The following is a 60,257-nucleotide window of genomic DNA, read 5'->3' as shown; positions in this document are numbered from 1 at the left end:
CTTCATCCTGCTCTACCACAGGACTGATCTCCTTTGGAAATCCTGACTGGTGTTCCCTTGCCTGGTAGCCTGACTATGGTTAATGATGTTGTATGGAGTTTTTCAAAATTGTTAGAAGAAAAAAATATAAATATTTGGTGTGCCAATACTGTAACTTGAACTAAGGTCCTCCTCTGGAGCTATACCTCCATCTTCAGCTTCTTGCTGGCTAATTAGAAGATAATAATCTCATAGATTTATCTGCTGGGGCTGGATCTGAACCATGATCTTCAGATCTCAGCCTCCTGAGTAGCTAGGAGTGCAGAGATGAGCCACAGGCTCTTGGCAGAAAGAGAAGATTTTGTGTGTGCCCTCAGAGCCAAGAAATGAACAATATGTGATGGCAGTTGCTTTGACTGCACAGTATACACATGTATGGGGACATCACATTGTATCCTGTAAATATACATAATTAATTTTGCATTAATTAAAAATGAAAGAACAATATGCTGGCTCCATACTGATGTGTATCTTATTCAGAGTTAATATCACAAGGTTTAAAAGTAAAAGCTTACCAGATTTTCAAAAACATCTCACTGCTCTGGAAAGTAAGGAAGATATTGATCCCAGAGTAGAGATGGGAAAGGAGATTATGTCTTTCCTTCCCATCCTAAGGGACCATGGTGGGGACAAAAGCTATAACAAGACAAAAACAACTCATTTATCTGAGAATAGTCTCACTAACACAGGAGACTTCAGATGAAAGACCCAGAGTGAGCTGTGGATTTTGACGCTTAAGTTTTATGATGTAGAGACAACTGTCTAGAAATGGGCTGGATAAAGAGGGGCTAACTCATGGTCATAGACTGATTAGGGACCCAGGGAGGCCTATCTATGGAGGCTTTTCCTGAGCTCTCAGGTATAGCATTTCTTCCTTCCAGATGTGGGATCTGACGACTCTGGGGTTTGGAGCTTTATTTCCTTATAGTCAGAATGGTAGGAAAGGTTAGGATTATATGGTTAGGTGTTATGGCTGAGTTTTGGGAAAGAGGTTTCTGGTTTCTATCACCTAACTTGAGGAAGGAATCCAGTTTTTCTGGATTGTTTTTGAGCAAGAGGTAGGAGGGCAGGAGAAGGGCAGAGAAACTTTGCTTCTGAGGGCTTCGTTTTAGAGTAGAGGATTTTGAGTCCTCTATCAGCAGCAATTGTGTATCCTAAAATATGTACAAAATTATTAGTGAACCTCTAGTTATTGGTGCCTGGCTTAGTTTAGTTTTTTTCCCTTAGTTTAGTTTTTGAATGTACAAAACATCTTCAAGGTTTCAAAGTGAGTGCTTTTTTGTTTGTTTGTTTTAGTTTTAGTTCTGGGATTTTGAACTCAGGGTCTTAGCATTGTCTTTGAGCTTTTTTGCTCAAGGCTAACACTCTACCACTTGAGCCACAGTGCTGCTTTCGGCTTTTTTAGTGGTTATTTGAATCTCACAGACTTCCCTACCTGGACTGGTTTTGAACCACAATCTTCAGATCTTAGTCTCCTGAGTAGCTAGGACTACAGGCATGAGCTGCTGGTGCCTAGCAGAGTGTTTTGTGTAAAGTGAGTATCTTGAGAGCTCTATGAAATCTGGCTTCCTTCTCCCTTAAAGGATCATTTTAGTGCCCCCTATTGTTATCGTTTCATTTACTTCTAGTGTGTCTTTCTGGTGCTTATACAACAATAAGCCTCTCGTGTTCCAGATCTGTATCTCTCCTCTATTTATCTTATTACCTTTTATTTTTACATCATGGGAAACACATTGTACATTCTAATTACACTTCACATTTTCTCACTTGCTCTCCATAAGGTGTTCCATATCATCATATGTCATCTTTGTTCTCGTACAGCTGCGTAGATATACCAGAGATTATTCACCCAGCCCATCACAGACAGACATGTGAGTTGTTTCCTATCAGTTGCTCAGTTGCTATCACACGTAATTCTGCAATAAAATCCCTTGTTGCTTTGTGTTTGTGGAGGTGTAGCTCTAGGGTAGATTCTAAGAATTGGGCTTGCTAGTCACCAGGATAGGCAATCTTCTTTAAACCCCATTCGGATCCTGTGACAGTAACTTCTCATGGCCAGGATTATGACTTAAGCCTCTCCACTGGGCTGAACCTGACCTTGGCCCCAAGCAGTGTTCTTCCCTACACAGGCTGGCACAGTCAAGGCCACGTCCCCCCATGGGTATTTCTCTGAGCTGCTTTGCTATCTAGACCATCCTTTGATTTAGGGTCTGTTGCAAGCTGTACCTTCATGAAGCCTTCCTTGAAATCAATAATACCCTGTTTTGTTATTTAAGTCTTCATTCAGCATTTCCTGCTCTCTGGAAGCCCACTGTAGGTGGGTGCTTCAGGAGTCACTGGGATTTGGTGTTGGTTAAGATGGAGGTGGGGTCCTCTAAAAAGTGGAGGTGGTCAGATAAGGTATTTTAGAGAGGTAGGTGGAATCTGAGCTGAGATGGGCAAGATGAAAATAAGAGGTGCAGAGCCAGGGGTGATGAGGGTTGGTGGATGATGTCTCAGGATCTGATTCTCAGGGTAGAAAAGACTGGTGATACTTTTTTTTTTTTTTAATGAATAAAGTACTGAAGGGAGAACAGATTGCAGGACAGAAGTGGAGGCGCAGGGACTGTGTAGGATCGACCACAGGCACTCAGAAGCTAGTCTCAGGCCACACTTAAGTAGGAAGGTTGCTTTGGAGGAACTGGGTTTAGTTATGGATGGAGGAAGGAGCACCAGCAGGGGGTCAAGGCAACCTGTGAGGAAATGTCCAAGTTTCTGGCTTGAGCAAAATGCCTTGATATTTGTGTCTTTGCAGAGTCAGGTGATTTTAAAACAAGAAATTGGATTTTTATGGGCTGGTGGGGAAACTGGCTTCCTTTCATTCAAGAGGATTGAAGTATTTGAAGCTCATTCAAGGAGAGACATCTGGTGGGTGGGGTTTATATACAAGATCAGGGCACTCAGAGACAGAAGATGGTAGGTTTGCATCCTATTGCCTACAGAGGACAAATGCAAATGAAAGCACCTAAGGGAGTGGCAATGAGGCTCAAGGGGTACAGTGCTAGCCTTGAGCACAAAGAGGCTCAGGGGCAGGGCCTAGGCCCCGACCGAGTTCAAGCTCTACTTCTGATCAAAACACAGAACAAAATAAACAAACAAACAAATGAAAGCGCCCCTAGATAAGAGTATGGCTTGAGAGAGGTAGGCTGAGGCCCAAACTCTGAGGAGCTACCACATTTATGAGTGGTTGGGAAGAAAGAGATCAAGAAATATCCAGAGGTGAGAGGAAAGCCAGGAGTTGGTGCCAAAGAAATGAAGTACATTCTAAGGAAGGAGGAAATGGCTAGTGAGACAAATGATCCTCAGGAGGGTAAGTCAGAGGAAGATGTACAAAGGTCCACCGAGGACAAACAATGTTATTAAGAATAGTTTGTACTAGGCCCTGGTGTCACACACCTATAATCCTAGCTACTCAGAAGGCTTAGATCTGGGGATTGTGGTTCAAAGCCAGCCTGGGCGGGAAATTCTGTGAGGCTTTTTAATCTCCAATGAATCAGCAGAACACCAGAAGTGGAGCTGTGGCTCAAAGTGTTAGAGTGCTAGCCTTGAGCAAAAGAGCTCAGGGGCAGCACCCGGACCCCTAAGTTCAAACCCCATGATTGATTAAAAAAAACCAACCCAACAGTTAGAGTCAAATGAAGAGAGCCAAAGCAATGATGTGTGGTAAGCACAGCACAAAGCTGAGAGATACCACTCAGGGTCTGCTCCATAAGCAATAGGAAGGAGTTGACACTGAGGGCTGATGAATGGGTAGAGGAAGGGAGAGCCCTTTTACATGGAGGCTGCCATTTTCCATTGGCCTTTAGTATCCAGCTAGGGAAGAGGACAGCTGTGATGGGACATAGGGGTGGAGGAGGAATGCAGTTAACTGCCAAATAAACACCCCATCCAAGGAAACCAGCCAAGGCTAGGCTCAGAATATCTGGACAGGAACCCATTCTTCCTTCTGCAGCAGGAAGTGGAATTGGGAGTTGTGTTAATTGTGGAATTTCCGAGCTTGAAGGATGTTCGTGGTGATCGCTTTTTAAATTATTTATTTATTTATTCATTCATGAAAAGGAGTTGGAATTAAGTGGTCCCCTCCAAACATTCCCACCCACAGAGGAAATGCTTAATTTAGCTTTATATTCACAGTTGAAAAAAAAAAAAGATCCCTAAGGTTTGAAGGCTTCCGCTGGGTTGACACCCTCTATCACGACAGGACATTAAAATCAGAACTGTTTGTGTCTTGATTTCAGTGGAAGGCCCAAGAGAACAGGTGGTCCCATCCCAGCCTTAGTGCGAGTGCCAAGAGGAAGTGCTCTTAGGCCACAGGAGGTAGATGCTTTAGAACCTTTGATGGCCCCACACAGGGGACTGTGTGCAATCCTGGAGTGAAAACAAGGTTACAAGAACCAAGGAAGCCTACACAACAATCAGTGGTCCACAGCTATTTATCACAACCCACTGGGTGGGCAGGAACCATGAAACTTTCGGCTCAGGTGGTGGAGGGATTTCCATGACCCATTCATTTACTTGTTCTTGCTCATTTCTTCATTGACCTTCATTGATTGCTCATTGTCACTTGGAGATGAATTCTTTCCCATTTGAAGGGTGGAAGGTGTTGAAGTGTGAGCTTTCCCTGGAGGCTGGATAACGTCCACAGCTGGGACAATTCTGAGGGACTGGGTTGCAGATAAGAACTAAAGGGCTTCTCTCTTTCTTTCAAGTAATCCAGCCCTTTTAGATCTTTAGACCTTTATGCAGATGTATGTGCTCACAAGCAATTTGATGTTCAAGGAACCTCACCCCAAGATTATCTTCTTATTTTTCTAAAACTTTAAGCTTTTCTGAAACTTAAAAACTTTCAACTTTCATTCATTATCCTCTGTGGCAATGTGCCTCATTTGAATTAATTTTCTTGAGAAAATATGGAAACAATTGAATTGGCTGTGAAGGCGACAGTAGTGTTTTGGCTGTGGTTAGTGATCCGGTGTGCAGTTAAGATCCTTCTTGTAAGTCTTGAAAAAGTGTTTCTCATCTGACTCTAAGTCCTAGTCTTATCACTTGCTGGTGGTGTTTTTTCAAAGCCAATTTAAATAATAAGATACACAAGTACATTGAATAATGGCCAAAAGAGTGGACTGTTAGAAAGATTCCTAACGTCTACCCATCTTTGGGTGCATCATTTGATACAGAATGTAGAATTTTCTTTTGAATGTTTGTACCCATGTTTATAAGTGATATTGTTCCTTGACTTTTCCTTCTTACTATATTCTTGTTTGGTTTTGGTATCAAGATTTTTCTAGCCTTATAAAATGAATTAGGGAATGCTACCTCCTTATTTCTGGAACAATTTGTATAAGATTGGAATAAGCTGGCTCTTAAATGCTTTAAAGAAACTACCTATAAAACTACCAGACCCTATTTTTTTTAATTGGGTAGAATGTTAAACTCCTTGTTAAATTTCTCATGATTACAACATTATCTAGCTTTTCTATTCTGTCTTGAGTCATTTTTAGATAGATGTATTTTCCAGGAAATTAACTTTTTTTTTTGGCCAGTCCTGGGCCTTGGACTCAGGGCCTGAGCACTGTCCCTGGCTTCTTTTTGCTCAAGGCTAGCACTCTGCCACTTGAGCCACAGCGCCACTTCTGGCCGTTTTCTGTATATGTGGTGCTGGGGAATCAAACCCAGGGCCTCATGTATACGAGGCAAGCTCTCTTGCCACTAGGCCATATCCCCAGCCCCAGGAAATTAACTTTTTAAAAAAAGCTTAGTAGCAAAATGTTATTCACAGTTGTTTGCTCCTTACAGTTCATCTTTCTGAGCTTTCCAACCATTATGTATCGTTTTCATTTTTCATATTGTTAAGTTCTGCCTTCTTTCTTGTACATTTTCTATTCATTTGATTTTTCAAATGGCTCTGTCAACTGAGGTCAAAGCTCTGGGGTAGGGGCAGCTATGAGCTCCTAGCATTCAATTCTCCTGGTAGCTGGGGGATGAGTACTTCAAACCACCAGAGGGGACATAGTGGAGGCACCAGCAATGAAGATGCTACATCCAGTAAAACAGAATATTTTATAACTGTAATAATTTCATAATTGTAATAGTTTATGACTTTATGTAGTTTTATTCTCTTTATGTGTATTAGACTTAGAAATACATTTTCAAGTATTTTATACGTATGGAAATTTTTAGATACTTTTTGGTAGATTTATATCTACCAAAGTGTGTGTGTGTGTGTGTGTGTATGTGTGTGTGTTGGTACTGGGGCTTGAACTCAGGGCTTTGCACTCTTGGTAGACTTTTTTTAATACCAGTCCTAGGACTTGAACTCAGGGCCTGGGTGTTGTTTCTGAGCTTCTTTTGCTCAAGGATAGAGCTTTACCACTTGAGCCAGAGTGCTACTATTGGATTTTTTTTAGGGGGGGGTGGGCATTAGTTTAGTAGAGATAAGAGTTTCATAGACTTTCTTGCCCAGGTTGGCTTCAAACTTCAGTCCTCAGATCTCAGCCTCCTGTGTAGCTAAGATCACAGGACTAAGTCACCAGTGCTTGGTGATAGAATCATTTTATTGTTTTAAAACTCTGATATATAAAAGAGAATTCTCCACATTCAGTGATAAGAAGACAAACAACCCAATTAAAAAGAAGCAAAGGATTGAATAAACACTTTGTGAAAAATAGAAAAAAAGATATGCAGATGATGAGGTATAGGACAGTGTGGTAGGTATTCTTTGTCATTTCAGAATTCCAAAATAATAGCAAGAGTGGCACTGACATGCTACTGTGTCACAACTTTGTGACAGGACAATTCAAACTACTAGTATTTACCTAAGTGAAACAAAAACTTCCAGTCTACACATAGTCGATATGTAAGTTTCATAGCATTTTCATTCCTAATCTTCAGAAACAGGAAACTCCTAAACGTCCTTCAGCTGTGAATGAGTAAACTGTACTATTTGGAAATAGTGGTGTACCACTCTGGAGTTGAAAGTAAGACACTCATCAACAGGAATGAACCCCAAGTGCATGGTGCTAAGGGAAAGAGGCCAGACTCCAAAGGCTGCATGCTGTGTGGCCCCATTTTCTTCTGGGAGAGGCAAAGATACAAGGATGGGAAACAGACCTGTGGTTTCCAGAGGCCATGGGAGGAGGAGGGGTTGATTTCAAAAGGGGCAGGGGAGAATCTTTCAGGATGATGAAATTGTTTTGTATATTGACTGTGGTGGTAACAACGTAGTAAGATGTGTTGGGACTTGTAGAGCTGTACACCAAGAAGGGTGAGCATGACTGGATGCAAGTTATACCTTAAAGCAAAGAAGAGAAGTCTTCAGGGTCTTTTTTTTTTTTTTTTTGGCTCACTCCCTCTTTGTGGCATGGAAGTGAATGTTGCTTACCACCCTCTCCCACACCCCCACACTCACAACCACTCCCCTAGCCCATACCACATATACTCCTTGGTGGTTGTTGAGTCCAATTTCGAGCACCATTCCCTCTAGCCCTTTTCTTCCTCTTAGCTGATGAATTTTCCACTTGCTTTACTAAGAACTGGGTCAGATGAACCCCATGTGTCCCCTCTTCTCCATCTCACATGTCCTCTCAGATTCTTATGAGGGCACGAGGACCCATGAGCACTTCAGAAAGTTTACATTCTAATGGAAAATAATTTTAAAGATTATTAAAGCTGGGTGCTGGTGGCTTACCCTTGTAACCCTAGCTACTCAGGAGACTGAGATCTGAGGATTGAGGTTTGAAGCCAACCCCGGCAGAAAAGTCTGTGAGACTCTTATCTCTACTTAAACACCAAAAGGTACAAGTAGAGCTGTGGCTCAAGTGATAGAGCACTGGCCTTGAGTGACAAAGCTAAGGGACAGTACACAGGCCCTGAGTTCAAGCCCTGAGTTCAAGATACACACATAGATATACTCACAAGGATAAAACAAATGATGTAAAAGGTTAGCAATGATCCAACCTGAGAATTGGAGCATGGGGTTATGTCTTTTTTGATGACTTTATTTAAATTTTCTGTATCAGAAGACTTTAAAGAACAAAACACAAATGCCTCAAAAAAAAAGTTGAAGAACAGCAGCTCAGAAACTTTGGAGCTACCTGCCTATCCCAACTCTATTTGCTTAGGAGATAGTCTTAGACAATAGGGGGAAACTCCCTAGAAGGAAGTAAAAGTCAGGCTTACTTGGAAACACACACACACACAAAAATCACCACTTGATTCTATTTATAGGAGGTGCTCACCTAGTTAGGTTCATAGAGACAGAAATCAGGAACATGATTACCACGGGCTAGGGGTTTGGTGAGTGGGGCATTAGGGTTTAATGGGTATAGAGTTTTAGTCTGGGAGGATGAAAAGTTTTGAAAGTGCATTGCACAAATTGTGAATATAATTAAGGCCACTTAATTGTACACTTAAAATAGTTAAATGGTAATATGTATGTATGTATGTATGTATGTATGTATGTATGTATGTATATTAACCCCCTCCTCAATACACACATTAGGCTAGGAAATTAAGAGTTTGATCTTGGGCTTGCTAAGTGTGAGACACTCAGGAGACAACTGGATTAATCCAGGGCCCCAGGCTATGGATGTAGACTTAGCAGACGCTATATTGGCGTCACAAGAACAGCAGAGAGAGTGTTGGGAAGGGGAGGTGGCCAGTGTCCACTTAGGCCTTTTCCAGAGGAGGAGTGTCTAGGGAGGTAGGAGAGTGCAGGGTCACACACAGAGCGCAGGAAGCCTGCCCAGTGGAGGCAGTGGTCAGGGATCAGCATAGAGAACTCTTCTGAGGGACTGAGTGAGCTGAAGACCACTGGATCTGGCCATGAGAGAGTGGTTAGTTTCAGCAGAGGGCTTGCTGTAAAGGAAGCCAGACTGAAGTGAGTGAGAAAGGAGTTGGTGTCTGGAACTCCCCCCACCCTGACGATGTTCTGAAGTCAATATGAGCTGAGGTATAACATGGCAGCTGGAGGCAGATAAGGAGGTCAAGGGTGGGCTTGATTATTTTTATTTATTTACTTTTTGTAATGCTGGGGATGAAGGACTTTGTGCATGCTAGACAAGTGCTCTGCCACTGAACTATACCTCCAGTCTCCAGTGCCCCTGCCCCTCACCCTTTTTTCGTTTTTGTTTCAGTCCTGAGGCTTGAACCCAGGGCACAGGTACTGTCCCTGAGCTTTTTTGCTCAGGGCTAGAGTGATACCACTTGAGCCACAGCTCCACTTTTGATATTTTGGTGGCTACTTCAAGATAGGAGCCTCAAAGACTTTTCTTCGTAGGCTGGCTTCAAACAGTGATCCTCAGATCTCAGCCCCCTGAGTAGCTAGGATTACAGTTGTGAGCCACTGGTGGCTGGCCCTTGGTTATTTTCAGATGAGAGAGACTGGAAATATTTTTTGCTAGCTGAGCCTGGTGATATAGGCCTGTAATCTCAGCACTTGGGAAACTGAGGCAGGAGGATCATAAGTTTGAGGCTGCTGTCTCAAAACCATAAGATGATTTTGCTATGGGAATGGAGCAATAAGAAACAGGAGAGAAGAAGACATAAAGGAGGAGGACACGTGTGCTGTGGACAGAGGGCTAAAGATAGGTAAGGTTGAAGATCTGGTAGTGGGAAGATAACGGCTTTGATTTCCTCAATAAGGTCCGCAGCTGGGCTGGACCCATAAAGTAGGTATTCTGGGTTTAAAAACACTTGCAAGGACAAGTGAGTCCCAGGAAGAGGATAGACAACCCCTAGGGGAAGTCAGTAGGTAGGAAGTAAGTAGGAAGTTAGTAGGGGTAGCATCGCCACTCAAATATAAAGTAGTTTCCTCTATCAGTGCCCCCCTCCCTCTGTGAATCCTTTAGGACACACCCAGAGAGCACAGGTGTTGGGTCTACCTCTACCTGTGGGTCTCAGAGTGACCTTTGACATCCAGCAGCACCTAGGAACTCAGAAATACAAACTGCAGGGCCTCACCCTGACTCACAGAATCAGAAACTCTGGAGGTGAGGCCTGGTTATCAGAGTGTCTCACAAGTACTCCGGGGGTGATTCTGAAAGTGAGAGAGGCAGAGGGAAGGAGTCAAGGGCACGTGTATGGTCTCATGTACAAGTGTAGCTAATCATGGCTGCTGTTCTTCCAGAATGAACTTTCTAGTAGGCTATGTTTCTGAGATGTCTGCTCTCTTAACTAGATAGATACAAGCAAATCTTGGCAATTGCCAAGAATGGAGTGCCATGTAAAGGCTCTCTCTCTCTCTCTCTTTTTTTAGTACTTATTCTCTTTCTTTTTTTGATAGTATTAGGGTTTGAATTTAGTGCTAGCTAGTGTTTACCACTTGAGCTATGAGCTCTCTCTCTCTCTCTCTCTCTCTCTCTCTCTCTCTCTCTCTGTTTTTCAGATAGGATCTCTTGCTTTTCCCCTGGGCTGACCTCAGACATCAATTCTCCTATCTCCATTATTAAATAGCTAGGATTAGAGGCTTTAACCTCCCTGCCTGGTTTATTTTTTTTTTTTTTTTTTTTTTTTTTTTTGGCCAGTCCTGGGCCTTGGACTCAGGGCCTGAGCACTGTCCCTGGCTTCTTCCCGCTCAAGGCTAGCACTCTGCCACTTGAGCCACAGCGCCGCTTCTGGCCGTTTTCTGTATATGTGGTGCTGGGGAATCGAACCTAGGGCCTCGTGTATCCGAGGCAGGCACTCTTGCCACTAGGCTATATCCCCAGCCCTGGTTTATTTTTTTGACAGAAGGTCTTGTTAACTTTTTCCCCAGGCTACCTTCAAACTGTAACCCTCCTATGGCGACCTCCCAAGGAAACAGAGTCTTTCTAGTTGAAGAGTGTTTTTCAAGGCAAACATTTTTTTGAATGTATCTATATGTTGGGTTTTGTTTTTTGTTTTTTTTTAAGTCTGAATTGAATATTGAGTTTTGCTTGACTTGATCTTTGCTTTTACCCTCAGTACTTCCAAAGGTTCTTGGACTCTTTCTTTCCCAGGCTACTTCTTTGAAGATTGTCACAAGGACCTTCCTGAGGTTTGTTCCATCTTTCCACATGGTTCAATTCCAGCCTTCAGTTGGGTTAGGAAATCTTGATGATCTGGCTGGCCATTCTATGTGTGGGGCCTTTGCCTTCTCAGCTGAAATAAAGACAAGGATGAGTCAGCCTCTCCCAACCTCCAGAATCTCCCAGTGACTCAGTTGATGGTTTGTTCATGGCTAAGAGTTCCTCCCAGGATGTTGACAACCTCAGCCTCCTCCTACCTGAGTCACCAGCCTGGGGTGCTTCTATCAAGGCAAGCTGATCACCAAGACCATTGGAGGCAAATCAAGAAAGATCAGCCATATGTGGGCCAGGCAGGAGAGGGGATGGGAGTTGGCAAGCTAAGAGTCAGAAGACTGAATTTGTTCCTTATTTGCTGGAAGCTTTGGGTGAACCTACAGAGTGTTCAGTGTCTCCAATGAAAATGGGGAAATTGTAGAACCTGCCATGGTAGCAGATTCGGTAGCAACACAAAAGGGGCAAAGATGAACTCAGCTCTCTGGGGAAAAGCCTGGCTGGAGACAGACTTTGGAACTTTTTTTTTCCTTCTGTGCAACAGGAAGGGCATTCTGGGAGTGGTTTTATCTTGGAGATATTTAGGACAAGCTGTATCCTGAGTAGGGCTTGGTGGAGGGTGGCAGAAGATGGGGGGGGGCATCTCCATGAGTTAAGGGGAAGGGAGAATCTAGAGGGTTTGGGATAGAGGTCAAATGTAGGGAGGACAGAAACTTGGCAAGTAGGGGTAACTGGGGGCACCTTTGAAGAGCATTTAGAAATATAGCCTCCTAAGGCCATGACTACCCTCTCCTCATTGCTGTGTCTGGCTTTCTTCTCTCTGTCTTCTCCTTTGCTGCCTTTCTGTCCCATGGTCTTTGTTCTTTGTTTATTCTAGCCCCCTCACTTTTCTCTCCTGATCCCCTCTCTCTTACATCATAGGACACTGAAGGCAGCCCTTGTGTGGGCCGAGGGCTTCCTTTCCTGTTTAGATGGTGTTGTGGCATCTGCTTAGGGAGACAGGCATGAGTTCATCCTGTTTACTTGTCACTGGCACGGTAGGTTGTGATTAATATGTCTGCCATGGACCACCAGAGAGAGCTGGGGCCAGGATGCTGACACACAGGCACAGATATCTAACCACAGGGTCAGTCGGCTCCACCAGAGCTGTCTATGTGCTGGGACTGTCTGTAACAGTCTGCTGGGCCCAGGCTGCTTCCTGTGCTACTGTTGTTTGTCAATGGCCCAGCATGCCAGGAATAACCCAGGGTCCAGGGAAGACCTCCTGAGGGAAGGTGGTGTATAGAAGTGAGAGGGGCTGTGTGTGGGTAAGGTAATTTTAGAAGGCATCACTTTCCATGTTTCTATCTCCATGAAGGATTTGGGTCCAAACAAGGCAAGGGCCTTGCAGAATAAGTGCTTTTCCCACAATCCCTTTGGGCCCCATCTCTTCTGATTGAGTCTCTTCTTAATTCATGTGATCGAAGGTACCCTCCTTAGGTGGTTTCATGGTTTTCTCAAATCCTGTTCAGTGTCTACTATTCAAGTTGGGCTGGACGTGGATGAGGTCCGGGCTGGTGGTGGGAGTGGGGAAGTGAGCAGGCCTGTGGGAGGACAGATAAATGTGTTCCTGGGGATTTAAATGGAGGAACCTAAGGCAAAAATGTGCTCTATTTTCAAGATGCTTGTCTGTTACCTGTGGAAGAGTCCCCATCATCCCAAAGATGATCAAACAAAGAAAAACTAGTGAACAAAGAAAACTCATAAGCAGAAAGTCTGAGTGAAGAAGCATAGATGGCCTTAAGGAGTTCTTGGAATTCTTGGGGGCTACTTTGAGTCTTTAAGCATCTGGCCTTTAGGACTGATCCACACTGAGCATGAAGGTGGAACGCAAGATCATCTTGATCATCTTTTGGGAGGGAGAATCTATTCTATGGAGATAAAAACAAGGAGGGTTTAAAGTTCATTTTGAATCTGTTTTTCCTAGAAATCTGTTTTCAAAGATAAGGAAGACAAGATACAGTAAGGACACTTGCATACTGTGTCCTTTGCTACATTATTCACCACAGCCAAATTACAGAAAACGCCTGAATGTCCTACAACATATGAATGGATCAAGAAAATGTGATTATATATATATATGTTTATATGATATAATAGAATTAAAAATACTTGTGTATATACTATGTGTAATAGAATTATGTAAACTTGTATAATAATAGAACTTTATATATAATTTATAGTCAAATTTTATTCATCAATCAGGAAGAATAATATTATGTCATTTCCAGGGAAATGGGAGGACCTGGAAGAGATTATGTGAAGTGAAATAAGTCATCTCCAGAAAGACAAAGGATACGTTTTTCTCTCACATGTGGAAGTTAGGTTTAAATTATAAACATATGAAAACTTATACAGGGTCATATATACACAAACAAATGGACTAAAGTTTGATATATTCGAGGGAGTATTTCAATGGTACAATTTTCCTTTGAACACGTAACCTACAGTTTAACAAAATAAGTGCCAGGAAGCTGAAACATGTTTTGCTTGGGGTAGGGGATGTCAAAAGTGGGGTACAGACTAATAGTGAGAAAAATGGATGGGTGAATACAGTCATAATATTTAATTTAATTTGAGGGGCTTGGTGGGGTTGGGAGAGATGAGCAAGAACAATGGAAGGAGTGACATTGATCAAGATGCATTGTACTCATAAACCAACATGTTGAATTGAAACCCTTTTGAACAACTACTTTAAAAAATTTTTTTAAAACCCAAAGATTAGGGGGGCATGAGGGACAAGGCAACAAACAGTACAAGAAATGTATCCAACGCCCAACGTATGATACTGTAACCTCTCTGTACGTCAGTTTGAAAATAAAAATTTGAAAAAAAAAAAAAAAAAAAAAAAAAACCCAAAGATTAAATTTTTTTTAATTAAGAAAAAAAAAAGGAAAGAGGTTTTTCTAGGGGATTCTGCCTTATGGTAGGCTATCTGCAAAATGGCTGCCAAGGATTCCTTCCATTCCTGTGTGGGCGTTTGTTTTGGTTTGAATTATGTTTACCCCCCAAAAGATGTTAGAATCCTAATCCCCAGCATTTCTGGTCTGGTCTTATTTGGAGAGAGATTCTTTACAGAGGTAAAACTAGCATTATTTTATTTTAGCCATTACTCATGGCGGCTGTTTTCCTTATAAGAAGAGAATACTTGAGAGTTATAGACCCACACAGAATGAATGCAGGTGAAGATGACAACAGAGACCACAGTGGTGGTATCTGTAAGCCAAGGGTCAGAAGCCAAGAGAGAAGCACGGCACAAGTTCTCTCTCCTAGAAAGCACCAACATGGCTGACACCCTGACTTTGGACTTAGCCATGGAACCTGTGAGATAGTAAGTTAGTAAGTTAGTAAGTGAGATAGTAGGATAGTAAGTTGAAGTCATCGAATCTGTGGTTTCAGAAACAACAAAAATTTTGGAAACTATACAACTCCTCAGTCTCATATGTAACAGAAGAACGGTCCAGCCGAGTCCTGTCAACCCAAGGAGAAAGCAAAAGTCATTTAAGTCACCAAGTGTGGGGAGTGGTTTGTTATGTAGCAATGAACAATTGAAACATGCATTTTCATTTCATACTCCAACACAGAGTTGGAGTCTGAACTCCTAGGTGTTGGAGTACTTGCTAGGCACCCAGTACAAAGTTCCAGCATTGATATCTTCTTCCTGAATGGATTCTGGGTGAGAGCCTGGTTCCTCATATGATTCATTTACACATGCACGTTTTCAACAATGTAAATCACATTAATAAGGCTTGGATGGTGCAAGTACTTCTGCTTCAAAGGAGACTGGGAAAAGGAGTTCCTGCCTTTGGAATGGGGGTTGGGAGAAAGATTGATGACATTCAAACTTCCCCAAATAGCTGAGTATGGCTTCTCCTGCCTGTAATCTCAACCGTGTGAAGACTATATAGGTAGGAGACTCTCAATTTGATGCTGACTCTGGGCAAAAACAAGATATCCTACCTGTTAAAAAAGCATGAATAAGCAAATACATAAATATAAAAGAAAAACTAAAGTTTCCCAAACATAGAAATAGCCTTGGAACCTATTGAGGTTCTTTAACAATGGCCAGGATTTGAGGTGGGAGGGTTGAAGGGGGAACTTGCTTCATGTTTGGCAAACTGTTCTGGGTCCATTAACTTTCTAATGGTGAACACTGTTCTAAAATCTCCATCTGCGTAGTTTAGAAGGTATTGACTCCAGCAGTAGTTGGCTGGATTGGTATGGGATGGGCCAGGCTAGACTTCCTTATAGTACAGCAACTTCGTTTCCCAGAGGGTGGAAATTGCCAATTATCTGAAGACATAGATTCAGATTCAAACTTTGGGGATGAACCAAGGACAACTAGATGTAATCTTGGCCCCCCGGCACCCCCCCCCCCCGCAAAGAAATGAAGAGTTGGGCTGTGAGGAGAAAGCCTAGAGCAGGCAATTTGCATTGAGTTGAGAGATAGGAAGAAGGAAGACTTAGTCTTGATATTTCTTGTGTGTAAATTCCTCAATCAGTCACAACACTGGAATGTCTTGTTGTATGAGCCTATAAATTTCCTGTTTGCTTTCAAAGTCAATTTGAGTAGTTTCCTATCACTTGTAATCTAGTAAGTTCATGTTATTAGTATTTTTATTTAATGCGCCAGCTCTTTGGCACAGGTGCTATTTATTAAACCCATTTTACAGATGTACAAAATGAAGCAAAGAGAGAGAGAGAGAGAGAGAGAGAGAGAGAGAGAGAGAGAGAGAGAGAGAGAGAGAGAGAGAGAGAGAGAGAGAGATTAGGTAGCTTCCCTGAGGTTCTGTGGAGGGCCAAGTTCAACTACCAGATCCAGCCCTTAAAGCCATTCATCAATATTCTGTTCTCTTTGTGACAGGGAAACTATAACCCCAAGGGCTTTGGGGTGATGGGTGGGGAGAAGGGGCTCCCAGGTGGAGGGAACTGCTTGTCCTCCTGAGAAGAAACCTCATCTGAAATCACTTGTCTTGAGGGCAAAGTCAGTTCCTAAGCAATTCCTTCTTGCACAGAGCATCAAACCCCATTTCTGTAGGACCACCCTCTACCCTTGTGACTTTTTGCAATTTGTATTTATTTATTTTAGTGCTGGGAATTGGAGGAAAGCCTTGGAGAATGCTACAGAAGCATTCTACTAGTGAACTAGATTACTCCTTCTTGGGGTTTGAAATAGAGTTTTGCTAAATAGGCTGCTCTCCAAGTGCCAGTCCTCCTGCTTCACTCTTCTGAGTGCTGGGTCTATAGGAGTGCGTTACCACATCAGCCATGTTGACCTATGCCTCCAGTATGTTGAGAATACCTACAGAGACTTAGAGACAGTTTAGGGGAGGGGCTTTGTTCCCACCCAGGGTTAGTACCTCCTGATATTTCTGTATCAGCTGCAGGAGTACCCCAGGGTTCAAATAGGATTAAATCGAGTTAGTCAGAGATAACTGTATAAATCAGGATATGTGAAAAACAGACCACAAGCAGTGCTGTGGAATATCAAATAGAACAGGAATAAACAATATCTAAGTAATCGTGACTTTTCTTTTTTTTTTTTTTTTTTGCCAGTCATGCGGCTTGGACTCAGGGCCTGAGCTCTGTCCCTGAGCTTCTTTTTGCTCAAGGCTAGCACTCTACCACTTGAGCCACAGCGCCACTTCTGGCTCTTTCTGTGTATGTGGTGCTGAGGAATGGAACCCAGGGCTTTGTGCATGCTAGGCAAGCACTCTACCACTAAGCCACATTCCCACCCCTTACTCATGACTTTTTTTTTTTTTTTTTAGGGAAAAAAGGTGTGTCTTGCAACATTCACTTTAGCTTTGATTAAATCAGGGTTGTAGCATCAGGCACCTTCTTTAAAACACCTTCTTTAAAAAGTCACTTGTGTTCATACTGGCCTGTGCGGGGCAGGCGGAGACGGGAGTGCCACCTGCCCCGCTTCCTGATGGTCTGGATTTGTGATTGATGAGCTGAGGGATCCGAGACGGTGGGCGGGGGTGGAGTGGGGTGCGGCAGGGTGACTGGTTGAGATTGGAGATGGCCTAGCGACTGAGGCCCTTTGACTTTCCAATTGAGATCTGGCGGAGGGCAAAGGAGAGAAAGAGCGTTCTCAACTTTTTGGGTAAACTGAGGCCGGCCTTCAGGCTCTGCTGGTCGCCTTACAGCCCGCGATGTGCATTAACGCCCCGCATGGGAGCGGGCAGCGCTGGTCAGCTACTTTTGCTTTGGAGATGACTAAATCGGCGCCCGGCGGGAGGAAGGAGATGGGAGCCCCAGGGGGCGAGCGGGCGGCGGGCGGCGTGAGGCCGGCGGCGGGGTGGGTTCGGAGGCCGCGGGCTCGGCCGCGGTCCCGGTCTCCGGTGCTCAGTGGCCTCGGGCGTCCCCGCCTCTCGGGGGCGGGCCGGGGAGGAGCGCGGCGAGTCCCTGCTCGGAGGCGGAGTCGAGGGCCGGGCCGGAGCCGACCGGGCGGGGTGGGCCGGGGACGCGAGGCGGAGCGGGGGCCCCACACAGGCCGCGGCGGCTGGCTCGGGCCCCTACGGTCCCGGCGGCGGCTGGAGGAGGAAGCCAGGCGGCTGGCGGAGGAGGCCGAGGCCGCGAGCCCAAGATCACTTCCCCGGCTCAGCAGGGAAAGGTAGGGCGCGCGCGCCGGCTCCGCGCCCGGGGTCCCCAGCCTCGCCCGCGCTCAGGCAGGGGCTGCGGCCACCGCAGGAGGGCGAGGGGCCCCGCAGCGCGCCCCTTTCCCCCGGGGCTCTGTTGGCTTCGGTCTCCGGCTGCCAGCGGGGCGCTCAGGCGGGGAAGGTTGGGGGTGCGCTGCGTTCCGGGGGGCTGGCGGGGAGCGGCGGGCACCGCACCCCCTGGCTCGGATAGGAAGAAAGTGGAGGGGCGACTCTAGGGCTGGGGGCTACACGAGCTGGGGCCAGGCGTGGTGGGGGCGGGGGGAGTCAGGACCCCCGGGTGGCCGGGGAGGGAGCCCCTGGACCACTCCGCAGACGCGCTCCGAGGGCACAGACAAAGCCGGGCGCCGACGCCCGGCCACTGGGGCGGCCCAGAGGGTGGTCGCTGGCGAGGACAGAGAAGGATCCCAGGGCTTCCTGACAGCCAGGGCTGGAGGAGAGGCGGACGGTCGTCTCCTCAGACCCCAGGAGTCGGGTGCTTTAGGTGAGAATGGGAGCAGCATTCTTGGAAGGGCCAACCAGGGGCTCAAGGACCGGTCCCCCCTCACCTCTCTTGGCAGGAGCCTGGCTGGCAAGGTGTGTGTGTGTGTGTGTGTGTGGTGTGTTAGAGTGCTCACTCTAGAGAAGGAGGGGTCGAGGAAAGCCACTTTCTTTGTGGGGGTGGGGCTGCTGTAGAGTAGCTAAGGGACCCCTCGCCGCCCCCCTCCAGGGGAGCTGGCATCCGGAGGGGGAAAGGCAGAACAAGATGAACAAGTGAGATATACCCACAGGTTGTTGGAAGAACCTGCTGGTGGTGGCACAGCACTTGTGGTGAGGGCAACTTGGCTGTCGGTGGAGCAAGCAGCAGGTGCTGGGGGTCAGTGACACAAACGGAGGGATAGGAGGGCGTATATCTGAAAGTGGGTCTACATTTGCACTCCGCTGCTTCTACCCCTTCTCTCTTGTTGTGGGGCGGTGGGTGGGTGGGGGGCGGCTGGAGGAGGTGGGAAGTATCCCAGTTCCTGCCATCGCCTCTCCTTAGGCTCCAAGATCCTCCATCCTGTGGTTACCTTACATTCTGTCTCTGTCTCTCTGTCTCTCTCACTGTCATACTGTCTCTCTGTCTCTTTCTCTGTCTCTCTCTCTCTCATCTCTCTCCTCCCTCTTCTTCTTTTTCTTTGGATCATGCCCCACAGTATAAAAACAGGCTTTACTTCCCCCTCCCATTCCACTTTTGCCTTGATCACTGGGTTGTGGCAACTAGGGACCCACTTTTCACAGTGGATATTGGTGTGCTGTTTATACTCAACTTGTCTCTTTCTGCTTCTTTCAAGCTTGTGGTTTGAGCTACATCCCACTTGACCTAGCTTCTGCTCCACAGCTTCCCTGAAACACCCAGTTGGGATATCCAGTGGTCTGTACCCCAAGGTCTGCCTACCTTGATTTCTTTCAAAATTCGGTCTGCCCTAGGTGGGTACTGGTGGCTTATGCCTGTATTCCTAGCTATTCAGGAGGCTGAGAACTGAGGATTGTGATTCAGGCAAAGCCACCATGGGTAGGAAAGTCCATGAGGCTTATTTCTCTAGTTAACCACCAATAAGCTGTGGTTCTGGTGGCAGAGTGCTAGCCTTGAGGGAAAAAGCTAAGGGTCAGCACCCAGGCCCTGAGTTCAGGTCATAGCACTCATGCATGCACTAACCCCTCCCCTCCCAGCAATCAAAACTGCCTTTTTGTTGGGTGCTGATGATTCACACCTGTAACCCTAACTATTCAAGAGGCCAAGGTTTGAGGATTGAAGTTCAAAGCCAGCCTGGGTAGGAAGGCCTGTGAGATTCTTTTCTCTAATTAACCACAAAAAAGCTGGAGTGGAGCTGTGACTCAAGTGGTAGAGCACTGACCTTGAGAAAGAAAGCTCAGAAAATTGCCCAGACCCTGAGTTCTAGCTCCAGGACTGGTGTACACATATACTCTTCATACTCTCTCTCTCTCTCTCAAACAAAAAAAAAACCCCAATAAGCCAAAAAAAAAAAAAAAAAAAAAACCTCTTGTTTTTCTAGAACCTTCCTTGACTCCTGGTTTTCTTCTTCCTTTTCTGGCTGCTTTTTCTTCAGTCTTCTTTCTCCATGGACCCCAGGGCTCTGTCCTCAACCCCCTCCTCTCTCCTGCTTCCCTTTCTTCTATTATTTCCACATATGTCTGCCTCCCTCAGTCTTTATTCATCTTGATTTTTAAAAATCAAGTATGAACACACAAATCTTAATGTGTTTTCATTCTCATATTTTTAAGTAGCAGATTTTTATCTACAGCCTAGCTGTAGCTCCATCCAACTGCCCTTTTGATAATTTGTGTTCTGGATGATGAAAAGCAATGTGGATGGAGCTGAGCCTTGATGACACTGCCCAGACCGGATCCTCCCCAAGCCTTGCCATTTTAGTGTGGCTCATAACAATTTACCTTTTAAGACAGGCAGCTAGGTGGCCTCCCCTTCCTCCTGCTTCCTTCTCTAAGTCAGTCCAAGAACAAGGTCTTTTGGTTCTTTGCACACAATCGATTTCAAGTCTTTCCATGGTCTGATTGCATTGTTACTGCCCAAAGCTATTGCCCCAGGTATGACTGCCTGGTGCCAAGCCATTTGTGAAGTCTTGCCAGCCTTGCCAGAATGCTGAAGTAGCCCTTCCTATGCTTGTACTTGCCCTTCTCTGCTCGATTTTCACAGAGCTGCAAGAATATCTAGAACAGTTTGGTCAGATCATCTTCTCTGCTAAAACCCTTGATGTTTTCTTGAATGAAGACCATGAAGTTTCTGTGTGGCCTATCATATTCTTCACAATCTGGCCAATGCTGATCTTGTCAGCCTTATCTATGACCACTGACTTCTGTGTATTCTCCCTGACAAACACACATCCAAGTCACTTATGTCTCTTGAGCACCCTAAATTTATTTTCTGCCCCATTGGGTCTTTGTTGTGCTGTCTTCTCTGGCTGGAATTTTTTTCCATTGCTCTTTGCTGTGCTCCTTATTTTTGAGATCTCAACTTATTTATTTTTATTTTTATTTTTGCCAGTCCTGGGGCTTGAACTCAGGGACTGAGCACTGTCCCTGGCTTCTTTTTGCTCAAGGATAGCACTCTGCCACTAGAGCCACAGCTCCTCTTCTGGCCTTTTCTATATATGTGGTGCTGAGGAATCGAACCCAGACCTTCACGTATACGAGGTAAGCACTCTTGCCACTAGGCCATATTCTCAGCCCCTCAACTTATTTTATTTCTTTTATACCCTCCTTAGCCAGGTGCTGGTGGCTCATACCTGTAATCGTAGCTACTCAGGATGCTGAGATCTGAGGATGGTGGTTTGAAGCCAGCCTGGAAGGAAAGTCTGTTGTACTCAAGTGGTAGAGGTGTGGCTCAAATGGTAGAGCACCAGCCTTGAGTGAAAATACCAAGGGACAGCACCCACGCTTAAATGGTAGAGCACCAGCCTTGAGTGAAAAAAATAAACTAAGGGACAGCACCCAGGCCCTGAGTTGAAGCATCAATACCAGCACAAAACCTTCCTCAAATGCTTTCCTAGTATAGTTAAATGAGACCTTCTCTTCTGTAAGTCATCGTAGCATCTGGTTTGCTTGCTTGCTTGTTTTCTTTCTCTTTCTTTCCTTTTCCTTTCCTTCCCTTCCCTTCTCTTTCCTTCCCTCTCCCCTCTATCTCCTCCTTCCTTTCTGTTTTTCTTCTGGTCCTAGAGCTTGAACTTAGGACCTGGGCATTGTCCCTTAGCTTTTTATTGCTCAAGGCTAGCACTCTACCACTTGAGCCACGGCTCCACTTCTGGCTTTTTGGTGGTAAATTGAAGATAAGAGTCTCATGTACTTTTCCTGCCCAGGCTAGTTTCAAACCAAGATTCTTAGATCTCAGTTTCCTGGATAGTTAGGATTACTGGTGTGAGCCACTGGCATCTGGCTACTTTCTTTTTGGTTCTTTTTTTTTTTTTTAAGTGAGGGTCCAGGGACTCAGATGATGTGCTTATATATCCTGGTTGTTTCCTTTCCATTATCATTTTCATTGTGTTTATTTTTTATTTATTTCCTGTTCTGGGGTTTGAACTCAAGGCTTGGTGTTCTCTTGCTTGCCTGGCATTCAAACACTTGAGCCATGCCTGCCTCCTGCCTAGCTTTTTGCTGGTTATTTAAAATTTTATTATTATCATTAAGTAGTTGTACAAAGAGGTTATAATTCTGTAAATCAGGTTATGAGTACAATGATTCTTGGTTAGTGTTACCACTTCCATCCTCCTCTCCCACTCCCCCCCTCCTGTCCCTACCCTCAAGTTACGTAGTTCATTTTTTACATAGTATACATTGAATATAATGAATACACTTATTCTTCTTCCATTCCTCTGCCCCTCCTTTGCCCAACCCTCAAAATATGTTTCTACTTCCTGGTATTTATATATTAGTTGTTCACCTTTGGATTCCTCCCCTAAGTACACCATACTTGGGTCAGTTTGTTTGCATGTATATGCATAGAGCTCTGTATATGCAATCATGCATAGTTGTATTTTAGATCTAGCTTAAAAAATATTATTTTGAGCCAGGTGCTGGTGGCTCACATCTATAATCCTAGCTACTTAGGAGGCTGAGGTCTGAGGATTGTGGTTTCAAAGCCAGCAGGGCGGGAAAATCTGTGAGACTCTTATCTCCAATAACTACCTCCAAACTGGAAGTAGAACTGTGGCTCAAAGTGGCAGAGTGCTAGCCTTGAGTGAAAAAGCTGAGGGACTGCCAAGGTCCTGAGTTCAAGTCTCACAACTGACAAAAACAACAAAAAAACACTATTTTTTTTACATTAGTTATGTGGGGAGATTTCGTTGTTACCTTTCTTCATGTTTACATATATCTTCATTATAAGAGTCCATAACCATCTATCGTGTGTGTGTGTGTGTGTGTGTGTGTGTGTGTGTGTGTATGTGTGTGTGAGTATTGACTCAGAGTCTCACAGTTGCTAGGCAGGAGCTCTGACTGCTGAGCCATGCCTTCAGTCCTTGTCTTTTTCCTATTTATTTCAAGATAAAAGTCCCAGTTTCTGTCCCAGTATGTACTTAGACTTCCTGTCGTAGTCCTCTTGGTTGAGAAATTGTCCTGAGAACTTTTCTGCCCAGGCTGGACTCATGCCATGATCCTTCCAATCTCAGCCTCCCAAGTAGCTAGGATTATAGGCATGAGCCGCCAGCACTGGGGCTAGAACCATTCGTTACAGTTATTGTGACTTTAGCTTCTTAAGGGCTAGAACCTTGCCTGAATAATCCACCTCTCTCTCTGGGGCATCTAGACTAGTGCCTGGCTGGTAACTGGTGCTCAGGAAATCTTGAGCCAGGTGGGAAGGAGAGGACTGGATTGAACAGAAAGAGAGAGCTATTGTTAAGAGTATAAGATCCCTAGAACTGGCTGGGGTTATGGCCTAGTGGCAAGAGAGCTTGCCTTGTATACACGAAGCCCTGGGTTCGATTCCCCAGCACCACATATATAGAAAATGGCCAGAAGTGGTGCTGTGGCTCAAGTGGGAGAATGCTAGCCTTGAGCAAAAAGAAGCCAGGGACAGTGCTCAGGCCCTGAGTCCAAGGCCCAGGACTGGCCAAAAAAAAAAAAAAAAAAAAAAAAAGATCCCTAGAACTGCTTGATGACTGAGGATTTTTATTTCTGTTCTTTCCACAAAAGCAGTTGTGCAAATAGTTGCAAACATCGAAGAGATGAGTGGGATCTGAGAAAGGGAAGTGAAGATGGTAGGGGGTAGCTTGAGAGCCATCTGTCTGCCCAGTGTGGTGTGTATGTGTGTGTGTGTGTGTGTGTGTGTGTGTGTGTGTGCGCTAAGAGGGAACATCTCTAATTCAGGAGATAGAGACAAGGTAGGACGTACTTCAGCCTACTTCCTTGGGTGTCTGCTGAGCGTCTGGTCCTAGAGGCAGAGAGTTGGAGAGGAAGAAGCAAGTGAGGATGGGAGGATATCTATGGTCTATGGATCCAGGCTTTCTCCCCACAGCTTTCTTCTTTGCTCTCAGGAGCAGTTGAGAGCTGAATCATGGGGCAGTTTTTCTTGGAATGGAGGGCTGAGAGGGAGAGAAGCTTGGATTAAGGAGTAGGGGAACTAGGTTCTCACAGGGAACTAGGGAAGGCCTGAGGTCACACCATGAGTTAAATGCTGGCTTTAAGAGCTGCTGGTCCTGATCTGAGGTCAGGCTGGCATGTATAGGAAAAGCTGTGAGCGAAGGGCATGCTGAGTAGGAGACATCTGGCAGAGGCTTGGAGGCTGGGGCAAAGCCTGGGGTTATTCACTGAGTGCCAGGCATTGTTGTAAGGGCTATACATATTAATGCCTCCAATTCTTTGAATAGCTTATAGGGTCTCTCTTCCAGAATGCACATGCAGAGGTTCAGTCATACAGCTGATAGTGACAGAGGAAGGTTGGAACCCGAGTAACCTGGCTCTAGACTCCAGACCACTATGCCACTTCGCTTGTGCTTCTCAGTATGTGCCAGCTGACAGCTTCTTTTTTTTTGGCCAGTTCTGGGCCTTGGACTCAGGGCCTGAGCACCGTCCCTGGCTTCTTCCCGCTCAAGGCTAGCACTCTGCCACCTGAGCCACAGTGCCCCTTCTGGCCGTTTTTTCCATATATGTGGTGCTGGGGAATCGAACTGAGAGCTTCATGTGTAGGAGGCAAGCACTCTTGCCACTAGGCCATATTCCCAGCCAGCTGACGGCTTCTTAATATGTGTGTGTGTGTGTGTGTGTGTGTGTGTGTGTGTGTGTGTGTGTGTGTGTTTCCCTGCCTCCCACAGCTCCCTGGCCCCGGACTGTGGAGGTACCAAAGAGGCCACACTTCTAAGGTAGGAAGTGGTCTTTGCTTGGAGAGGTGGCTGAGTTGTTTTTGCTTCCTGCCCTGCTTTTCTTCTCAGATGGACTCTGTACCCAGACCAAGTTGTATCATGAGCACTGTGATTTTGGGGGTGCTGGGGAGGCCCATGCTTCTAGTACAAAATCCCCATAGAGTGCTTCCCTCTCCAGGATTAGCATTTCCTCCCATGGTTGCCTTTCAAAGCCTCCACCTCTCTGGAGAGAAGAGGATGGGCAGGCTCTGCAGGCAAGCCTGCCTGTCTTGAATGCTCTGAGGTGGAGCTTCAAGGTTGGTCTTGGGAGCAGAGCTGGAGGAATAGAAATGTAGGAGCCAGAAATGATTGAATCCACTTTTAATCCATTTCACCATTGGCTTTGTCCATAACCTCTTTTTTGTCTATCTGTAAAATGGAATGAGAGACTTCATTTCTTTGCTCCTGGGACTGTGGAGGCCAGCGAGCTCCTTGAAGTTACATGCTCTAATGCTCTCTCCTTGCAGACCCAGTGCAAGAGTAAGGACTTCCCAAGGGATGCCAGTTCTGGGATGTAGGCCAGGAAAGAGGGAGCAGGGAGGGGTGTGTGGCAGCTCTGCCTGTGAACCCTTAATGTTTGGGATGAGGATACCTCTGGTAGATGACCTGGCTGGCTAGCTGAGGAAATGTTTACTGACCATGCAGGGATGGGATCTGTTTGCTCCAAATACAGAGCCCTTGAGTTTAGGGAGGCAGGAGCAATGGACATTGTCTTTTGCATTTGGGGAAACTGAGACAGAGCAAGCGCAGTGCAGGCCTTATGATTGTCAGGAGGCTTATTGTTGGCACCTAAGTCTTTGTCTTCTGAGTTAAACTGCAGACTCTAGTAGAACCTGGAGTGGGTAGGCTAGAGCTGAAAGTAGACAATTGAACACTGGGCCTCATTATCTGTCATCCATCCTTGGTATCTCTTATGTGCTTGAGGCAACTGGGGCTTCACTGTCCAAGAAATAGGATCTATGCCAGGTGAGATGTAATGTAGTTCAGACCAGCCTTACGGAGGAGGTGGGGCTTTGAGAGGTGGTACTCTGTTCTGAAGTTGGACAGAGACAAGGGAGAACATTCTCATGGTGAATGGAAAGCCCTGGCCTGGAGAGGTGGGGGAGAGGTGGAGAGGTTGAGAAAAGCCCTGACTTCTGAGCTGCTGAGTCTGGACATGCATTAGGCCCTCTGGGAGTCATCGACAGTTATAGCAGGCTGGTGCTGTGACTTGACAGGAGCTGTGATCCATGATTGACTCTCAGACTCGAGCACTTGTGTTTCACCTGGGCAGCTTGTTCAAGTGCAGGTAGGTCCTGTTGGATTTAGGAGGTCTGGAGTAAGGCCTGAGACTCTCCATTTCTAAGCTCCTGAGCAGGCAAGGGCTACTGGTTCATGGGTCATGCTCTGCTCATGAGGATTTGGACTGTAGTCAGGGGGCATAGGGAAGTTCAGGTGAGATCTAGAACAGGTAAAGGGAGTCATCTCAGCCCCTGTAGGAGAGAGATGTAGAAAGCTGTCTTTGTGGGAACTGGGGGTGGGGAGCAGAATAGTGAGGAATGTAGAGGATACAGGCTGCAGGGGTCACTCTGCTGGGAGGTGAGGCTGAGTGAAGGGCTTCTAGGGGCTCAGGTGTCAGGCTGGGCACACAAGTCTGATTTCTAGGGTCCTAAGTCCATGAGAGGATGTATAGAGTGGCTGTGCCCTGGGCAGGGTGACCTGGCAGGCAACAGGCTGGGCATCTTATCTCTGCCTGCAGCTGAGCCTGGCCTTGCAGGCAGCCAATCTGGGGTAAGCACCCTTCTTCTAGTTGGGGTGGGGTTGGAGATTGGGGAAACAGCTGGTTCTAGCTCCAACTCCAGCTGTGACATCTCTGACAAGTCCTCCACGCTCCGCTCCACTGGGAACTATTCCTTGCTGTGGCTCATGGGAGTCCCTATTGCTGCTGCCACTGATGGTTACATGAGCCTTGTCTGTCTGGGTCTTTTCCCACTCTGGCTGACTCCCTCTGGGAGCCAGGTGGCCTGCATGCTTCTCCCTGCTTTGCCTCTGACTGGGCCACTACAGGCAAGTGTCTGTTCTCTTGGGCCTCAATGTCCTTGTCTTTAAATTGAGAATTTCTGGGGGATAGTGTGTTTTTCCAGGGTGACAGTTTAACTTCTTTGTTTGGGGTTAATATTAAAACTTGTATGTGAAGGACGGAGGGAATAGTTTGTAGGATAAATCCTGTAGCCTGCTTTGGGCTCTCCTGTAGGCTCTCTGCCTGGCCCTGCGTGAACATTTTGTCAGTTGATACCCTGCTAGTAGGTGCTGGCAGAGGTTGGGGAGGGCCGTGCTCAGAGGGGCTGGCAGGACAGGGGTTAATGTGGTTGCAGGTTGAGCCCTCTCCTCACCTACTCTTCAGAGGAGAGCGGGGACATGACTACCTATCTTAATTCTCTTTGGTCTCTTTCTTTGTGCCAGGTTGTCCTGAGTTGGAGAAGGGAAGAACACTTTCAAAGATTATTCTAGGCAATTTTGTGTGTGTGTGTGTGTGTGTGTGTGTGTGTGTGTGTGTGTGTGTGTGTGTGTGTGTGTACGTACATGCCAGTTCTTGGGCTTAGGTACTCTACCACTTGACCCATAGTTCTACTTCTGGCCTTTTGGGTGGTTAATTAGAGATAAGTGTCTCACAAACTTTCCTTCCCAGGCTGGCTTCAAACTTCAATCTTCAGATCTCAGTGTCCTGAGTAGTAGGACTAGAAGAGTGAGCCTGTTAAAAACCAACACCTAGCTAACCTCAAGGTTTTGAGGGATAAATAGGAGTAGAAACTGGCAAATCCACTCCACCATCCTGTGGGACATTCACAATGCATTTATAGAAATTAAAGGCTCTGACAAGTCCTGTAGAAAAGAAACCATTTTGTGTTTCCAAAATTGATTTGACTATGGACCTATTTTCCAAGGACTTCATAATATCCCACTGAGCAGGACAGTAGCCATTGGGAACAGCTGATGCTGTTATTTGAGAGACCACAAGCCTAAGTGCTGGGTTTGTCTAAAGATGCCAGGGAAGGAAAGAAGGAAAGAGAAATGATGGCTTCTTTGGAGAAGTTGACTTGATAGGCTAGGTACTGTGTGTGTGTGTGTGTGTGCGCGCGTGCGTGCTGGTCCTGGGGCTTGAACACAGGGCCTGGACACTCTCCCTGAGCTTTTGTGCTCAAGGTTAGCACTCTACCACTTGAGTTGCTCTACTTCTGGCCTTTTTTTTTTTTTTTTGGCCAGTCCTGGGCCTTGGACTCAGGGCCTGAGCACTGTCCCTGGCTTCTTCCCACTCAAGGCTAGCACTCTGCCACTTGAGCCACAGCGCCGCTTCTGGCCGTTTTTCTGTATATGTGGTGCTGGGGAATCGAACCTAGGGCCTCGTGTATCCGAGGCAGGCACTCTTGCCACTAGGCCATATCCCCAGCCCCTACTTCTGGCTTTTTTGATGGTTAATTGGAGATAAGAGTCTCATGGACTTTCCTGCCAGAGCTGACTTTGAGCTGTGAGTCTCAGATTTTAACCTCCTGAGTCGCTAGGATCACAGGCCTGAGCCACTAGCACTCAGCTTGCATTGGAACAGTCAGGAAGAACAGGGCACTGCAGGTGGAGGGACAAGCTGAGTATATGTAAGAGATCAGTGGGTAAGCTGGATACAGTGGTACTCACCTGTAATTCCAGCACCAGGGAAGGCAAATCAAGAGGTTTTTCAGGTTTCAGAGAAGCTCAGACTATGTAAGAGAGCAGCTTGCCTCAAGAAACAAAATGAGAGACAGAGACAGGGAGAGAAAGAGACAGACAGACAGAGACAGCGAAAAACTGAGACCAGGGCCTCAAGGGGAGATGGCAGGGACCTGCCTTGATTCTTTAGGCCCTGGGGAGCCATGGAAGGTTTTCAGCATGATCAGAATGGTGCTTGGAGGGAAGCATGCATGTCTTGGGTCCAGGAATGCAGGAGTAGGGGAGTGCAGAATCCAGGAGTGGCTGTGCCCTTCACAGCTCCAGTGTGGGGAGGGTGAGTTCACTGATGACCCACACCATCACATTCTCAGTCATTTCTCCAAAATGTCAGTGATCTCTCCTTTTCCCAAGGGACTTGGCGCTCTCTCTCTCTCTCTCTCTCTCTCTCTCTCTCTCTCTCTCTCTCTCTCTCTGTGTAGGGGGAGGAGAGCGAGCTCCAGGTTTCTAGTCTCCCTTCTTCCCCTTCCTTCTGCAGACAGTGCATGGGGGCTCCCCCCTGTGTTGCCCCCACATATCTGGATTCCTCTGCTATGTGAAAACTCTTCCTTCAGCAGCTCAGGTGGGGGATGGGGTGTGGCATCTCACACAGCTTGGGTGGAGGAGCGGGGATGGTGTAATGTCAGGTGCTGACAGGCTGGTGTGAGTGACAGGGCCCCGCCCTCAGGGAGGCTCTGGGAGAGGATGCTCCGTGGGGTTCCCCACCCAGCTCTTGCTTGTCCTCCTCTGCCCCTTGTGCTCTCTTTCTCAACCAGGCGGGAGCTGTGAGCCCAGGGCTCTCTGCCCAGGACTCTCTCTAAGCCTAGAGGTGGAGGTTAGAGGCTGAGGAAGCGGTGGGTTGAAGCAGTACTGGGTGACTTGATTGGGCTGGGTAGATGGGGGCACGGTGGCTTCCCTGGCCTGCAGTCCAGATCCCTTTCTCTCTCTTAGGGAAACTGGTAAGGCTGATATGGTTTAAGACTAGGGGAAGCACTCAGAATTATTAGAAAAGACAGAATAGAGAGCTTAGCCATCCACTGTCATCTTTGTGCCAGGCCCTGGTGAGTACATAGCTCCTGGTCTCTTGTTATCCCCACTCCCAGCCCTAGAGGCCTGGGCTACCACCCATTTCACTGATGGAGACACTGGCAGAGCCAGTGAATGGAAGGATGAGGGTCAAATCTAGGTTCTTGGACATCTACCAAGCATGATGTCTTCTCTTTCCTTAATAATGCCCTCTGAGCCTGTCCTCCAACTTTGAACTCTCTTCTTTTGTGACCTCAGCCAGTGAAGCTGCCTGTTCCCTAATCCTGGGGCTAGGGGAAGGGAGGAGGGGAGATTGTGGCCTGCAGCAGCTAAATTTTAGTAGGACTCAAGCAGGAGACACCTAAGACTGCTTATAGGGAAGCATTCTTAGGAAAGGGTTTTCTCTTTGCTTGTGGAAAAATTAATTTAAAAAATCATATGTAGGGGCTGGGGATATGGCCTAGTGGCAAGAGCACTTACCTCGTATACATGAAGCCCTGGGTTCGATTCCCCAGCACCACATATACAGAAAATGGCCAGAAGTGGCACTGCGGCTCAAGAGGTAGAGTCCTAACCTTGAGCAAAAAGAAGCCAGGGACAGTGCTCAGGCCCTGAGCCCAAGGCCCAGGACTGGCAAAAAAAAAAAAAAAATCATATGTAGTGCAGAACTTGGGAAGGTAATCTGAAAAGGTTTGTAGTTTATAAAGTAACCCAATGAGCTTGATTCTTTTGCTGGTTGTTGAAAACAATGAATCCTGAGGCTTCGCTGAGTATCTTACTTTTTTTTTTTTTTTTGCAAGTCTGGGGCTTGGACTCAGGGCCTGGGCTCTGTCCTTGACTTCTTTTTGCTCAAGGCTAGCACTCTACCTCTTGAGCCACAGCGCCACTTCTGGCTTTTTCTGTTTATGTGGTGCTGAGGTGAGGAATCTAACCCAGGGCTTTGTGTATGCTAGGCAAGCACTCTACCACTGAGTCATATTCCTAGCCCTGCTGAGTAGGGCTTTGTGCATGCTAGGCAAGCACTCTACCACTAAGCCATATTCCTAGCCCCACTGAATATCTTTCTGAGGAACTTTTAGAATGTGTTATGTTACATGGCAGGTGGTGGAACCTTTCTGAACCTCAGTTTCCTCCTCTGTACCCCGTGGTATCGACATGTGGATTAATTGAAACAGTCCACAGACCAATGCTTAGGTCTCAACTCTACCTCAGCCACACTCAGTGGAAAACAGTGATGACAATGTGAGAATGTTAAGATGTTAAGGACAGACCTTTTTTTATTCTTTATTTCAAAAGCTGGTGGAGGCTGGGCACTGGTGACTCACATCAGTAATCCTAGCTACTCAGGAGGATGAGATCTGAGGATCAAGGTTTAAAGCCAGCCTGGGCAGGAAAGTCTGTAAAACTCTTATCTCCAATTAACCACCAGAAAACCAGAAGTATAGCTGTGAATCAAAGTAATGGAGCGGAAAAGCTTAGGGACACCTTCCAAGCCCTGAGTTCAAACCACATGACTAACCCCGCCCCCCCTAAAAAAAAATGCTGATGATTTAGTAAGGCTCTCTTGGAACTTACCAAAAGGACTTGAAGAATTTCTTCACTGTCCACACTCACTATTTTAGCTCCCTTAAGTATTTCATGGGTGAAATCACCAGCCCATGGCCGGTTATGGAGAGGGCTTTGGGTCTGGTCCCTTAGCCTTGTTAGGTGAGGATAGTCAGAACAAGCCCAGGCCAGCGAGAGATGAGGTGACTGGGTGGAGGGGATCACAGATTACTTGCCCTTTGAATTCTGCTTTTGGCTGGCTAAAGCAGTGGCATTATATCCCTGACCCTATTTATGGAGGAGGAAATCAAAGGCAAAGGGTTGTGGCCTGGCACAGTGTGTGCCTGGCAAGCCTAAGCCAGCCCTAAGGGGGGGCAGGGAGATGAGGGTGGCCTGCAGCCTGTAGGCATCCAAGGGCAGGTGGCCTCCCCTGGTGGCACCCCTGCGTTTTGGCAAGTGTAGTCAGGGTGAGCCGCCAGACTTGGAGATGATTCCTGCCAGCCCTGAGTGCCTGGCACAGTATGTGTAGTGTCAGTATATGAAGACAAGGGAAGCCCTTGGGCCTCCCAGAGTAGGTATCTGATAATCCTGCTAGGGTTGGGCAAAATGGAGCCCTGCCCTGTCCTCTCTTTCTCTCGGGGTGGCCTACATCTCCCATCTGCAAGTCTCTGGGCTTATTTCATTTCTCTGTGCTGGTGGCAGAGCATGTCATGCTAGAGGGGAGGGAAAGCCCTGCATAGGCCTGCTATAGGACACATGATGTGAATACCTCTTTGCTCTGGGGTTCATTTGCTGGAGAGATTTTGACTGGGAGGTTTTCTTCTTGTCCAGTTGTGGTCATGCACACTGTCTTGGCTCTGTGATTAGTAGCATTGTGTTGGGGGGACCCTAGAGAGGCAGTTTTACTGGAGGAGGAGTTTTGGTAAAAGAGGATCTCCTTATTCTAAATGCTTCCTTCGGCCAGCAAACTCAGATAGCTTTGCTGCCTGAGAGGTCTCTTTGTGGATGGAAGCACAAGGCAGAGTGATATTGTATGTGTGTGTGTGTGTGTGTGTGTGTGTGTGTGTGTGTGTGTGTGTGTGTGTGTGTGTGTGTAGGGCTATGGCTCAGGAAAGAGAATAGGCTTGCCACACATACCTGGGGACTGGAATCAGGCACAGTTGAGCTTTGTGCAGAGTCATGAGGGGCTGCCCAGGGCTCTTTACAGCCTTCCTTCTTATAAGTAGTTTTGAAAGCATTGGGAAGTGCTGACTGGGCTAGCCTCTTTCCCCTCAGTCCTGCAGGCTGCAGCAGTGCCAGGCAGGGAGACAGGATAAGCCCTGTGGGAAGCCAGCCCCTCACCTGCCAGCTCAGACCTTCCAGGTGTGCCAGGCGCCCACGATTCACCACTCAGTCTGCACCACAGGTGTGTGTGTGTGTGTGTGTGTGTGTGTGTGTGTGTGCAAGTAGTGCTGGAGGCGCTGACTCACATCAGGGATGGGGTCAAGTTGTGCCTACAGGTGATGCCCAGTTCTGATTGTGCCTGGAATGGCTGAATTGGGGGGGGGGGGCGGAATGTAGGGCCCCACAACCGATGATAGCCTGCAGAAGATAGCCCAGCTGTGGTGATAGTGATGGTGATAGTGATGGTGATAATGTTCTCCCTGGGGAGAACCAGACTCAGGAACCAGACTTTCCTGCTCCCACCTGCAGGGGCTACACCAAGGTGTCTTTGGGTTTCCTTTTTCACACCCTAGATGTGTTGTGAGGGACAAGGGAGCCAGGCAGTTGACACAGAACTATTCTGGATTCGTGCCAGCTGTGTCATGACTGGGCATTCAAGTCATCCTGGCCTGGTTTTGTTCTCAGTCCCACATCCTGCCACTCAGCAAGTCCCCAAGAGGGCTGCATAACATTCTCACTTCCTCTCAGCCAGCCAGAGTCACCTCCTTCGCAGAGGTCTTTCCTGCCCCTCCGCCCTCTTTGTGGCACTTGTCACCCTGGCCTGTCAGGGCTGCTGGCTGCTGCTGTTTCTGGGTATCTGCTGCACGGCGGGGCTCATTAAACCTTTTCCAATGAATGAAAAAATAATCTGTCCCCTACTATCTGGCTTCACTGGATGCTGCATAGGCAGAACTTCTTGGGGTCATCACCCCAAAGTATACCCTCTACACCCCAAAGGGGCGGCTTGGGTGTGGCTGGGGAAGGCTCTGGGTCACAGACTCCCTGTTCTCAGGCCAGCGGCTGCAGCTGCTGAGGAAAGGTCGCGAGAGTGCAGGGCTGGCTGGGACCTGGGACTTCTCGCCTAGCCAAGAGCATTCCAGGTAGGGGAAAATGGACAGCGCAGGTCTCTTGTACTGAGATCTGTTTTTTTATAAGCAATGGCTTTTTACCAGCCTCCTGCCATCCCTCGCTAGCTTCTCTCTCCTGGAAATCTAACTCCCACCAGCCAATATTGGAGGCCTTTTCACAACCATATCACTGTATCAGCCCTTTTGAGTTACTGACTGTGAGCCCCCAGGATAGCCTTGCACCTCCAATCTGTCTGTGACGGTCCCAGAGGCAGGAACAGTGACATAAAGGAGGAGTCCTGGAGCAGACAACATCAACACATGGACGCCTCATGGAGGACTTCTGAGGGAAGCCTAGAACCTGTTGAGACCAGAGTAGATGTGATGGCAGTTCTGCCCCCCTCCCCCCTCTCGACAGTACTGAGGTTTGAGGCAGTACTGAGGTTTGAATTCAGGGCTTCAGGCGTGCAGGCATTTTACTACTTGAGCTACACAATTCTCATCTCACAGTAGAATTTGACTTCCCAAGATTACTCTGAGCTAGACTCCATTCCTGTATCCTGGGACCGCCTGCACAGGGAGAGGGCCTCTGTGCAGATGTTGTATGTGGTAGTGTCTGAGCAAAGGAGGAAAGGACCCCTTGTCTGACCTGAGGTACATCTTAAGTGTAGTATATACAGGGCTTTGGGAGCCAGACAGCAGCAGTACAGATGGAGGCCCCAGCTGCTCAAGCTGGAGGACCTGTGGCCACTGTCTGGTCTCATGGTTTGTTCTCTCAGCCTCTTCCTCTCCTGCACTAGCCTGGAGCTTGTATTTGTAGTCTGTCTAGGGAGTCTTGGCTATGTGTTAGCATCACATAGGGCCCTTAAATAATGTTCATGTTTGGTTCCACCCCAAGGAGCTGATGTGGTTGTGGGCTTTCTGTAAAAAATAAAATCCACAGGTAGTATTTTTTTGTTGTTGTTGGTTGTGGTGTTTGTTTTTGCTTTTGGAGTTTTCTTTTTTTCTTTTTAGAGGGGCAGGCAGGGAGGGAGGAAGGTTGAACAAACACAATCATACTGTTCAGTATACACTGTGTAGAATTTGTAGGCAGGGATAGGAGGGGAAAATGGAGGTGGGGAGCAAAGGAAAGGGTAACATTGTCCAAAAAAAAAAAAAAAAAAGAAAGAAATAAAAGAAATGTACTTACTGGGTGCCTGTAATCCTAGCTACTCAAGAAGCTGAGATCTGAGGATTGCAGTTCAAAGCCAGCTTGAGCAGGAAAGGTCTGTGAGACTCTTGTCACCAATGAACTGCCAGAAAACCCAGAAGTGGTACTGTGGCTCAAAGTGGTAGAATGCTAGCCTTGAGCGAAAAAACTCAGAGACAGCACCCAGGCCCCGAGTTCAGGCTTGATGACTGACAAAAAAGAAATGTACTCATTACCTGGCTTGTGAAATGGTAACCTCTCTGTCCAACACAATAATAACAATAAACTTATATATATATATATATATATATATATTTTTTTTTTTTTGGCCAGTCCTGGGCCTTGGACTCAGGGCCTGAGCACTGTCCCTGGCTTCTTCCCGCTCAAGGCTAGCACTCTGCCACTTGAGCCACAGCGCCGCTTCTGGCCGTTTTCTGTATATGTGGTGCTGGGGAATCGAACCTAGGGCCTCGTGTATCCGAGGCAGGCACTCTTGCCACTAGGCTATATCCCCAGCCCTAAACTTATATTTTAATTAAAAAAAAGCTGGGCCAAAAAAACCAAAATCTCCAGGTAAGTATAATGTACTGACTGGCAAGAAGGTCCAGTAAGCTGTGGAGCTCTGCTAGTCTCCCTGCCTGCTTTCCCCTTAACACTGAGTTTCAGAAAAGAAGAGGCCGAGACCCTGAGTGGGACAGGTGGGTCAACTAAGGACCTCCACTTTGAGGGTCTCTGGGTAGAGAGTTGTAGAATACTACTTACCTTGGGCTGAGTAACATTATCCCAAGCTAGCAGCTTCAAACAGTGATTGATACATGTTTATTGTTCTCACTGCTGTGGGTCAGGAATTTGGGATAGTTTAGCTGAGAAGTTCTGGTTCAGCCCTCCTCCCCACCCCCTGAAGCTGTAGCCATGGAAGGTTCTGGATGTGCTTTTATGGCCATTCAAATCTTGTTTGGCAAGATGATTTGGTCCCTAGTGTGTGTGTGTGGGGGGGGCCCGGAGTCTCCATGTGGCGTGGCTTCTCTATGGTGTCTCTCAACTGTCCCTAGGACATGGTGACTGACTTTCCTGACAATGAACTCTCCAGCAGAGCAAGGCAGAAGGAGCTAGAATGTCTTTAAAATCTCAGTCTCAGCCAGGCACCAGCGGCTCATGCCTGTTAACCTAGCTGAGTTTGGGAGGCTCCTGGTTGAGGCCAGATGGGCAGAAAAGTTCTTGAAAACCCTTCTCAATGGACAGTTGGGGACAGTGGTACCAACAGAACATAGATAGATGATGTCTTGGCATGTGCTTGGACAGGAAGTAAAATCTTACCTCAAAGAATAACCAGCCAAATCTGGGCTTGCAGACGTAGCTCAGTGGTAGTAAGAACACCTGTCTAGAAAACACTAGGCCCTGACATCCCAGCCCAGTACCTCGAAAACAAAAACAAACCCCCAAATTCCAAAAGCCCCAAACACAAACAAAAATGTAGTCTGGGAAGTCCCATTCTATCTTTTCTGCAGTGTCCTCAGAGGCATTCAGGCTATCTTGGGACAGGGCATGCATGAGGAGGCAAGCATCATTGAAGGTCACCATAGAAGCAACCACACAAGTTAGACCTCACAACCTTTGCCTGGTAGGTCCAAGCATCCCCAGTAAGTGGGATATGGGGCAGACCCCTCTCTCCTAATCCTGTTGCTCCCTTGCTGCTGTGGAGTGAGGTAGTTCTTAGAGGCTGGATGGTCCTATCTAGATTCACTCACAGAGAAGGGTCTATAGCATCTCTAGGGGCTAGACTTGGCCTTCACGCATATCTAGTCATCTGGCTCAATCTTCCCTGTGGTAACTTATACTAGCATGCAGGTGAGAGCCCTGTGGGAAAATGTAAGAACGATTGCTGCTATTTATGCAGCTCTGTGAAAGACATTTTGCATGCAATGTCACACTCTACCCATTTGACTGATGGGGAAACTGAGACTCCAGTCAGCCATTTGGTAAATATTAGAAATTCAAGCCACTGGTATTAGAGCTGACATTCAGCCCCTAGACATACATGAGAACCATGGTGTAGTAAGATGTTTCTTCTGAAGAGAACCATTTAGTTCGGCTATCTAGGGAAATGTAAGTGTGTACTTTTTTGGGGGGTGGTAATTTTGTGTGTGTGTGTGTGTGTGTGAAAGAGAGAGAGAGAGAGAGAAATAGTTCTCTTCTTGGGGTTACCCTATGGTGATTTAGATACTTCACAGCAGAGATTATACTCTGGTCTTGGGGCTGGGTTTTTCCTCTCCGAGTTTCAGTCCTGTCAGATCTTCTTTCTGGGGAGTAGGCAGCACGAACCCTGTCTTCTCTTGTCCTTTATAGCCTGTGGGCTGGTCTGTTGTCACCAAGGCCAGTCTTGACTGATGTGGTCACATGGCTAGTGACTAGCTGTGGTTTCTCTTATACTTCATGCTTTATGTCTTCCTGGAGGAGGATTGGGGGTTGAGTTGTCAGGTTCTTCTCAGAAGGAGGAAATCTAGGCCACAGGGTCTCATCCTAAAAGGGAGTTCCTGCTAAAAATGAGCTGTGGTAGGGACACAAGTATCCGGCAAACAAAGTCTAGGGTTAGAGCTGTTTTTACTCAGGATTGTGGTGATGGTCCCCATCTTTCAGATGGGGAAATTGATGTAGAGATGCCAGTGGACTCCCATGTGATCAGTGGCAAGGGCTGTTGTTGGAGCAATTTCATCTCAGAAGCCACCCAGGAGTGGCACAGTCACCACATCATACCTCTGATACTAAGAAGGCATGGATGGACCTTGCCTGCCTCTGGAAGATCTGGAAACTGAGGGCACAGCGGATCCCGTGTGTGGAGAGAACACTCCCTGACAGCCAGGACATCTCTACACAAACACGCAGAGTCTGAAAACCAGTGCCTGGGGTGTGAGCAGGGCACCTGGGCCTGGAGAGGAGATGGAAGAAGAGCTGGCTGGCTGGCTCAGAGCTGGAAAGACTCAGAGAAGGTGAAATAGTGACCAGCCTTGGTCACTATAATCTTTGCTGAAGATGAGATCTATAGGGTGGGCTAGGGTACAGCTACTAGGATCAGATATGGTTGGGGGGGGCAGTGTGTGAACTGCAGTTTGGGTGCTATTTTGGTCCATCTCCACCAGTTTCTCACGGTGATAGTCTAGTCCCCTCCCTCCCTCCTTCCTGTGTGTGCATGCTGGTACTAGAGCTTGCACTTGGGGCTTTGTGCTGGCACTCTACTGCCTTAGTCATACTTCCAGTTCCATCTTTTTTTCTGGTTAATTGGAGTTAAGAATCCCACAGATTTGTTTGTTCAGTCTGGCTTTGAACTCAGATCTCAGTCTCCTGAGGATTATAGGTGGGAGCCACTGGGCACTAGCTTTCAGTGTGTCCTTTAGAGAGTCCATTAGCACTTGTGCATTAATTTTCCTATCTGGGTGATGGGGACAATCACTCTAATGCTCTCTGAGTAAAGACAGCCCTGAGGTTGACCTTATTTACCAGATACCTGGTTTCTTTTTAAATGTTTTATTCCCCCTCCTTAACCCCACTAGACTTCCAGTTAGAGAACTCTCATGGGCCCTTCCCTGCATGGAGGTTAAAAACTGGGGAGGATGGTCAGGCTTATGCCTCTGGGGTGAGGGTCTGCAATAATTAAGCTGTATTGTCCACAGGTCTATCCTGCCTTGCAGTGTCCAAGGAAAATAATCTGGGGGATCGTGTTCATGTGTCTCAATTTGCTCCCCCCTTCTGCCTGCCGGTGCTATGGGAGTGGTGTGTTTCATTCTGTCCCCTCTTCCCCCTGGCTGAGTCGAGGCTGCCACTGTCCTTGCAACACAGGCCTGCCAAAAGGGCCTCTACACCCCTCTCCTTCTCAAACAGGTTTACAAGGCCTTTGCAAGTTGAGCTGTTAGGGACTTTACACTTTTAAGGAAGGGTTGGGGGATAGCAGAAAGTGTGTTTGGAGAGCAGCCCAGCTGCCAGGCAGGAAGACAGGGCCCTCCCCTGTTGGTCTCTGGGGACCTGAGGACCCTGGTGACTGAAGTCACCAGCATGAGGCACCTGTACCATTTCCCCCCCCCCCCCACCCCATGAACTTGGAGTTGGTTAATGGCCACCTTCTGTGATGCCTCTTCTTTAGTGCTGGGTAGGCTGAGTCAAGGTTGGAGGGCTCAGACTGAGTCAGTGGTAGGTTGGGACTCAGTCAAACACAGGTTGTGGATGTCTGATGGTTCCAAGGTCAAGACCTAGCGTAGGTAGGGCTAAGATTCAGTCTGGGTTCTGAACTCAGATCACAAATGGACTTCTTCTCTAAGAAGGGGAACTCTCCAGTGGCCATACTGGTCTAGAGGTTACCCAGTAAGCAAGGAAGAGCCTCAGCTACTCAGCTGAGCTGTATATTTTCTCCCTTCTTCTGTTTCCTGCCCTGTCCCCCAAGCCTCCAGGCCCCTCTACCCCACCAGAGTTCCCCTCTCCTAGTTTAGCAATCATGCACCTTTTACTTCCTGCTGGCTTGGGTGAGGAGGCTGGGGAGGGTCTGGCTGGGAAGCTTTGGGGCCTGGCCCCGCCCTGGGGTAGAAGGTGGGTGGAGCCTTGTGTGAGACACAGAGCCCCTTTGTGTGAGCTACTGTGCAATGCAGCTGGTCTGGGATTTCTGGGTGTTTTTTACATGGGAAGAATAATTGCATTGTCTGGGGGGCCTCGGGAATCCAAATCCCTCCGCAGACCTGCAGAATAGCCCAAAGATGTTCCCCTGAGCAGCGCCCCCCAACTTCCCTCTCCCCCTCCCCCCTCCCCCCCACCCGCGTTGGAATCTTTAATGAGAGTGTGGGGTCTCAAGGCACTGATCTATTAAGTGAGGGAGGAGGGGAGGCATGAAGTCCCCAGAGTTGGCTTGGGGAAGGTACAGGTGATGTGTTTCCTGCTTCCTAAGGCACCCTGAAGTTCTGGGCAGGTCTACCCTGAGCAAACACAGGATTTCAAGGAGAAGACTGCTGGTTGGCAGGGCTGGCCTATTTTGAAGTGTCTTAGTTGGTGTAGTTCTGGACCCCAAGGGCAGTGAGGAGAGCAGAGGGACTAACTTGCCTTGGGGTCTTGTCCTTGTGCAGTGACCTGGCCACAGTGGCTCTTGAGAGTGAACCATGTTCAGAGAGTCCAGAATTTGTGTCTTTCAGGACACCTGGAAGGTGAGCTCTTGGCTTTTTTTTTTTTTTTTTTTTGCATATAGTTGGGGACCAAGTCTTGAAGAGGGAAAAGGGACCCCCACACTTAGCTGGGCCCTTGACTCTCTTGCTTGTGACTCATGGGATGATTGCTTACCATGGGGAGGCATCCCACATCCAGTCTGGAACCTATGCTGTATGGTAACCTTGTGCTGACCCTTCCCCTCCCCCAGGCCCCAGGTAGCCCTGTGGCAATGACTGTGACAATGCTTAAGCAATGTTCAAGCTGACTGCTGCTTTGGGAAACAGTAATGGGACAGGCATGGTTCTAGCAATACAGCCCTGAATTCATACAAACCCACAACCACAGCACTCCCAGCACTCCCAGGGTACTTGTAGGGTAATGAACCCAGGAGCAGCCTCTCTGACTGGTGGAAGGGTGAAGGTGATCGTGATTCAGGCTTGTAGGCATGATGAGGGCAACAGAAGTACCAGCTTTAAGCCTTAGAACAGCCATTTTGGTGTTCTGTCCAGTGAGGGGTGTAAGATGTGTGGTGCCCTCCTTTAGTTCTGGACATTTCCAGGAGGGGTTCTGTGGGGTTAGGTGCTAGAGACTGGGACTAAAACATGTCTTCATCATTTGGCCATTAGGAGACACCTGTTGGGGGAGGGTAATTCTGAGGGTGACAAAATGACTTTAGAGAAAGTGACAGTCAACATTGCCCACCTACCTTCCACCTGGTTTCCTATTTTGTTCAAGGCTGGCACCCTGCTTCTTGAGTCACACCTCCACTTCCAACTTTTTGCTAGTTAATTAAAGATACGAGTCTTATGGACTTTTCCGCCTTGGTCTGGCATGTAAGTGTGATCTTCAAATTTTAGACTACTGTGTAGCTAGGATTACAGACAGGCATGAGCCATCAGCACCCAGCTGTCATTTTTGTATGTCTGTATGTGTGTATATACGTATGTGTGTATGTATGTATGTATGTATGTATGTATGTATGTATGTGTGTGTGTGTATGTGTAGTGCGCATGCACTATATTGGGGCTTGAACTCAGGGCCTGGGTGATATTAGCTTTTTTGCTCAAGATTGACACTCTACCTCTTGAACTATGCCTTCACTCCTGGCTTTTTGGTGATTAATTAGAGATTAGAGTCTCATGGACTTTCCTGCTGGGTTGACTTTGAATCTGGATCCTCAGATCTCAGCCTCCTGAGTAGCTTAGGATTACAGGCGTGAACCATTGGTATCTTAAAAAGTTTAGATTTGGTGTTACTATGTCGCAGAGGCTGGACTTGAACTGAAGACCTTTCTGCTTCAACCTCCTAGTCCTTATTTATCCATATTTGATGGCCTTCCATGAGACAGGAAAAGAAAAAAAAGAAAACCCAGTCCTGTTTCTTCTTTTCTGCTGCCTTCCTCCTTCCGGTTTGGCTTGATGGATCTCTCCAGCTGTATTGGTGCTGGCCCAGGCCAGCAGGGGGAGGCCATGGTGTGTGGGCCAGGAAAGTGGTGGTGGAGACAGTGGGGTGTCTAAATGGTGTGAGGGAAACTCATGCTCTGGCTGGCCTAATTTCTTGAAGCTGCTGTAGGGCTTGGCTTGCTTGGGGACATAGGAAACCCTGGTACAGACACTGGGCAGGAAGCCTCAGGCTCCCACCCCCATTTTGCCATGGAAGCTGGAGCAAGAAGGCAAGTGTATTGCCCTGGGCTTCCCCCTGCACCCCTTCCCCCCCCCCCCCCCCCCCCCCGCCTGACTGAGCCAGTACTTCTTTCTTCTCTCCTTTATCTGGGCAAAAAGTACAGGGTGTCCTGTTTCTCTTGTGCATACAGATCAAGGAGGGATGGTTATTTATTTATTTCTTTCCCCAAGGCAAGAAAAAGACTGTCAGGCACTGAGGACCATTTAAAAGCTTCTTTCTTAAAAAGGCAGTTTCTCATTAAAAAAAGTCAATAACAAAACCCCAAAACAACAATAGCAACAGAAAAGGGAAAAGCACAAACTAATCCCCTTGTTGGAGAAAACAAAGTGCCCAAAGTTCCCCAGGAAGAAGCTCCTGGCTATTTTCCTCTCTCTTTTCTGTTGTACCTCATGATGTATTAACTGCTTGGATTGATATGGGGGCCATTGGGACGACCCCTCTCTACCCTCTGCTGGACTAGGTGTGGGTTTGTCTGGCTCCTGGGAGCACTGGGAACTGATGAGGCTGGCTTGTGACAAGTCCTATGGAGGGTCAGGTTACCTATGAGAGTTTTGAGTTCAAGGGACCCATGTGGCCCCCATTTACCTGGGACACTTCCAGCTGACAGTCCCTTTGTGATGTTTACTTAACTTCAAAGTCTGGCATTGGGAGCTGGAGATTCTTTCTGCCTTTATCCCCAAACCAGAGTGCCCCAGTATGTCCCATGGTTCATTCCAGAATCCTCTTTCAAGGACAGTGGAAAATGACATTTCTTGCATGAGGGTCTGAAGAATACTGATCATTTGTCACATGGTATGACCAGGACAAACTAGTCATACTCAGGGGAGGCCTTGTCAGGTAGCTGGCAGCAAACCATCTTACCCTGTTCACAATTCCCTCATTTAGAACCATGGTTTCCTGGGACAGTGCCCAGGGAATCCTGGGAGCTTCTGTGAGAAGCAGGACTCTAGTTGAGTTCTTATTACAGCAGCTTTTCAAGATGTGATTCCACCCAGAGGTCTCCAGCCCATAAATGAAGTTGTTAGGGTGTGAGGACAGCTTGGGGTGACAGGAACACGTCATCACAGCTGGCACAGGCCCTCAGCAGCGTGTGTTTACAAACCTGATGCAGCGTCGGTGCTTGGCTGGCACATATCCGGAGGCATCGTCACTGACCCAGCCTGTGCTGTGAGGCGTGCAGGCGGCCACATCCTCACCTCTAAATTTAGTCTCCAGGAAGAACCTGGGCGAGGGAAGAGGGGAGGGAAGGGGAAGGAAGAAGGACTCTAGCCAGCTCTGACTTGCATGCTCCTGGGAGGAAATCGGAGCCAGAATCTGGGGATGGGGGTGGGGTGGGGTTGATGGAGGAGAAGGGAACTGGAAAGGGTCTTAGCTCACCTGTGGCCTCATCCACTGGGAAAACTCTAGACGGGCCCCCTCTCCCTCTCCCCATCTGAGACACCGTCTAGGAGGTGTTCTGGGTATCAGGCGCCACCTTCTGGCCTTCTAGGGAAAGGCTCAGTCCAAAGTTGGAGGATGAGAGGTACTTAGGGGCCAGAGGGTGCTGGGGTAAGGGCATTAACATCATGCCTAGGCATTGCAGGGAGTAGTGGAATAGGTGGGTCAAGTGCCAGGAGCAGCTTCTGGGTCTGAGCCCTCTCTTTGAGGTCTATACATGTGATATCTACGATGAATTGCTATTAGAGGATACGGTCCCATACCCATGTCGGTGGTCAGCCCTGGTGTGTGCAAAGCAGGAAGGCACAGTTCCAGGCTTGCGTTTAGAGGCAGATGGATTGCAAGGCAGGCATAAATTTCTTGGTATTGAAGTAGATGCATGTTGTATATACAGTGAATTGCACACATCTTTTTTGTTGTTATGTTTTGTTTTGTTTGGTTGGTACTAGAGTTTGAACTGAGGGTCTCACACCCCCATATGACTTCTTCATTCCTTCTTTCCTTTGTTACTTCATTCCTTCCTCCCTCCCTTCCTCCCTTCCTCTCTTCCTTCCTCCTTCCTTTCTCTCTGTCTTTCTCTCTCTTTCTCCCTTCCTTCCTCCCTCCCTTCCTTCCTTCCTTCCTTCCCTTCCTTCCTTCCTTCCTTCCTTCCTTCCTTCCTTCCTTCCTTCCTTCCTTCCTTCCTTCCTTCCTTCCTTCCTTCCTTCTCTAGGACAGTGCTCTACTACTTCTGGCCTTTTGCTTGTTAATTGGAGATAAGAGTCTCATAGACTTTCCTGCATGGGTTGCCTTAGAATTGCAATTCTCAGATCTCAGCTTCTTGAGTATCTAGGATTACAGGTGTGAGCCACTAGATCCCCGCTGAATTGCACATCTCTTAAATGTACAAACCAATGAGTGTTTATGTACACTGTCTAACCACCACTACCATCAAGCTGTCTTATTTCCTCACTGCAGAGAGCTCCCTCCTCGTCTCAATATCCCCCTCTCCTGCATGACCTCTGACCTTGTGTAAATGGCATCATACTTTCTTTATCTACATCAAGGCTTAGAGGTAAATGAATGCTGTTGAAAGCATTAGAAGTTTAGTCCTATTTATTGGTCAAGAATATTCCACTGCCTGAATATACTACATATACTTTAGTTTGGACCTTTGCGTTGTTTCTGTTTGGGGTGGGGTATAGTATATAGAACTGCCAGGAATATTCTTCAGTGTGTCCATTTGGTGGAATATGGCCACATTCTCTTGGGCGTGTTCTCAAGCATGTATTGTCACATCCTGGGAAAGCCACACTCAGCTCTTAGGTGCAGGTGACAGGTTTCTATTTGTCACCCTGGCTGTTGTCCAGGAGTTCCTGTCCACCTGTATTTTATTCCCTTGCTTAGTCTGTGGGTGCTGTTAAGACTTCGCAGCTTCTGTTACCTCAGCTAAGGAATGCAAGTCTTACGTGGCTTTGGTCAGGGAAGGAACAGAAACAAGAGCAGAGCTCCCCCTCTCCCCCGATGGTTCCTAGACACCTCCAACTCCTCCTGATCATTTTGGGAATGCGGAGGCAGCGTCTTTAGCTGGGAGGTGAGAGCCAGGCACCACTCTGGCTCCAGCATCAGCTCTCCTAGTCTGGCGTCTCTGAGCAAGCTGGCATTGTATAACTGTCAATTTCATGTCTGGCCTCTGGTGCCACAGGTCCCCATGGTCCAGTGTTTCCTGGGATCCTTGCTGCTTTGTGGTGAATGAGGGGCTGGGTGGTCAGGGATTGGGGTAGGAAACAAGCTACCCAGAATAGCAGAGGCTTGTTGGACATCAGCTTCGTGGCACTTTCTGGAGTGGGGGAGGGTGGAACTTTGTCCTTTCCACCAAATTACTACTTCATTGAGGCTGCAAAAGACCAACTGAAAGCCAGAGGAGAAGAGGAAGGGGGCAAAGGACAGAGAGGAGAGTTCCAGGCAAGTGCCAGCCAGGGAAGGACAGCAGAGCCTTGAGTGTGTGTGTGCAGGTATCTTGGGGGGATATGTATGAATGTCCTGGGATAACTGTGGGTGTTCTGGGGCTGGCACATACTAGACCATAGCAGCCATGCAGGGCTGACCTAGTCTGGGATCAGCAACGTCAAGGTCATTTTTGTTCCCTGACTTTGACCTTCCTGGTCATCTCACTAGCTCCCTTTTGTCTTGACTTTGGGACCTATGGGCAGGGAACAGCCGGTGCTTAACAGGTCTGGAGGTGAGGCAGGTGGATTGCATAGGCTCCATCTCCTGCCTAGTTGTGGAGACCAAATATGTATCCCTTCCTCCTCTTTTCTTTTTGTCCTCCTCCTTCCCCCACCTCCCTTTGCCTCCTTCTTGTCTCTCCCTTCCTGCATCTTCTGGAGGAGGCTCTTCTGGGGTTGGTCCTTGAGGAGGGAGGGGGAGGACTGGTGGTGGGTGTCCCTTGGGGCAGGTGATCCATTGCACCCGTCCCCTTGCAGGTTCTTAGGAGGCGAGTGGGGACGGCATGCAAAGTTGTGAATCCAGTGTGGACAGTGCGGATGACTCTCTCAGTCGTGGCCTGCGGAGAAGGGGACAGCCTCGTGTGGTGGTGATCGGCGCTGGCTTGGCTGGCTTGGCTGCAGCCAAAGCACTTCTGGAGCAGGGCTTCACCGATGTCACTGTGCTCGAGGCTTCCAGCCACATCGGAGGCCGCGTGCAGAGCGTGAAACTTGGTGAGTATTACCCGAGCCCAGGCACCTTCCTCGGCCACTTTTTTTTTTTAATCCCCTAATGCATTGGCTCTGCCTGAAGTCTCATTATTATTTCAGCTTCTTTTCCCCTGGATAAACATTCCATGATATAACATGTGTGGATATTTTCCAGACATTTCCTTTGCCCCTTGCAGCAGTCCTCTGAGCGAGGCATGGTGGGGCTGTGACTTTTGTAATTGAGGATGTTCATTTGGTGCATAGTATTTAAGGGAGAAGACATCCAGGAACCAGGTCTCCTGGCATTGTGGGCCACTGCTCTCACAAGAAGAGAAAGTTCTTATGAGTTATTAACTTTTGAATGTGAATTAGCATATTGTGATCCAAGAGTCAGCCCTAGGGCAATAGGAACTTAGGTTCAAGAGGTAGAAAGGGATTCAGAGCCTCCTGTGGGTCTTGGGATTAGCTGTGAAGATCTGTCCATTTTTGCAGATAATGGAGAAAGTAGCCAGGTAAGAGACTTGCACCTAGGGTGGGTAGATTGTGCCAGGACTCCTAAGGAGGAGTGGGGTTATTGCTTGATATGTAGCCAGAGGTCAGGACATCCCAGTTAGTGGGGCTCTGACCAATGAAGAGTTGGACAAGCTAAAACCAGGAAGATGACGCAGTGATCTGGGCACAGGTGGCTCACACCTGTAATTTTAGCTACTCAGTAGGCTGTGATCTGAGGATCACAGTTTGAAGCCAGCCCAGGCAGGAAAGTCTGGAAGACTTTTATCTCCAATTAACCACCAGAAAACTGGAAGTGGAGCTGTAGCTCAAAGTGGTAGAGTGCTAGCCTTGAGCAGAAGAGCTTAGGAACAGCACCCAGCCTCTGAGCTCAAGCTTGACAACCAACCAAAAAGAAAAAAAGAAAAAAGCACTAGAAGTGGAGCCATGGCTCAAGTAGTAGACTATTAGCCTTGAGCAAAAAAGCTAAGTAAGATTGTGAGGCCCTGGGTTTGACACACACACACATACACACACACAGTCATAAAGATGACCCAGTGAGATCACCCATGGAGGCCTGGAGTGGGTGACATAGATCCTCCAAGGCTCTTCTAGGTGTCCCTTGTAGAGCCTTTGTGCCACTTACTCAGAGAAGTAGGTGGTTAAGGAAAGAATCAATGGACATTGAGGCTACATGGGTACTGTGCATCTTCTTGGAGAAATGTTGGTCACATTGAATCTGCTGGGGCTGAGCTTGGCATGCATTCTGGGATGTCTGCTGGCAGGGGAGAATGAAAGCATCATACCCTTTGCTATTTCTGATTGGCTGCTTGAGAGCCTCAAGGAAGAGCCATTCCACGTAGGATTTTCCAGTCTTGATGAAGTCTTCCAGTGTGGTGTAGAAACAGTAGATAGGAAGATGGATGGCCCTGTCACAGAGGGAGCTGACTGCTGAGACATGCCGTGATGATACAAGGCTAGGAGATGGGAGACATGGAGTTGATGCGGGGCCGCAGGCAGTTGGGTGGGAGGAGGGAGTCCTGGTGGAGCTTTGTGCTGCTGGGAGTTGAGTAGATACAAAGAAGGGCCAGTACATGTTGGGTGATGAGGATGAGAAGAGGAGAAAGCTTGTCATGCCAGAAAGCATATGCGTGTACTTTGTGCAGATGTATGGGTCTGAAAGCCCAGCTACAGCTAGATGTGCATGGGGTAGTAGCTGATGAGAACAGAGATTGAAGGCCAGAGGCTTTGAGGACACTCTCTCTGAAGCCGGCATGGGGATGGTGCCTGCTACCCAGTGGATGTACTGGGGCTTGAATTCAGGACCTTAGCCTTTCCACTCATGGCTGACACTTTACCGCTTGAGTCATATCTCCACTTCAGGCATTTTGTTGGTTAATTGGCGATAGGAGTCTCTTAGACTTTCCTGCCTGGGCTGGCTTTGAACTTTAGTCCTCAGATCACAGCTTCCTGAGTAGCTAGCATTACAGGGATGGGCCACTGGTGGGTGCTAGTCTCTTCCTCTTTTTGTTGAGCACCTGAAGGCAGGAATTGTGTCCAGTGGCAGGACTTCCCAATGTGTGTGTGTCTCGGAGCTTCTTACTATAGTTTAGGAAGAGTTCACTTCTTTCCTTAGAATACTGATCCTCTTCTGCTCCTGTTGGAAGCTCAAAGCACCAAATACTTGGGGAAGCCCCAAACATGAAGCTGTAGAGGGCTAATAATTTAATGCTACCAGTGGCCACCTACAGGCAGTGCATTAGGCTCTCAGCTTTTGGTGCCCTTCGGTCTGCCCACTTTTCCTCAATAAAAAAGGCCCGCAACTTTTCTGCCTCTTCAAGAAAAGGAAATTCTGTCTTGCTGGCTGTGGGATGTGTTGTACTTTCTCTTGTTTTTGGAACATACATTTCTACAAGGCTATTTTTAGTAACTGGCAGTTTAATTAGAAGAAACCCAAGAAAGGGAAAGCTGCAAAAGAGAAGTGAATGCCTAGTTCTTGTGGGGGAAGGAAGGGAAAATAGTGTCATTTGTTGGAATGTATCAGATAGCTATTGCTGTGTAACAAACCAACCTTAAATGTAGCAGTTTAAAATAACTTTTTATTTGCTCAGATTCTGTGGGGTAGGAGTTGGGTAGGTAGTCAGGTAGGTTTTTTTTATTTTTATTTTTTATTTTTGGCTCTTCCAATGTGGCTGGGTTGTCTGGAGGCTTCACTAGGTTGGTGAGGATGTGTGACATGGCAATTCTGATTTCTGGTCACAGGTATAGGCTTTTAGTGTAGCATATGTCTTCAGCAGGATGAGCCTTGGCTTCTTTCCCTGGTTCTCACAGAGGGGATGAAAATGGAAGTCATGAAGTCCTCTGGGCCCTGAGTTCTGAAGCCAATTTCTCCACATTTTTACTAATCAGAGCTACTTGCAAGTGCATCCCAGATCCAAGGACCCAGACTACCTCTATATGGAAGGAAATGCAAAGTCATGTGGCCAAGGGATGTTGTACAGGGATAGGAAAGATTACTGTGGTTATGCTGGCAAAAAATCTACCACCCATGTCTTGAATGAGGCCTGCGAAACCAAAATAAAACACCAAAATAAGTGTTTCTCTCTCTTTTCCTTGCATTGTTCCAACATGCAAGGAAGAAATAAATGTATCATAGTTCAAAGAGGAAACTAGCTGGGCTCCAGTAGCTCATGCTTGTATTCCTAGCTACACAGGAGGCTGTGATCTGAGGATTGTTGTTCAAAGCCACCCTAGAAAGAAAAGTCTGTGAGACTCTTGTCTCCAATTAACCACCAAAAAAACTGGAAGTGGGATTGTGGCTCAAGTGGTAGAGTGCTGGCCTTGAGCAAAAACAAAACAAAACAAAACAAAACAGAAACCCTCAGGGACAGCACCCAGGTCCTGAGTTCAAGCCCCAGGACTAGCACGAAAATAGAAAAATAGAAGAGGCAACTGGAGCTCAGGACAGAGGCAGAGATTGGATACCTTAGCTGGGGATGGAGAAGTTGAAGCAATTTTCTGGCCTATCTCAACTTGGACCCAGGAAGGCTCTTCTACCCCAGATGGACTCAGGATTCTACCATCTGTGTGGAAGGATTGGATGGTTTAACATTACTCTGAGAACAGCTTTGGGAAGGAATCTTCCAAACAGAAGAATGCTTGCTCACTCTCCTGCCCTAGATGGCATTGGGAAGAGCCATTTTCTATCTGACAGAAGAGCTAAGAAGGGAGCCATGTGGGTGTTGAGGAGTTGGAGTAAGGCTAGATGAAGACCTAGGTGCTTGGCTGTGACTGCTGCAGCCCACCCCATGTTCTTCCTAAGTGGGGAGGCAGGAGAAGGGCTGTGGTATCTAATGTTCCCTTGGAAGAAGGTGGAACTTGGAAATAAGAGCCTTCTGATTGGTCCAGTAAGAACTCCAGGGCTCATCCTAAAGTCATTCTGGTTGATGCTTCTCAGTGCTTGAATGTCTGGAGCTTTTCCCTTATGATTTTGGTTAGTTTCTAGAGGGAGCATTTAAGTTGGTTCCTGCTTGTCATGGGAAATGGGAGGATCCTGTTGGAGGAAAAAGGTCCCGGCAGTATTCTGGCTCTTTCTGAAGAAGTCCCTGCCCCTCTAAAGGGCCTCTTGTTGTCACCATCAGGACACGCCACCTTTGAGCTGGGAGCCACCTGGATCCATGGCTCCCACGGGAATCCCATATATCATCTAGCAGAAGCCAATGGCCTCTTGGAAGAGACAACTGATGGAGAAGGCAGTGTGGGCCGCATCAGCCTCTACTCCAAGAATGGTGAGGCCTGTTACCTTACCAACCATGGCCGCAGGATTCCCAAGGATGTGGTTGAGGAATTCAGCGATTTATACGACGAGGTGAGGGGTGAGCTTGGCATGGGAAGTTCTGGGGGACCTGTCTGGGGTCCTCTAAGATTCTGGTCATGTCTTTGCACATTCCCGGGGCCCTGCATTTGGAAAACCTGGGCAGTTTCAGAATGAAATGAAAAAATGAATGGAGAGGGCATCCTTTGTTTGATTTATTACTAGGTAACTAACAGCAATTGTTATTGCTATGTTTTTTTGATGTCTTTATGAATATGTTTTTTGTCACTTGTGGGGCTTGAACTCAGGGCCTAGGCACTGTTCCTGAGCTCATTTGCTCAAAGCTAGTGCTCTACCACTTTGAGCCACAGTGCCACTCCTGATTTTCTTATGGTTAACTGGAGATAAACATCTCACAGACTTTCCTGCCCAAGCTGGCTTTGAACCTTGAACCTCATATCTCAGCCTCCTGAGTAGCTAGGATTACAGGTGTGAGCTGCTGATGCCCAGCTGAATAATATGTTTTTAAACTTTATTTTCTAACTGTTCTGGTATACAGTGATAAAACTGATGTTTATATATTACTTTAGGTCTTTTTGTAGATTATTTTAATTCCAATAAATCTGTTGATATATTAATTTATATTCTAATATTTTTAGAGTTTTATGTGTTTAGTTCTATACAAAAACAGTGAGGGTTTTGTCTTTTTCCTTTCTAATCCTTAGACCACCACCAGCATTATTCAACAGAACTTCTTTTCTTTCAGTGATGAAGATGTTCCAGCCCCTCACCATCCTGTTTAGTAGTTACTAGCTCTCTGTAGCTTTTGAGCATCTGAAATGTAACCAGTGAGACTGAGGAACTGAATATTTAATTTCAAATTGCCTCAAGTATCTAGCTATTACTGTATTAGATGCATAGCCTAAACTTATTTTTTTCTTACTTTATTGCACTGGCTAGTATCTCAATCTAGTGTCACAAGTAGCAATGTCATATATCTTTCAGTTGTTTATGTTTTTTAAAAATTGTTAATATTTTTAGTATCTTTCAGTGGTGCTGTGAACTGCACTGAACAAGCAAGGTAATGTGTAGACCTTGATTTCTGATAGCCTGTTATTGGTAGTGTAATGACTTTACTCCAGGTCAGTGGACAGATAAGCAGGCACCTATTATACATTTTCTAATTTCTTGTTTTGGGGTAGTCCCTGCACTATGAGAGACAGGCATAGTTAGTATTTTTTTTTGTGTGTATATCCTTATAAGTTATGTTGTGTGCAGTTCCATGATATTGTGTGTTTCAACTTGTGTGTGAAGAGATAGAATTATTAGTGACCAGATAGGAACTAGTATTCTTTAAAGCAGACCTTCCTTTATGAGTGGGTGCTCTTGAGATTGACTCTAAGGGTCCATGACTTATTCTTTACATTTTCTTAAAAGTGGTTCCATCATCCATTTCTGCTAGTTTGATTTTTGAAAGTCAAGTATAAGAGTGGTGGAAAACAGAACAGATAAGGTGGGATATCAGTGGGGGTGGTGATACTTTGGGTCTGAAAGAGGAGAGGTTAGCACAAAGTCAGAGTTTCTTTTTTTTGGGGGGGGCCAGTCCTGGGGCTTGGACTCAGGGCCTGAGCACTGTCCCTGGCTTCTTCTTGCTCAAGGCTAGCACTCTGCCACTTGAGCCACAGCGCCACTTCTGGCCATTTTCTGTATATGTGGTGCTGGGGAATCGAACCTAGGGCCTCATGTATACGAGGCAAGCACTCTTGCCACTAGGCCATATCCCCAGCCCAGGGTTTCTTGTTTTGTCAGGATTTCTCTTAACCAATGCTGGAAACCACTTATTGTGAGACCATTTAAGGGTGGTCTTATAATAAATGCATAGCTTCCAAAGATAATGGCTTTGAAAGGCCATTTATATGAATATATATGTGTGTATATATAGTACATATATAGTATATATATACATACATATAGTGTGTGTGTGTGTGTGTGTGTGTGTGTGTATGGGCCTAGTTTGTTTCATTTTTTTCAGTGTTGGGGATCCAACAACCCAAAGCTTTGCACACTGAGTTTCATCCTTAGCCTAGAATGTATTACATGTTTAAAGAAACAAGTGAGTCTGTGCAGTACATACACTGTTTAGTCTCTGAAAGAGACACTCTTGATGTGGAACCATGTTTATACTTTTGAGCAATGGTTGAGCCCATTACTTTCCTCATCTCTAAAATGAGTGGGTTGTATTCTTTCCTAGTGTCATGAGGAAAACGTGTAAGAAATCCCAGTACACGGTGCTTCAAAATAGTACTAGCTGTCCCAGACCTGCCCTGCTTTCTGTAGGTCACACTGGAAAGATGTCATTTCCCCTAGAGGATGAGACAGTGCCCATATAACAAAGCTATATTCAGTTAAGACTCTCTGAGTCAGTGATGACTGCATTTGTTACTCCTCAGCTGAGTTTTGGCCTCCAGTCCACATTAGCTAAGGCCTGGCTACCATGTTGCTTATCTCTGTGGGGTGAAAGCTAGGGAGGAGGAGGAGATGGGTGGACAGGCTGACTGCTTGGCAGTAGTCCTGTGCCTGAGGAATTTGCTGAAGACTCCAGTTAAGGCCAAACACCCAACATCTCGTGACTATAAGAAGGACAAACGAACACTTTAAATCATTTTCTTCTGTATAATTTAGACTGCAGAGGCATGCTTAATTCATACTTCCATCTCATATGCAGGCCTTTCCCTGGAACAGTGGAGGTAGGGAGGGGTGACATCAGCAGGCTTTGACTCTCCTGCACTCTGTGTCCATAGGACCTAGCCTGGGGCCATGGTATATAGCACACAATATTCCCATGAACATGTGATGGTCAAATATAAACTCATGTTAGGAAGAAGACATATCAGCTTTGCCACAGATGATTAGCCATGAACTCTTTCTTGTTTTTGTTTTGTTTTAATTTTGTCAGTTGTGGGGCTTGGACTCAGGGCCTAAGCATTGTCTTTGGCTTCTTTTTGCTCAAGGATAGCACTCTACCTCTTGAGCCATAGTGCCACTTCTGACCTTTTCTGTTTATGTGGTGCTGAGGAATCGAACCCAGGATTTTGTGCATGCTAGGCAAGCACTCTACCACTAAGCCACATTCCCAGCCCTAGCCATGAACTCTTATTTGTTAGTATCTTGAGAATGGTAGCATTAGTGTGTGTGTGTGTGTGTGTTTGTGTGTGTGTGTGTTTTTGTGTGTGTGTAGTGGGGGAGAGGCATGCCACCTTCCTGCTTCTAGCCCTCTGGGAAGCCAGGGTCTTGGATGAAGTCCAAAGCCCTTAATATGACTTAGTCCTTTTTGCCCCAGCCTCTGCCTGCTTTTCTAGAGTCATTCCTTACAATTTATCTCCTTGCTGCGTCCAATAGCAAGACTAAGTCACTTCAGGTTTCCTGAATGTATCTCTACTTCTGTCTCTGTGTCTGTGTCTGTCTCTCTCTCTCTCATATCTTTGATTATGCTGTTTCCTGAAACATGTTTTTTCTTTCTCTCTCTCTCATTGCCAACCGTGCTGTCTCCTGACTGCTCAGCTATCCAGAGTTGTTTGGGTTGATCTCACAGCCCTGGCTTCTTTCCATTGTAGCCCATGCTGTAGAAGCAGCTCTTATAGAATGTTTTCTCATTTTAAATATGGGCAGGGACTAGGAACTCTGTGTTTCTTGCTCATCATTATAACCTATTCCAGGATAGAGTGACCACCAAAAATGCATGTTGTATGAATATTGGGGTCTCCTCCAAGAATGAGATACCTGCCCTGCCCAGTGTTTGGCTGGGTTATATACCAGACAGGAAGATGAAACAGAACAAACCAGTTGCAGCTATTTTTTGTCTTTTCTTCTTCTTCTTCTTCTTCTTCTTCTTCTTCTTCTTCTTCTTCTTCTTGTTGTTGTTGTTGTTGTTGTTGTTGTTGTTGTTGTTGTTCTGGGGATTGAACCCAGAACATTGCACTTGCGAGGCAAGCACTTTGCCACTGAGCTACATCCCAGCCCAATTACCATTATTTGTAGGTGGGGTAGGGGTCAGAGCTGTGGCTGAAATGTGAATGCAAATTGCTTTCCACTTCCTGGCCTGCTGCAGTCTCCTCTGGCTGGTCCCTTCTGCGTTATTCCCCCCTTCCACACCCCCTTCCTCCATACCTGAATCTGAGGCCTAAAATGAAGGGGTGCTTTGTGTGAAGCTGAGCAGAGCAGGGCAGGGTCAGTATCTGAAGTGTCAGATCTCAGGGCTTCTTTGCTTCTTCTCCCCCCAAACATTAGCCAGACTGTAGCTGCAGGCTCCCCTTTTGGGAGAGAGCAGAGCAGAGCAGGCACTTTGGGAGGGTGGGCAGGGAGCTAGGGAACAGGGAAATGGTTGTGCACATTGTTTTTGGAAAAGGTGACTGTGTGTGCAGCTGGTCTGTACCAGTGGGACACGGAGCCCTTGTAAGCCTGTGCAGAGACTGTGCAGGCACCAGGTGTCTGTGCTAAGCAAGGGCCCAAGATGAGAGCCCGGAGCCCATCTTACTTCCCTTGCTGAAGCCAAGGCCAGGAGCCGGCTCTCCAGCCCTCTAGGCCTCATCTAGAGGCCGAGGGCTAGGAACATCCCGGAGCTATCTGGGAACTTGAGGTGGGTGGGTGGGATGAAGTACTGCGTTTTTAGTCTCCCAAGGTCTCTCTGGCAGGTCTATAACTTGACCCAGGAATTCTTCCAGCATGGTAAACCAGTCAATGCGGAGAGTCAGAATAGTGTGGGAGTGTTCACCCGGGAAGAGGTGCGAAATAGAATCAGGGATGACCCCGATGACCTGGAGGCTACCAAGCGCTTGAAGCTCGCCATGATCCAGCAGTACCTGAAGGTATCTTTGCTGTTGAGGACAGCAAGAAAAACACTGATCCTAGGGGCAGGGAGGGGGAGGGGAGGAGGAGTCTGGCTCCTATTCCTCGCCCGTCCTTAGCCCCTGGCATCCACTGAAGAGACTCTGGGTCCTTCCCCACAGGTGGAGAGCTGCGAGAGCAGCTCGCACAGCATAGACGAGGTGTCCCTGAGCGCCTTCGGGGAGTGGACCGAGATTCCCGGCGCCCACCACATCATCCCCTCGGGCTTCATGCGGGTGGTGGAGCTGCTGGCCGAGGGCATCCCAGCGCACGTCATCCAGTTGGGGAAACCGGTCCGGTGCATCCACTGGGACCAGGCCTCAGCCCATTCCCGGGGCCCTGAGATTGAGCCCCGCCGGAAGGGTGATCATAATCAGTACAGTGGGGAGGGGGGCCGGAGTGGGGAGGGCCCCCGAGGGGACGGGTGGGACCACGACAACGAGGACGCCGAGGAGCCGTGGCCCGTGGCGGTGGAGTGCGAGGACTGCGAGGTCATCCCGGCGGACCATGTGATCGTGACCGTGTCCCTGGGCGTCCTCAAGCGGCAGTACCCCAGCCTCTTCCAGCCCAGCCTGCCCGTGGAGAAGGCGGCTGCCATCCATCGCCTGGGCATCGGCACCACCGACAAGATCTTCCTTGAATTCGAGGAGCCTTTCTGGGGTCCCGAGTGCAACACCTTACAGTTTGTGTGGGAGGACGAGGCGGAGAGCCGCACCCTCACCTACCCGCCCGAGCAATGGTACCGCAAGATCTGCGGCTTCGACGTCCTGTACCCGCCCGAGCGCTACGGCCACGTGCTGTGCGGCTGGATCTGCGGGGAGGAGGCCCTGGTCATGGAGAAGTGCGACGACGAGGCTGTGGCTGAGATCTGTACGGAGATGCTTCGTCAGTTCACAGGTGTGTCCTGTGCCTGCCTTGCCCGCCCCTGCCCGGCCCCCGTCTCACCCCAGGGGGTGTAGACTGTGCCCAGTGAGAGCCATGGGCAGGGCCCTATGCTTGGCCTCTGGCTCCCAAATTGCAGGGGTTCACCTTGTTTGAAGCTTGAAATACCGCTGGTGATGGGCTCTAGGTCTGGATTCACTTTTAAAAAGGCTGATTGTAAAAACAAACAAACAAAAAACCCACCTAGCTATCACCACCAATTGTCAGACTGCTTTGATAAAGAAATGGATCGTTTCCCACACCCCCATCCCCACCCCCTCCTTATTTTTCCTTTTCCTTTTTGTGTGTGCCAGTACTCAGGGCCTAGGTGCTGTCCCTTAGCTTTTCCCCCTCAAGGCTGGCACTCTACCACTTGAGCCAAACCTCCACTCTTGTCTTTTTGGTGGTCCATTAGAGATGCATCTCATGTACTTTTCTGCCCAGGCTGGCTTTGAACAGTGATTCTCAGATCTCCACCTCCTGAGGAGCTGGGACTCGAGGCAGCGCGTAGGCTTCTCAGTCTTTTAGATGAACATTTTCATCCACTTTCAGCTTTACAAGGGCCCTCGACATTAGAAGGGGAAACATTTGTCTGTGATTGCCCCCTCTCCCCCACAATATTGAGGATTGTATCCAAGGATCTGCACGTGCTAGGCAAACACTCTGACATGGAACTACTGTGTAATTATTTTTAAGATAAGAAAATTAAGGCCTTGAGAGAATATGTTGTTTTGCAGGGAATTACCAGGCAAATGAGTGGGTACGCAGCTTGAGCCCCAGACTCTCTCCCTTCCCCTTCATCCTCCCTGTCTACCCCTGGCATGTTGGTCTCGGTGGGGGTGGGGGGGCAGACTCTCTCCCTCCCCTTCCTCCGTCCTGTCTACCCCTGTCATGTTGGTCTTGGGGCCCATTCTCTGGAATGTATGTAGCTGTTCTTATTTTTCATCTTTTTGGATTCTTTTTCATTTTCTAACCGTATTGGGGTTTGGACTCAAGGCCTTATGCTTGTTTGGCAGATGCTATAGCATTTGAGCTATGTCTCTAGCCATTTTTTAGTTATCTTTCAGAGTCTCTCTCTCTCTCTCTCTCTCTCTCCCTCTCTCCCTCTCTCCCTCTCTCTCCTCTTTCTTTGCAAGGCTAGCTTCAGATTGAGATTCTCATGTGGACTTCTGTATAACTAGGATAAAAAACAACAACTGCACCATCTTATTAATTGATAATAAGGGGTGGGGGCTCACTAACTTTCCCCCCCCAGGCCAGTCTTGAACTGCAATCTTTCTGATCACCACCTCCCAAATAGCTAGGATTACCTTTGGCACTTCTGATTCCCCAACAGGGAACCCCAATATTCCAAAACCTCGGCGAATCCTGCGCTCGGCCTGGGGCAGCAACCCCTATTTCCGAGGTTCTTACTCATACACGCAGGTGGGCTCAAGTGGGGCTGATGTGGAGAAGCTGGCCAAGCCCTTGCCCTACACAGAGAGCTCCAAGACAGCGGTGAGTGGGGGTGTTCCACGAGGGGAGGCCTGGAAGGGCTCTGAGAGCATTCTGAGTGGCACTGCTCCAGGGTGAGGAGTGGGGCCCATTCAATGGTGCCAGGGTGACAGCTGTGATGCAGCATTTCTCCCAGAAGGGAACGCAAGAAGATGAGCACTGAACATCTGGTAGGAAAAAGTGTATTCACATAGACACTTTAACGATCTCCTTGGGATTATGAAAATGGAATCATTCCAGGCTGCTCTGGCCAATATGGTAGCATTAATTTTAATTCTTGTTAATTATGTCATTGGAATTTAAATCAATCTATTAAGCATGGAGTCCTTTAAGTTGCACTAGTCACAATTTAAGGGGCTCGTGGCAGGTGACTACCACACTGGAATAAGTTGTAGAGCATTTCTAACGTATTAGAATGTTCTGTGAAACAGTCCTGATTTGATGGAAATCTTTTCCCAGGGCTTTAGAAAATGAAATTGAGAGTATTGCTATTTCCAAAATTAGGCCCACTGTACACTAAAAAATTAATAAACTCGAGAGCAACATGTTTTTGCTCCTATAAAGTAGATTTTGAGTTTCTCCTACCAATCCTACACATACAATATATGTCAAAGGCCCAATGGGATTGTGTTTAAAGCAATTCTTTGAAGTAATTGGCAAAGGAAGACAATCAAAGCTGTGCTCAGAGGGAGAAAGAAACTTTCGGAGTTCTTTGCTGATGGCACATCCATCTTCCCCAGAAGCAAACTTCTTGTTACTAGGCCTGCCTGACAATAAGTGCATATAACAAACAGCAAAGCAAAGCAAAACACCTGTAGCTTAACAAGACAGCATTTCCTTCCATCAGGGGAAAGGAAATCTGGTGCCAGGATCTGGTATCATTAGCACCTGGCTTCCATCTGTGGGATCACTTTGTGGTCCAAGAGGGCAGCAGAGGCTCTGGCTCTTATATCTTCATCTTAGGCTAGAAGAAAAGCAGATGGGAAAAACAAGGGAATCCTTAGAGCTGACACATTGGTTTCTAAGCAACAGTGCCTTTAATGCTCTTTGGCCACAGCTTAGTCATGTGATCACACCTTGTTGATGGTGAGTCTGGGCCACATCATTTTGTTTTTAAAATGACATTGAACTCAGTTAAAAGCCAGGGCTTTCTTCCTGAGAAGTAAAAGTAGAGTAGGTAAGTAAGGAAGTAGGCATCTTAGGCTCTGTCACATATATCTCCCTTCTGTTTAACAACTTCTGTGAGTTTCTTGTTGGTGGGGATACAGCCTCACCCAAGGAAAGTGGGGGAAATGCAAAGGCCCAGGCCACCTTGGACCTGAATGGGAAATTATTCATTCCATTAGGAATGCCTTGACACATGCATTTCAAAGGCAATGAGATAAAGTCCACATGTGAGCCTGAAATGCAAGGCCTTGTACTTTACCTGCACCTTACTTACATGGACAGCCTGCTTTCTTGAGGTTGATCCCTGGCTATACCAAAATGGACACTGTCCCCAGTGTGATGTATTTTGGCCCGCACTTTTCCTTCTATCTGAATATCCTTTGACTCAACAGCTTCTTAAAACCTACCCAAAGTCTTGTCCTCTGGGAAGCTTGTGAGATCCCGAGACATTGTACCTTTTCTGGGCACTTAGCACCTTGCCCAAACACCCACCACATCACATATGACATTGTTTAGTAACTGAGTTTCGTGTCTGGCTTTCCCACCAGCATGGAAACTCCACAAAGCAGCAGCCTGGTCACCTTTTATCATCCAAGTGCCCAGGACAGTCCTTGGAACCTAGTAGGGGCTCCATAAAGGTTTGTTAACTTACCACCTAACTCTATCGAGTGTGGATGTTCTTCCAGATTCTGAGTGCTTGGACATGATAACACTTAGCCCTTACAACCACCTTCGAATTAGGTGGCATAAACTCATCTGACAAATGAGAAAATCAAGCCTTAGGGACATTATATACTGGCCTTGAATGTTCTCTTAAGAGGCACACCGGGCCTGTAAGACTGCAGTCAGAGCTTCTAACAGCTGAGGACAAAAGGAACTGAGAGGCTTGGAAGAAGCAGGGGAAGGTGGCCAGATGGGATGGCTAACTCCTCATCCTATGGAAGCAGCAATACTTGCACCTCAGATGCCTATCTGACTTGCAGTATAGAGAAAAGGGTAGCTAGGGAGTTCTTTGGCCTCTGACACTCCCCCAGACTCACCTCTCCCTCCACTGCCCAGCCCATGCAGGTGCTGTTTTCTGGTGAGGCCACCCACCGCAAGTACTACTCCACCACTCATGGTGCTCTGCTCTCTGGCCAGCGTGAGGCTGCACGTCTCATCGAGATGTATCGAGATCTCTTCCAGCAAGGTCCCTGAGGGCTGTCCTTATTCACTGCCATCGTGTTCCTTAAAGAACCACTAACTCGTGACTGCCAGACCCTGTTCCTTGCTCCTGTGTGCTCCTAATTACCTGTAGAATGGTTGCTTTCTTTCTTTTTCTCTTTTTAATTTTAAAATCTATCTTCTGTAGAGCTAGATACCTGGCTGGTTTCAGATTGGGCCCTGTAGCTTTTCCTTTTCTCTGGGCCAGGTGGTGACTAGGTGAAGCCATGTGATTTACCTCTGTGCTGGGACACTGACCTTCTGCCCCTCCCCCCTTCCTTGTTATTGCAAGTGCCTTCAATAATTTGCATTTTGGGGAAATAAAAGAGGTGATTTTTTTTTCTGTCTCCCCCCTGGTTCTCCTCAGATTGTGTTGTGTGTGTGTTGTGTATTGTGTGTGTGTGTGTGTGTGTTTAATCATATAGCTGGAGTGTGGATATGTGGGTTCCAATAGGGAAGGTGCCTGTGTTTACTAAAGGGGGTGTCCCCTTACCCAATTTCCCTGTCCAGTGCCTGCTCCTTCAGGATGGGCCTGGGTTTGGCCACTGGCGCTCACTGGCCCTCTCAGAGCTTGATTGGATAACAAGCTGTGTGGAAGGAGGCTGAGTTCCATGGTGGTAGTTGTGGTGGTAGTAAGCATGGCTCTACACCAGACTCAGGGGTGTGCACTGAGAAGCTGAGAAGGAAGGGAGGCTGACCATTTTTATCCAGTAGGAAAATATCCCAAGTATGCCTACATGTATGCTGTGCATACATCCCCTACACACACACACACACACACACACACACACACACACACACAGAACCTTCAAGAATATGTAGTTATTTCTTTTTCTTTTCTTATGACAGTCCTAGGC

General features: G+C 47.3%; 1 protein-coding gene across 2 annotated transcripts; it reads left to right on the top strand.

The window, feature by feature from the left end:
• Positions 1–17,610: 17,610 nt before the first annotated feature.
• Smox (spermine oxidase) lies at positions 17,611–59,747 on the top strand. 2 transcript variants are annotated; one of them, XM_048348855.1, is made up of 8 exons: positions 17,611–17,772; positions 45,219–45,452; positions 49,559–49,785; positions 54,423–54,596; positions 54,738–55,512; positions 56,873–57,033; positions 58,746–58,835; positions 59,257–59,747. In XM_048348855.1, exons 2-8 carry the CDS (start codon positions 45,245–45,247, stop codon positions 59,392–59,394), a joined length of 1,773 nt encoding a protein of 590 aa, XP_048204812.1. In that variant the 5' UTR covers positions 17,611–17,772; positions 45,219–45,244; the 3' UTR covers positions 59,395–59,747. The 2 variants fall into 2 exon arrangements, with proteins under 2 accessions (XP_048204812.1, XP_048204811.1); XM_048348854.1 differs by lacking the exon at positions 58,746–58,835 and having other exon boundaries at positions 17,612–17,772.
• The last annotated feature ends 510 nt before the right edge of the window (positions 59,748–60,257 follow it).

This window comes from Perognathus longimembris, chromosome 6, assembly GCF_023159225.1.
Source record: "Perognathus longimembris pacificus isolate PPM17 chromosome 6, ASM2315922v1, whole genome shotgun sequence".
In the NCBI taxonomy this organism is placed as follows: Eukaryota; Metazoa; Chordata; class Mammalia; order Rodentia; family Heteromyidae; genus Perognathus; species Perognathus longimembris.
This window is presented reverse-complemented; position numbering and strand designations above follow the sequence as displayed.

What these genes read in the sequence shown, in the direction of transcription:
- Smox (XM_048348855.1), top strand. Translation starts at nt 45,245, where the DNA reads ATGCAAAGTTGTGAATCCAGTGTGGACAGTGCGGATGACTCTCTCAGT. An exon ending in GATGCTTCGTCAGTTCACAG is followed by an intron (nt 55,513 to 56,872) that starts GTGTGTCCTGTG and finishes ATTCCCCAACAG; the next exon opens with GGAACCCCAATATTCCAAAA. An exon ending in CTAGTAGGGGCTCCATAAAG is followed by an intron (nt 58,836 to 59,256) that starts GTTTGTTAACTT and finishes TCCACTGCCCAG; the next exon opens with CCCATGCAGGTGCTGTTTTC.